Source organism: Myzus persicae, unplaced genomic scaffold (genome assembly GCF_001856785.1).
Source record: "Myzus persicae strain clone G006 unplaced genomic scaffold, MPER_G0061.0, whole genome shotgun sequence".
Taxonomy (NCBI): domain Eukaryota; kingdom Metazoa; phylum Arthropoda; class Insecta; order Hemiptera; family Aphididae; genus Myzus; species Myzus persicae.
In genome coordinates, this window is record NW_019104060.1 from 89,770 (window position 1) to 161,858 (window position 72,089).

The following is a 72,089-nucleotide window of genomic DNA, read 5'->3' on the forward strand; positions in this document are numbered from 1 at the left end:
AAATATGTATTACAATATGCAACGTCAGCGTACTTAAAAAAAACTGTGGCAAAATTTTAAAAAAATACAATAACTAATTGGAAAAATCAATGAAATAAACTTAAACAGCTTTTTATAACAGTTTCTATGTACCTATTTAAATAGAGCTACCTAAAAATAAAATATAATAATAAATCTGATTATATAATAATATATAGATTAGATGAGATCCGAAATTCAGATTACATAACTGTAATCCGTAATCAGGATTCATCAAAATAATGAACAGCACTACTACATGCACAACAATTAAGGCCTCTCTCTACAGTATTTTAAGTAAGTAAACTTCTTTATTTTATTTCAAATGCAACACCAATGTTTAACTTAATTTAATATATAGACATATAGTGACAAGCGCCTAAGATAACGAAAATTAATAATCATTTTTTAATTTTCATAATTAACTCTTCTGGAGCAATGCAAAACACTATGTCCCACTGGCCTCCTACACTGCCATACAATATATCAATAATAATGTTTATCAATTTTTAAAGGTATCGTTACCAGTATTTCTAATTTACCGCAATTCTATAAATTTGAAAATTATATCTTATATTTTAGTTATTACATTAATTATAATACTTTTCCCCTAATCTACTACCTGGTACCTATTTAGAGAGGTTGACACGGAAGGGCACCACTGGAAAAACTATCACACATCATCGATATATCTAATTATGATAATTTTATTTTATTTTTATCTGAAAAAAAGAACTTTTTTTAGATTGGATCAATGCCAACGTTTTCATTTTACTTTAAATAGTGCTAGAAAAGTAATTTTGAAAAAGAACAAATATTGTGCATTATTCAATGCATATTTTAGCTTCTACAGTTAAAATTTTAAAAATCGGGCTTTAAACCGACCTTAAAATGTTCTCATCATTTAAATAAAAAGAAATTATTGAAATCCGACTAGTTTACAGGGCGTGAGAGTTTTTCCTGAAAGACATGTTTTTGTACTAAATACTCGTGGTCTAAGATGCCTTTCGATCAAACGTAAATACGATTACAACAAAAACAAAATGATATTAACAGTATATATATTATTGTTATTGGCGTCGATAAGTAATGAACCATTAAGACCCTGGAAATGTTGAAGAAAAAATAATTTTTCCCTCTTTAAACAATATATTTTGAAGAATAATATTAATATTATTTAAATAAATTCATATTTAGCTCGCTTTGGTGAATTTGTATAAAAAAATGATTTGTCACAAATGGTGATGTTATGAATAAATAAGTGTGTATACGTATTATACATTAAACTGTTTAGAATATATTATTAAACAATTCCGGCATTAATTCACTGAACAGCGAGTGTTGTTTCAAGTTATTGCGTTGTTTTTAATTTCGATCGTAGGAGAAAAGAGTTATCGAGTTATTAGTTTTTCCAGAGTTTCTCATTTAAATTTTTGTTATTTTGTGAGTGAAAATAATCGAACGACTACCGAACCACGTAGCAGCAGCAGCAGGCTGTTAACGAAATGAAATACATAAGCTGCTGTATACAAAGCTTTTTTTTAAATACTGCAGCAATATTTTAATAACAAAACATAGTCATTCGTATGTACACTTCTCGTAAAACGATTTTGTAATTTTTAACAAAAGAATTCCGAATATTCAATGGTTGTTATTTTATTAGGATTTTTACCAACGGGTCTAAAATGACGATGTTATTTTTAATAATGTCTGTAAAACATCGTGGCGCCAGCATACCTGAAACTAAATTTAATCTACTACATATTATCATGACAGAAATAAATTTCATTATTAAAACTATGTTTCAAGACCGCAGTATTTTCCATATTTTAAAAGCCTTCGAGTGAAAACGTCGGCCATAAAAAAATAACGTGTAGGTACCAAAATTGGTGACATATTCGAGAAAAATGAAAAATTGCAATTTCCTCTACCATATAATTACACATGGCCCCCAGGCCCCAATACTATTAAGACAAAAAAAAATGTATCTTACTCGAACAATAAACGTCATCATAATATTATATAATAATAACATTATAATTCTATTATGAATGGTACACACGCACTCGACGCAGTTTGAATAACGGTTTTATTTTTACCATACAGTATTGCGCATTTGACATTTCAAAAATCAATTTCCAATTAAATACTAATTGGGAAGTGAACTATAATATTGAATATTATATTATGTTAATTTAGTTTAGAATAATTCGTTCAGTAAATCGAAAACACACTTTTGCCGATCAGTTGAAACTACATCAGTAATCAGTACAAAACTGGACTGTTAAAAAAAAATTCAGCGAACATGATTTCCGCATTGAGAGGACCACAGCAGTGAGGTCAAACACAACATTATAATCAAATTAAATTTTAAAGCGATTATTTTCGAATTCTAAAAACGCTTCTGAAAAGAGCGTTTTTAAAGTTTTTTTTCTGATTTAACAAACAATTAAAAACTTGGAAATTGCTTTTTTCAAATTATAAAGCTCGTAAAGTTTAGCAAGTTCCACTATATAAATATCTAATTGAAATTGCAAGTGTCTATCAAATCACAACTATTTCGAGTGATTCACCAAGCACGCGCACCCCTCTTTTTCTTCAATAATGCAATAATTCAAACTCCGATTTTTGGAATTTTTAAGTATAGTACTTTATGACCATGTTCTAAAAGTCTTAAGATTTTTTGTATCCTGCTGTAAACCCGTGTTTTTCAAACGAGAACCCCACCTCCTCCTTTTCTACAATATATTATTCTGCAGTTAATTTATATTTCTTAACATTTTTGCCCATCAAAATAAAATTTCGAATTATTGGTAGGTATTAAGAATAATAGATCAATATTATGATAATGGGTTTGGAGAATAATATCAGGTACTTTCAAAATTTCAAAAATCAGAATCTGGTTTAATTCATAATTAAACTAAAAGATAAGAGCCTAATCATCCTGTATTGATTTTAACCAGTATATGAAATGGAAAAAATATAGTAACAAACGTAGGGAAATCAGATTTCTAATAAGCAATACAAATTCGCCAAAATGTAAATAATTTTCATTTTTCTCAGTATTTAATTATTCGAATGACATGAATGCGCCACTAACGCGTGAGTGGCGAGGACGGGATATACTATATCCACTAGAGAGCTTTTCTTTTTTTTTAACTATTTAATTTATATATGAACTTTAATATCAATTAGGAAATTCATTAGCTTTATAAATGCCGAGTCAAATACCGTAGACGGATGATCATGTATAGACATTTTGAGATTAAAGTGAAAGATTTATTAATATATATTATAATATATATATATATATATTATATATATATTTTAAATTCTTTATATGTTGATTATTAATTTAGCTTAGTTTATTATTTTCAAAAACATAATACAGGCATACAGATAAACATAGTAAAATTTATAATTTTTGCACACCTCCTTAAATAAGTTATACTTGTATTGAAAATAAGTTAGTATTTAGTTTAATTTTTAATTTTTAAATTATAGATAAAATTGTAGTGTTACCTGTCTCAATATATTATAATATTTTTTCAGATTGTAACTAATAAGAAATGGTCAAATAGTATCATGTTATACTATTATTTTAAATTATATGTTCATCAAAGCAATTATACTTTGTATAGGTGTAGATGCAATAATTTTTTTAATATTATGGTGGGTACTTGAAATATTTTACAAAAACAACTTAACTAACTGACAATATCTATTTGAATTTGTTATTTTCTATAATATACTTTTTTTAATGGAATATGTTTAGAATCATTAAGAATTTTTAAGATTTTATATAATTTTTTTATGTTATTATTATTATAAAAATTCAAAATGTTTTCGAGAGCTTAAATAAAAAATACTTGATTTATTAGATACGTCGTGTTAGCCTTCTAATCCATAGCGAATTCAAATGAAACTTTTGTATCCAAACCTTTATGTTAAGCTATCAAAATCATTGTGTTAAACATGCTATTTTGTTCAGAGTAAAAAATAATTGTTTAATTTGACACGCGTTCGTTCAAATTGTCTTGTACAACCATTGAGTGGTCAGATATCCAACATTTTACAAAAACGTTTGATGCTACTTCCATAAACCATAAACAACATTGCACGAAAAGCAAAATGTAAAATATAAATATAAATAATAATTCTAAATATATTTTATAATTAATAATCTATACAAAGTTCATAATAAAAAAAGGAGATTTGAAAAAGAAAATGTTTAAAGTGAAATAATATAAATAAATAACTGCGTCCCTTGGTATAGTCAAGTTGTCGACATTAACATAATTTATAAATTATAGATATTTGTAAGGAGACATAGCAAGTATAAAATGTTATAAATAATTTATAAAAAGACGAATATTTATTCAAAAAGTGATACATTTAATTGGAAATCATATTTGGTACCTATGGAGAATAAAAATCCCTAAAATAAATGTGTTAAAATGTGTTGTAAGACATGTGAAATACGCAAAAATATAAAAGATAAAAACTGTAAGCCTACTTATATTATATTCAAAATCATATGTTATGAGGAATTATGCAAATGGCAACTGGCAAAATTTGGTAGATATGAATGATGAGAAAATATCCATGTGCCTACCCACGCCTACCTACAATTGTGCAATTATACAAAGCGGTAAACTATATTAATATTATTATTTTACTATACCGATGATAGCTGTACTTGGCTGTGATGTAATTGTAGTATGTCCATACACGCGCAATGAGCATTCACAAACCTAGTTCGTACATTTTTCATTATTTTTATCGTATAAATCAAAATCACACGACCTCTGGTGAAGTGCACTGTCAAGAAATAAGACATTGCACCGGAATAACATTATGCCGGCTTAGTACCAAGTATATGTTACTCTGGTTTTCGTAGTTCAGTAAACTCGGTTGTTATTTAAACGCGCTTTGTTTTGCAGCTTACCAATATCTTCTTTTAAGCTACCTATAAAACGAATGGAAAAAATGCGTATCTATAAAATACAATCTACACGATCGGTTTCCAATAGGTTGACCCAAGAGGTGTTTCACGAAGAAAAAAAATATGCATTGTAAAATACGTATAAAAAGAATATTGGCTCCCTATCGAACCACTCGAAGCTTATAAAAAATAATCGCGTAAACATATATCTTTAGTAAATGTTCACTGCTTTGCGTATCCCTACGAAGTACCTCTTTCACATTCTCGGATGAAACAATTACAATATACACTTCTGAGAGTGCGATTTTGCATATTAAAATCTTCGTCAGAACTTTTGAGTTCAATGCGATTTACATAAATACCTAAGTGTTTAAATAGTTGTTGCGACTATACTATATATTATTTCGTGAATAGACACCAGACACCCCGAAGTCAACATTTTGAACTGAAAATTTGTTTGATATTAGCATGACACCAGCGCGTAGTAGCAAAGTCTAGCATATTATGTGTTTCTCGAATTTTCGGTAGTTCAGTGAAATCGGGTTTTATTAATTATGCCCTTTATTGTTTCGCACCTTACCAATGGCGTATATTGAGCTACCTTTAAAACCGAGAGAAAAAATGGGTATCTATAAAATACAATCTGCATTCGGTTTAGGTTGACAAGAAATGTGTTTCGCAAAAGAATAAATCATGCATTGTTAAAAAAGTATAAAAAAATATTGTCTCCTCCAGAATATTTCAAAGCTTTTAACAAATAACAATGTTTATAAAGCACAATTAGCAAAAATGTACACATAAGCACCTCTTCGATAAATTATTGTTTACAAATGTTCACGTACATAATGGACATACCTATATAGCATTCTTGTGTAAAATACTTCTGAGAATACAATTTTGCAGATTGAAGTATTTGTCAAATTTTTAAATATTTTAATGAAATTTACATAAATACCTAATATTGTTTTAATAGTTGTTCAGACTATACAACAGTGGACACCAAGTGCGTTAAACTGGCTGGCACTTCGCAAGGTCAACATTTTAAATTGAAAATTGATTAATAGCATGCCAGTTATGATTTAATGACGAGTAACTGCAAAAAAATTATTGACCTCACTGGGGCCTCAGAAATTAGGGTTTTAAGTACATGTTCAATGACTTGGTGGTTGTGGTCTGGGCAACATTACCCTTGCTTCCGAACTAAAAAAACCTATTTAACAACACCAAGCGTGATTATAATTTTTTTTGGTGATTGCAATATACTATTATATAATAATGAACATACAAATATTGAAGAAACGCACCTAAGGACATCTCAATAAATAATATTCTTGATCATACAAAAAACAATAACATAATAATTAACGTCGATTCAAAAATGTACATTTTACTTCACATTATACTTTCGTTAAATATGTATAATACCAAATACCAATGTTATTATTTATAATATGAAATTTTTAGTGAACTATAGATCAATCTAAAATAGAAATTGAATGAATTCAATATTTTATTCGGGTGAAAAGTCGTAGTATACCAAAGTATAACCGTTACATATAACATACCATTAACTTATAAGTATACAGCGCATACATGTACAAGTGATCATTTGTTGATGTTTTTAACTTCAATGGTGATGTCATTAATTAAAATTGTCAGTAAATAATGATAGTTTTGTGTGTTAACCGTTAACACCGAAAAGGCAAAAACGCTGAATGGTCGAAATGCACAATCCAGAAAATATCACGTATTGGACATCTAGAAACAGTTTTTTTAGCCTTTGAAGCTGTTTCAAAACTGCAGGAACGAGGTCCAATTAAATTAAAAATGTCGAAGTGCCTATCAGACAAAATAAATAATAATAAAACAAAGTTGTTTAATGAACAAGTAAAAATGCATTTGTAAGCATTTTAATCATATAAAGTATTCAACTATAATTATTGGTTGTAGATGTCTAGCTAACCTAGTTAACTAACCTAACCTATGACCGCGTTGTTTAAAAAAATTATTTTAATATCAACAGTTGTTGTTAAATTATGAAATGCTTGAAATTTAAGTACCTATCGATTTCATCTTCCACCTAGGTGTGTTATATTATATTGCATATGCTTAAAATTATGTACTAGAAATTATTGTGGTACAGTATCAACCAATGTTTGATTTATCACTGTTTCGTAAATATGATATAATATTATGATAATAACGACATCGATCGATTTGACTTAATTGTAATATCGATTTTGTTTTTACCGCTTTTCTTTTTTAATTTTGTCGTCTTGTATTATATTATAGCAAATGTAAAAATGTGTACAGGATAAATAGTAATATATTATTATTTCGTGTAAGTCGGGTTCCGTAAAGTTGACAATGTATACATTATGATAATATAGTGGATTCTTGAACTCGATGACTAGCCTGCACTCTTCCCACCCAGTCCACAACACACACACACACACACACACCATAATCCACGTACGGATTCGTCGGTATATCCATTACCGCGGCAAATGCCAAAGCACTATCCTTTGTGAAAGTCCACGATGGTATCCATTCTGCGATTACTATCATTATTATATCGACTCGTCTGGAACCGAAGACTCGAAACTACGTCGCACGAGGTCGGTGTTTCACAGAGTCAATAATATAATAATATAGTCGGGACATTTTTCTTTTACACCAAAGACAGCGGTGACGATTTTGCCCGTTTGTGGTTTTTCCAATCTCCTATCGACGATTTAAAATCATGCCGTTTGCAATGCAAGCGAATCCGGGCCAAAACCCTGTGACTTTAAATCGACATTTCCGTGATCATTAAATTTTGTGCATGAATGAAATAACAGAGGTCTATGATATTTTTACGCAAGCGTTAATCATATTATTACTTATTAAGTAAAATAATAAATGAGAAATAGAAAAAGGTTTAAAAAAATATTTTGAAAAATATTCAACAGACGAGTCAATAATACCTATGCCTACAACGAGGGACCGAGCTGTGATGCAGAACACGTCGTGTACACTTTTGTTAAAAGGTTCATAATAATATTATTTCAAATATTGCATCTTCATATTATTATGTGTATGAGACTCGAGTGTATATAGGCCATACAATATATTATTTCCTTCGTCTCATTTGAATTATTAATAAATACGACATTAATAGACAAAGTTGGTTGAATGTTTATTAGTATTTAGCAGTACTTAATTATTTCACGCACAGTGATAAAGTTTACAGAGTCCAAATTTATGCGAACAATTGTTTTAGTATACGCAATTAATAATGTTATCGTTATTCGTTTACATATGGTTAGGACGGTTTAACGACAACAATTAATATTTTATTTATGCGTTTGAACACTTTAGACAAGTACACATACATTCGGTTGCCACTTGGCACTTGCCACCAAATTTAATGATTTACCAAAACGTCATATTAAACACATATTTTGTTGAACTGTGGTAATAATATTGTTACCTTAAATAAGCATTACAGTTATGTCGCTCAATAATTGATATAAGTGATAAGTATATTTATTCGCATTAACTGATGTGTGGATTTCAGGTATAATTCTCAGGCAAAATCTAAAGCTGTCAACGAGAACATAATATAACAGAGACGAAGCGTATACCGGTTCTTTCGAATTGAATGTGACACAATGGTTACTCGATTATGGATTTAGTCTTTTACTTCGTCTTACATTAGTTTATAATGAAGAAACTACCATATACATAATAGATTATTATTTGATAGTGACTGTTACTCAAGTACCTCAATCATGATCGTAAAATATCTTAATATTAATTCGTTAATTATTTTGATTTAATAGTTCATTTAAATTCTAATACACTTATAACCACAAAATATACTGGCTTAAAATACAAGTGAAGTTATTAAATTTGATTAAACCATAAACAGAATAGTGTAGTCATCGCGTTATTGTTCAAAAACGAATAAAATCTGGTTGTATCCATGAACAGAAATCAGTTGACTTAAGTTATTTGGAAACTAAAAAAATACGAGTGGGGACAGGGACAGGTATAGCATCACAATTTTTAAAATAAATAGTCCATCACCACCTGTAGCCTAATGTCACGTGGTGTATGCGAAAGACGTTTCAAGTGCCATTTGTGCTACAAGTCATTTAAGACTAACAGCAATCTAACGGTACATCAGAGGATACACACAGGTGAAAAACCGTACCACTGTACTTTATGCGACAAGTCTTTCACCAATACCAGCAATAGAGTGGTACATCAACGAACGCATACAGGTGAAAAACCGTACCACTGTAATGTATGCGACACGTCTTTCATTACTATCAGCAATCTAAAGGTACACGCACGGAGGCACACAGGTGAAAGACCTTACCGCTGTAATATATGCGACAAGTCTTTCACTAACACTAGCAACCTAAAGGTACATGGTCGAGCTCATACAGGTGAAAGACCATACCGCTGTGATGTATGCGACACGTCTTTCACCAATTCTAGCAACCTAAAGGTGCACTGGCGGATGCACACAGGTGAAAGACCTTACTACTGCAATATGTGCGACAAGTCGTACTTCACCAACAGCCAACTAACAGTACACCAGCGTATGAAGCACACGGGTGAAAGACCGTACCACTGTAATGTGTGCGAAAAGTCCTACTTCACCAGCAGCAAACTAACAGAACACAGACAGACGCACACGGGCGAAAGCCCTGTACCATTGCGACACGTGCGACATGTTATTTTCCAATAACGGACAAATCAAGAGGCACCGGGGCATTCACAAAGAACAAATCTCTCAGATCAATGGATTAAAACCAGGTTCGATAGAGTTATAGTAGTTATGTAATCGTTATAATATTATGATGTCGCAGTTAGCGAGTTCATTTTCTAGTATAAAGTAGTTGAACACTGATAACAAATTGCGATTGGTTTATTTAATGTTCCAGACGAAAACACTTAAACGTTGTTTTTAGATTTTCATTTGAACTATTCTAGCTGTCGCCCACGCAAAGATACGTTTTTTTTTTAAATTTATCGAATGATGTCATATTCTTTATGGTTTTTGTGCCTTTGCAACTGGTGCTTTCTTGGGCATACATCAATTGCGCCGATCGATTCTTCAATGTTATAAGTTGTGTACGTCAATTGCGCCGATCGATTCTTAAATATATTATTATAAAAACGTGTATAATACCTATTATTTCTATTAATTTCAAAACTTACAGATTAGCATTATTGTATATTTGGTACAAATATAGTTTTTCAACCATGGTTTTTACGTTAGACATGGCAAAATGAAATATGATATTTGTCTATTTGTATGACATATTTTTAATTTCCTCACAATATGATGAAGCTAATGTTGCCAGATAAGGTTTACAGTCATCGACTTTTTGATTATAAATTGTTTAAATTGTGTGTAATATATATATTTTTGTTTATTGTTGTACAAATTATTATAAAATTAATATGATATAATATAATTATTATAAAAATTAAAACTAACCAAAACAGTTTGTGTAATTGTCAAATGCTCCGGCGCATACCTTTCTAACATACCTTTTTTATAGCGGCGCAATAGATGTTTACTATACAGGTAGTGTCCCAAATCCGGCGCAATTGACGAACATCGGCTTTCTTGTATGCAAAAAGTGTTAAGAAAAAAAACTTGTTTGAGAGTCTAGGAACTTAGTAACCTCAAGTGACAATCGATTTATATGCAACTTAGTTACTTTTGTAGACAATCCGAGGACAATATGCAAGCAATATATCAGGTAGACAATCCACTTTTGGTTAATTTCAGACACGATGGGCTACTTAAGTTCATCTTAGCTCTCTAAGTAGGCAATCAATGCCAACTGTGTTAGTCATTAAATATTCATACTATTTACAACAATGAATAATATACAAATAATCTAAAAGAAAGATCACCAATGAATAAATATTTGTGTTTTGTTTGTTATCAGTAATTACCATATTAATTACTCTTACTCTCTCATATCTCGATTATTTTCTTGGGTGCCAAATAATACATATGCGACGGAAAGAAATAAGAAATATCCAGGGACATCTAGAGAATTAGAGTAACCACCATTCCATATTTGTCATTTGGATTGTTCATAACCCTAAGTTCAATTAAACATTGAAACATATGAACGTATCACATTATAATATTATATTATTATTATTAACATATTCAAAAACGTATTATACTTGCATGAAATGTCTGGTTTCGTAACTCAGTCTCAGGAATTTGCACATCATACTAGAGTCGGGCCTTATTTTCAAATGTTATGTAATTCTATAAAATTTGAAAATTATATTTTATGTTTTAATAGCTACCTTATTTATAATACTTTTCCACTAATCAACTGCAAGATGACTATTTAGGGGAAAAGGGTGTTGAAAAAACCCATTTTATCAACAAAAATTACTTCACAGGAAAAACTCTCAAGCCATATTGATAAATTGGATTATTAGATGTAACTATCATAAATAGATACTAAGATTTTCAGAATATGTTTATTTTATTATTTTCTATGCATTATAAAATATTCAAAGTATTTTGACTCATTTTGAACTATTTATAAACATTTTAAATGTGTTATTTTTTTTATTCTAAAACGTAAATAAATCATTTTTACTGTGTCAAAGACCTGGAAAAACAATTACAAGATTTCTTAAAATTTGTTACATTACCAATTTAAAAATATTAAAGGTACATAAGTACTATTTTTTAATAGTTATTTAAATTACAAACTTTAAAAATATACATATATCATATAAATATGAGAAAATTAACTACTTAAAACGCAATTATATCATAAAATATAATTAGTAATAACTCAATATTGGTTGACAGCCGTCTTCGTTTAAAATGGTAGACAATGATTTTATATAATTTAATTCAAATTTAACACTTCGCCTACAGTGTACAGCAGAGTGGTATCCGTACCCACTTCCACAATTTTTTTTTTTGTTTCAAAATACAAGCATTTGGAAATATGGATCATAAATAGGCAGATACTTCAAAAATTATAATTGGAAAAAATATATTATTTATTTATTTATTTATTTATTTATTTATTTATTTATTTATTTAACGCCAAACGGCAATTTATAGATACATTGTACAATTAGAAGATTAACATGAAGAGATAATAATGAAATAAAGTACATGGAAAATATAGTTATAATTATAGACTTAAGTTTAAACTTATACTAAACAGCGTTCAGCTAAAAAGAGTACATACTAAGGTAAAATAAAACAAAGACAAAAACATTCAGTAGAGATAAATAATAATATAGTCAGCTACAGATCAGGAGCTATTAAGTAGGCGGAGCATTCTGTCTAATGGATTATTATGGGAGTAATTAGTACGGTGAGAGGAGACAAGGTATAAAGAGTGATTTCTAGTGAAATGCACAGGAACCCGGAAAGAGACAGAGGACAGAAGGTTCGGTGCATCTATTGAGCCGTTAAGGATATTATGAATGGAAAATATTTTTGTATGCACGCCGAACCGTGTTGTATATTATACATTAATTATACCTATACTTAGACCTACGAGAAGCACCACAATAAGCTGTCTTTTTTGTATGCTCGGGGAATTTTTGTTTTTCATGAATGTAATTTATAGGTCACGTTTTGGGAATTTTAGTAACTATGGCCCGATAGTAACACACCGAACTACACATAATACCATTTCATTGATGCATGCACTTCTGTGTAGCTCGCATTTGCAGGCAAGGGAATTAGCGTCGGCATCATTATCTACTTATCTATTTTTTTTTTTTTTTACCTTTATAGATCATTGCTAAACTTAACTTTTTATCTTTATCTAGCCACTCTTTAAGTTATCTATTTACAACACTGCCCACATTTTGTTACCCAGATGAGATTAACAACGTTGAGAATTTATTACCGGTAGATACTGAAAGTTTCAAATCGCATATAACAATCGCTGCATCTGATCACAAATTTGAAATGATTGAACACTTACATCACACGTATAAGTAGGTTCATCACCGACAAGTTCTTGCAAGTTCATGTGTCGGAATTTGTGATTTCGATAGGTAGAACACGCTGCAACTTTACCGAATGATTTGAAAATTTCAAGCGAAAGGTTTTTGAACTGTTTTCGCCCAAAACTAACCTTTTAATATTACATTAAAATTAATACCACAAATATTAGGCCAAAAGCGCATTGGAGAAGCAACTAATAAACGAATTACAGAATAATTATCAGGTCAGCTAACACCGTATGAATGAAGTCCATGATTATAAATGAGTGTACCGTACCTATATAATATAATTTTGATAAAAAAGTATTTGAATTTGTGCAAATATTGTAATTTGTGATTGATATTAGTAGTAGTTAAATTTGTATATTATTTTAGTTACATAGTAATTATGTACTTATAATATTGACTGTACCAATTTATTAGTAATTTACATGATTTTAATGCTATAAAAATTATTAGAAAATGCTGCTCAAATAAATAACCAAAAATGACCCATATCATTTTTTTAACAGACACGTAGATAAATGAGAGGAAATCGATACTTTAATTTTCGAAATTTGTAACACTTCTCTAACTTAACTAAACTAATAAAACAAAAATAAAACACCGAGCTTAAGTACCCACAATAAATAAATAGTATATTCGAAATAAACGCGATCAAGGTGAAATTTAAGCTGATCAATTAATTGTTATTTGTTTTCGTGTAAGACCCCGCATTATCACAAATAGACAATCCAATTCACAAATAGAAACAATATTGACGTTTGATACGGATGAATAATACCTTGGTACTTAAAATCTATCTAAACAGACATTATAAAACAATATATTTTCTTGATTTAATATTTTTTTCAATTTCCTCGTTCATATTAAAATAATCTCATGCAATGTACTAATATGTGCAATGAAAATGAATAAAATTAAATGAAAACGCAAGATAAATTTTTCCGCTTTTAAGTATCTGTTACGTGAAACTAATTAAGTACTTGGAATGTATTGTTCTAGAGTCTTTAACCTAAGCCACCGAAAAATAAAAATTCACTTTGAATTGAAACCTGCGCCCTTGTATGAGGAAGACAGTTGAGGAAATTATATTAAAAATAAATTATTTTTAGGTAATTTCTTATACTTTCATATATTTTGCATGAACTATAATTAATTATAAAAAAAATGATATAATTTTATTTATTAACTAACGATATGAACCGATAAAAAATGTTTGAATAAAAATTTGGAATAAGTTCATTCTGCGAATTTCATTAATTATATTAATGATGTTTTCACAATATCTGCTATTTTAAGTTTTAACAACAACTTCAATTTGGTGAACACAAAGACGTCCGAAGAAACTGCAGAGCCGTCAATTTCTGGCTCGGAATCTCTGTATCAAATATTGCACGTTTATATTACACTGTGTATTTGAGTCAATGAACAATTTATATCATTGAAAAAATAAGTTGTTCTGCGTAAAAGATGATCATAACAATATTATACGCTATTTATTATTGTTTCGATAGTAATTAATTACTAACTATGCATGAATACGTGTTTTCCTGAATTTCAACAAAAAGCATGATAAATGTACTATGTATTACATTAAAATATATATTAGTGCGCATTTCCTGTCGAGCTAATAATATTGTTAAATAATATTTAGTACAATTTGGCGAAATACGTTTTGATGTTACTGCAGGTGATACAGTTCAATAAAATATTCAAAACGGTTATAAGTTATTTCAATACCATGCTTTTATTTTATGAGTCTGTAGAACACGCGTAGTCTCTCGACTCTGCAATTAATTCTTAACGGATTTTGTTCTTAAGTAACCGTGACCATTTTAAAGTAAAAATGTACAAGTCGAGCGAAATTTTGGAACGTAGCGAGGAGGAATGTGTTTATAATTCCAAAATACTATGGCATTCAATTTTCAAACAATAGCTGCAAGGGCTATATATACAATCTTTTTAGCTCTCTCCTACGCGAACAATGTTCACTGCAGACTCAATAAATACATTTTTTTATTTTAAAATACATCATTCCTCAACGCGATTATTCTGAGGATCTAAAATATAAAACATTTTATATGAGATAACACAATGAAATGACGTAAGTACAGTGAAAAAAAAGTCAAGAGTTAGAAATGTATCACACAAATGGAGTTAGTATAGTGATTTTCGAGTGCAAAATAAGTCTACTGAAGCAGTTCCAGTAATTCTACCAACGCTTTTATATGGCAAAATATAAAAATGTCGTTGTGAAATATACATTTTTTTTCAAGAACTAAATGATGAAATATAAGTTTGCAACTAGTTATGAGGTTAGAACAAAATATTACTAGGGGGCTTACACTTAGTAAATTGAATAATATTATGTTTATAAAATATATGATGTGTAGAGTTATTAAATAGGTACTATAAATAGTATAACTATTAATGTCATTACTATGGAAGCATATAATATATTAATCGTCTCCAGATATTCCAACAACTTCCAGCCTGTCACAATTCAAGAATAAATCATAATATTACGCAAAGATAGGTTAGGTTAGGTAACTATAAATACGACAATATTCGTAAACATCTGATAATTATGATGTATCCAAATTAGTTTTAAACTTACATTCTTTCGATAGAACTATATTATATTTACTTCCTATCAACAGTTCAAAATATATTTCATTTGCCAAAGGTTAATTATTATAAACACATAATAATACAGGATAATATGTATCTAAACCTACACATTTTTTAAAATTTATTTTGCTATAATATCAACGACGATTTATATTATTAAAAAACAATTTACACAATTTAGTCATTATCGTTTCATACTTAAGACGTCATTTATATTAGGTACTTACTTTTAGTTGACAAATTTATATTTACTGTTTTTTTTTTTTTAATATTGAAATTTTGAGTTTTTTAGTTTCCCAATTAACTAAATTTTAGATCAGTTTCGACCAAACGTACTATATTTTTACAATTATGTATACTACATTATTAATTGTTGAAAATAAGAAATGCATCTAAAAATTAATGGCTCTTTGTGGAAAACAATTTCATTGTTCATAACATTTAGGGTGCATAACAGTCCTCAAAATTACACAAATATTATTATGTTCACTAACTCTAACCTAACCAAATAATTATTCCTATACTAATTAATACAACTTTAATTGCATTATATATTATCGTTCATTAATGATATGATTGTAATCCAAAGTATTGTAATCGTCGAGACATTATAATCACTGCAGTCGCGATGAATAATATTTATGGATGAAATTTTAATAACAATAATTTTTAAAAAAACTGATTCATTCATTTTTATGTAAGGTAATAATATTATTATCTGCTGATATGTAATTATATTTTTTTACTCTTACATGTCTTAACACCATTAGTAGGAACTTAAGTCGTAAGTTACCCACTAAAACAATAGATATAACAACACAACTACGAATAGGGAAGGTTACACATTTTTAAAAAACGAGAGATTCAGAAGCATACTATGCACTAAGACACCGTCTTCACTGCTGTCTGCGTGTCGCAATGTTCGATGACAATGTAGTCGTTTTGCCTATCTTAAACGCCGTGTTACCATTGGAGTAAGTTACTGGAGTGGGTCTGAGGGTCTACCCGGAATCGACTCAAGACCTTTCAAAAAATAATACGGCAATTACAGCGATACGTCTAGAACAGTCACGGTCGATAAAATTATTATCAACTGACATAAATTATTTTTTGATTTACGACATAAATAGGTTCAAAGCGGAAGTTTTTTTTTATTATTATCAGTAGAAGGAGACCTTTTAACGTTGTGTAGGGTTTCTCGCAAATCTAACACGGTCGGTACCGTTTGGATAGGGTGTTTTTAAACTTTCTTCCCGGACAATTGTCTGCCAAGTTACGGAAAAGCTGTAAACGACTGTAAAATACCGTTTTCGGCGGTATCCACTATCGCCGTCTTGAAATATTTATGAACCGTCTCGAAATAATATTTTGTAATATGAGTGCCCTGTGTGATGTTCAAAAGAAAAAAAAATGGTAACCGAATTCGGGCAAATAGGTTCAGTGTTATTCTCCTCACAATATATTGGGTATCGCACTTATTATTATAATATAGAACACGCGTGTTCCAAAAAAAAAACGTCACCACTTACTTAAATTTTCAAAACTTTCCGCCTAAAAATCCCATTCGTAATTATTGACGATAATATTATTAATATTATTACTAACGACGAATCGTACCGTACGCCGTGTAAAGCAATTTTATAAAATTTTACAAAAAGTATTAATGTACTCCATTTTAAATAACGCGTTGCATTTCGTGCCCCTCTAAATAACCGCTATCGATAAATTTAATGTAAGTCCGTGTTGAACTTCAGGAGAGTTCTGCTCTCGGACCTCGAAAAATTTGAAGTCACGCCACGAATGACAGTCGAGTCGACGACTTAGGTAGAAATAAAAATAAAAAAACCAGCCGTAAGACTCTGAACGCCGCCGCTGATGCGGTGGAAGAGGCTAAGGGTAGGTACCACCTGCAGTATATACAATATGATGTAAAAAGGCGGTGGGAGAAGTGCGAGTGGTGGCGGCGCCGGCGGTGGCGAAAAAGAGATTTTGCGAAAATACACAGGGGAAAGAAAACGCGCATACACATACGTACTTAGGGGTGTATATATAATATATAATATATATATATATATCCCATATACATCTACCCGTACGTGTGCGCGCGTGTATACAAGTCACGGCGGTAGTGTAGTCAAGGCGGGGAAGAGGGGAAGAGGGGAAGAGCGATACCTAGGGACGTCGGGGAGGGAAAGTTATGTCGGCGAGAGGGTGAGGTGGTCGAAGAGGATGGCGAGGGGGTTGCGGCGTTCGGTGGAGGGGAGGGGCCAGAGCAATTCAATTACACGCCGTTAGCTCATTTAGTATTTAGCTGACGGTTGTCGTCATAGAAACAGGGACGCGCGCAGAATCCACCCCGACCGGCGGTGCCCGGGGGGTGCCGTCGCGCTCCTTATAAAAAGCTGATGCCGGAGCGGCGAACGCTCACTCTTGGACTCCAGCCTCGATGACGACAACTATCAAGACGACGACGACGACGACGGTTTCAAACTCTGTCTCTCTCCGGGCCCCAGCTCCGGCTATCAACACTCGACTGCGCTCTTCCAGAGTCGTCCGCGTAAGTATATTTTATATTTTATGACTTGATATCGTATTATTCTAGAGCCAGTGTTGTAAAGTATTTGAATAAAAGTATTCGAGTAAAAGTTTTCGAATACTGTTTTATTTTATATCGTAACAATAACATTTAATCGTATTTTTTAAAAATATTATAATTTTATATTATTATGTCTCATGGTATTTTTTTATTTTAATAACTTTATTATTATTATTATTATTATTATTATAACTATGCATAATTTCAGCTAAAACTTTTATTGCAACGTGACTAAAAACTATTCAGACAATAATTATTATTAACGTTAATTTTTTCATTAGCACGTAGTATACGTATTTTATAATTTTTTATCATACATTATAGGTATTATTTAAAAATCATATTTATGGCAATTATTTTAAGTATTCGAGTCGTTATTCAATTCGGTACCTTTTTTTAAAATATAAATTTAAGATTAGATATTTTTTTAAGGTATTCTTTACAACACTGCAGTATAATACGTGATTTACACATGCGTGCGATGAGCAAACAAGTATAATACCCAGATTGTATTATGCTCGTATGGGTATGAACTTGTAAGAGTTTTTTGCTAGAAATTTTCTTAGAAAGTGTAAGGCTAAATAAAATGGTTTATACAACTGTCGTATCTGTAGTAACTGATGTTCCCGCCCATTACAGCGTATATTACAGCACAATAATTATTTTATTAATACCAACTAATTTTTAATCATTAATAACTGTGATCAGATATTATTTTAACAAATATTAATACCATTAAAATTATAACCATGTTTGCACTGTCTTTCTTTTGTCTACTAATACAATCGTATAAAAAAAATTTTTAAACATCATAATTTTTTAATTGTTTTATGTACGTCAACTAATTTTCAGTTTAATATTTTTTTTAATAATTAAAATGAAACCAATGAGTCCAAACGTTTATAATTATTACTATTATTTCGATATTTATTTTTAACTGACAGTAAATATTATATTATGCTTCACCCAGTAATAATTTGCTGTGTTTATATGACGATAATATTTAAATTTATACAATTTCGCCTATTTTTAGCGATTCGCCGTACTTAAACCACGCATTTACGAGTGAAAATAAAATTTAACTCACATCGAATTGTACTAATAATATCAAACGGTACGGGTCGAAACTTTTGAATCGAATATACCTACCTATATAGATATATTTGAGTAAATAAAAAACATTAAGTGGCCCTTATTATATTGTTTCTTCAATCGGCTTCGGAAACGTGGCAATAAAAGCTTCCCCCCAAAAACATAAAATTGTTTCAATAAAGGTCGTGATTTTTTTCTCCTTCGCATATTCATAATATAGTACACGCACTTAAACGATATTTTTTTTTTTTTTACAGCCTGGTCCGTGGCCGTTTTTATTATTCTTATTATTCAATCCGGGAGTGATAAAGTACGGACACGGGGGACTCGCCTGAGTCGTAAAAAAAAAAACAATAAAAAACAATAATAATAAAACTTCACGTCGATAGGTACCTACGTGTTATGTTTTAGTCGTTGACAAGTGTATGTGTAGGCCAGGCCGCGTAGGAAGTCGATGAGTCGATCCCCTGTTCTATTATTATACTATCATTTTTATTATTATTATTATTACTATTATTATTATTATTACTATTACTATTATAACTATTATTATTATAATTATTATATATATATAAATGGATAGGTAGACGACGGCCACAGGAAACTCGATGTATAAGTGCGGCAAGCCGTCCCTCGTCCGCCAGTCGTCCCGCTTGACGGAGGGGGGGCACTTGGTCTGTGCGCGCGGTAAAAGTGCACTTGACATGTTGCCCTGACTTTTCACACGCCGAGGCCATATAATTTTCCCTCGTCCCTCGTAATAAAGTTCACGCCGTGTACTTTTGCCAGTAATTTACAGAACCTCTGTTAACAGAAAGAAAAAAATGTACATCTATATACCAGCGGTATTCGAGTGGTAAACAAAAACTCCCGGCTCTTTATTATAATATATTATTACATAGACATCTATAGCTGGGTATTTAAATTAAAACGAGTAACGACGTTTTTCCGGCCAACATCCTCCTCCGCTCCCGAATAACAGCGGCAATTAATCGTTATTAAACGCGGTTGATTATTATTTTTTTTATTGAATTATAAATATTTTAATTCAATATAACTAAACTGTGCGCCTCAATCGCGTGTTTCATTATTGATCAACTGTGGTAATTTTATACCATAAATCTCACGACAGTATAATATCAAGCATAATAAAATATAAAATCCAGTTTAATCGTTCCATCACCCAACACATTGTGTATTTCGTTGAAACAAATTTAAAATAAAATACCCTACTAATATATTTTAAAACTGAAAGAAAAACCATCATCTATCATCAAGTTAACCAAAACGCTTTAATTCCTACTGTTTGCAATTTCAGTAAGCTTCAGTAATTAGGTTAAATATTTGAAGTGCCGTATATATTATGCTTAGTGTGTACAATGACTTTGTATTTGTGTTTAATCAACAACAATAGGTAGGCACAGTCATACAGAAAAATGTTTATTTGTTTTTAACAAATATTGTTAAAAGTACATGTTAATTATTAAGTGTTAAATATTATATTTAAAATACATTGAGATTATTTTCATTTCTATTTTAGTGTTTAGTCCATTAATCGAGAATTGTTTTTAATTTGAAAACATTTTGAAAATATTGTCAATGTCTATTGATATTAAAAAAAGTTATTTTAATACATTTGTTTTTTATAAATAATTATCTTAAATGCGTATTTTTTTAAATGATTAATTTTAATATATAGAATAGCTTGAACTTATGTTCTACTATTATTTTTACCTCCAACTATCATAATAAATTAGGACATTGTAAATAAAATACATGCCTACTAATAAATACAAAGAGTATTTTGTATTGCTATTGTATGATAGCATTGTTCTTATAAATTATTATTTACTATCATTTTTAGTAGGTACACACCTTAATTTATTGACAATTTATTACCAAAGAATTGTCTGTACAATTGTTCGGTTACTCTTGGGATTCGATGTAAAATAAGTCTTGTCCATACAAGTCGTCTGAAACAATATTGAAAAACGTAGTGCAATATTATTTCGTTATTGATTTTTGGAAATAATTAAATTATTTGATGAAAGTATTATGTGAATATTTGAAAATATTTCTAGAAATTAAATCATCAAACGACCGACGTTGAACATGAAGTAATATCAGTTCAATCTATTTGTTCGATCTATCGATTTATAAAAAATTTGGAATGTACTTATTTCTTATCCTTTCAGTTTCAATCCACGTATTGAACTTATTTACGCGTTTAACTTACGATTTTCGAAGAAAAGTCAAGACATACCAAACACAACCAGAACGATAATATTGTGTGTAATAAGAGCGAGCATAGTGTAGGTAAAATCGTTTACCAGAGCTCCGATATCATCCCTTGATGATGATAACAATAGGGTGGGTAGGTATTAAACAACTGAACACACTGCAGTCTAATTTAAAACATTTAATTACTCCGTAGAACTCGTCGAGTTGGGCGGCATATGCTTTGGTTCGCCTACTCTCGATACATAATACTATATGATTTATATAGTTATATGTATGAATTTTCCGATGAGAGTTTTCCAAGATGAACCCGATGACCACTAACCATTAACCGTTAAACCGACGGTACCTATGTTATTCTATGCGCGTGTTCTGATGTCCTGCGAATATGTGCCACTGCAAAGATACATTTTTGGTGTTTACAGTCGAAAGTCAAACAATAGGTAATTGTTAAGTAAACTCTTGTCGTAGAAGAATCGAATGTCCAAAACTATTATCGAAACTCAGTTTACGATTATATTATTTGCTCTGAGTGTGAATGTCCTCCGTGGGGACCAAATTGACGATGCGTACAAGTTGCACCAGACCAATTCCCCAAAGTACCTATACAGACGCCCGATGTCATATTGATTTATCAACATCATAATTCACTGGGATACGCACTCGTATATAATATTATGTATTATTATATAAATATTATTTTTGTGGTTTATGTCGATTTCTTTTAGAGTGTATTTAGAGTGATATTTTCCGAGCATTCACCTCACATCGAGTCCCCTTTGTACACTGTTTTATTTTTAAATCGAATATTTTTTTTGACATTAAAGAATATATTATAATATTGCTACACAGTCGGCCACCCATACATTAGTGTTAATGTATTATAATTTATATAAGAAAAAACAATATAACTGGCAATGTACAATGGAGGTCCACAAATGATATGAAACCTTTTGTACAATGATAATATGATAATATATACTTGCAATAATCATAACGCCTCTTTTATAATATCATATTTTGTATTATTACCCAAGATAAACACTGTCGCTAATAAAATGTTTGATCTTTATTTTTACAAAATCTCAAGTGTGTCTATACACTTATAAATTTACTGTTTGAAAAAGTTCTCACATAAAAGTAATACATAATTATAAGTTATTCGCTCCGGGAATCCGACAGTAAACTTAAAATCTGAATCCCGTTCTGTGCAGCCGCCCATTATACAAAATGCATATTATATAATATGCCGTCTACCTTCGTCGTATTTCACGTTCGTCGTATGTATTATGCATCGGTTCGTTGTGTTTAGTATATTATTATTTACCATGTTTATGGTTGATACCTTACGCAATAGACATGTATACTTGGTCTGGTTTTAGCATGCACACTTTGGTATTATAATGTTTTAACTATGTTACACTTCATATCCGGTCGCCGCCGCCGTTCAACCCTCGATTTGTCCTGATATTTTTTCCCTTTTAGCGGCTGTTTCATCACTACGATGCATTTTAATGAGCGTTGCATGCATATTTATCAAATTGTCGAGTAAATCTGCAACGTAAATAATTGAACATGATCCTTAAACAGGAGCTCTCGCACATTATAATATGAACGATACGCCCACCGCAATGTCCTCAGACGAGGCGGTACAACATCATTTTGAATCCAAAATATAGGTATATACCTGAAATGCGGTTATACCGACGCCATATCACACCATTTTTGTTCACGCTTTAAGTATACAATTCATATGTACAACGCTGCGTGTCTATTACGTCTTGTTTCCGGTACATTATATATTATATATTATAATCCCATTATTGCACATAATATGATTTCGACCATACCATGGTATAATTATAATTGCAGTGCTTTGCTTAGGGGCGAATTTAAGTATAAATTAGTCACTACGAAAGTTTACAAAAACACATATAATTTCAAACATTCGCTCTAGTCGTGAGAAGTTTAATTAAAGTTTGTTGAAAACAATCTCCGCGAAACTTTAAAACAACAATGTATATAAAAATCGATAATTTTGCTTGTACTCAATTAGAAATCGCTCTTGTCTCGCAATAATAATCGGTTTTTCGTTCTACGTCCGCTTGACATAACCTCGTTTTCGAGACCATTAACTAAAAATAAAAATAAAACATGGACGATAAATCTTTGCAGGTAAGTTCATGCACTGCCGCGGCTGTCCAATACTCCGATCAATCGTATTATTATTATTATTATTATTATTCGATTACCGTTCCATTATACTTCAGACATTTTCGGTGAGTCATTTTGCTGGCAAAGTTCGTGAAACGAAACATCATTTGTAATTAATTACAAAGGACAAATAAACGCAAGTTGTCCGATCGTGTTTTTACAATTTTTTTTACACTCTTAACTGTATGTACCCTTCGAGTAAATGTTAATAGAATATAGCACGCCCTGTCTAATACTTATCGCTGCCATATCACTTGTCGTCGTCGATAATTTATGAATAATCACACTGCTGCGGCGTAGGATTGATGATGTTATAAAATGAAACGATTTTTTCGATTATCAGCCGTTTGCCAAAATGACAAAATAATATGTAATATAGTAATAATGTAACAACTGTTAGGCAAAAAAGCTAAATGTATTGATTACTGACTATGAGTCAGACCGATAGTTAAAGTTGTACAGTATAGACACTTGCGCGACATAGTCACTATAATCAAGTCAAAATATTGTACTAGGTAACGCAAGTTGCGTAAAAGTCATTTATTAAATAGATCACAATAAATCTAAATAGCAGAACATATAATAATTAAATATTGTTTGACCCTCGTGGTTTTTCAATGGAATATTTAAATTCAATATTTATTTGGAATCCCATGATTTTACAAAAACTGAAATAACTCATTATACGCATTAATATGACCCAATCGACTATCATCATCGTTCGTCAGTTACCAGTTACCAATACATATTACCGATACACATTTAACCTATGTATACAACTTATAATTATTCGACACTTAATAATTCACAGCTTCTATTTAGTTGTTTTGTTACCATCAAATATATATTATTATTATTATTATTATGTAAAATACCTCCACTGCGTCGTGTGCTTACAGGAAATGTCTGTGGGACCACAGCAATAATATCATTGGAATGATTAAAAGCGTATATGACCGTGTGGGAAACGTAGTCGGTAACAGTGTACACACCAGAGGATGCCATGTGCGCGTACATCAAGATTTTCGATTAGGTTAAGTAAAATATTAAATGTTTTTATATAGAGGGTTTCATATGTGCGCGCGCGTGTGTGTGTGTGTGTGAGAGAGAGAGATTTATAAAAAAAAAAAGAGGCAAAAAGTAAAAGATATACCTACTAAAGGAATTTTTAATTCAAATGCCACCGCGGACTCGCGGCATTTGCATCGTTGAAAATAGCCGTTGCACCGGCGCTATTGCACAAATGCATAATATGTATACGTCATGTGAGTGTGTGCAAGTGTGTGCGAGACGAGGAATGTCGAATAAAATAAGTATTATACATACGATCGTTGGCTGGAGAAAAATGTCCAACGTTTTATATATTATATAATACGTAGTGGGAAACTTCTGCAGATAGTGGTTGGGGGTGGGAGGTTTTTTCGCTAAACTTTTGTCGGTGCGTATGGGGGTGGGATTTGGAAGGGGGGTCGTCCCTCATCTGTCACCGTTATTATAGTTTTGCTGTGTGTATACGTAACGCCGTGTATAACTTGTATTTATATAATGTATATTAAAAGGTAGACTGTGGCCAGTGGCGGGAAGCGTGTTTACCCATCGGGTCGTCCTGAGTAAGTTATTTGTATAGGACCGATTATTTGGTTGGTTCAAGTAGCATGTACAGATCTATCAGTGTGCACGCGACGACGTGTTGATTAGTCATCAAACACTACAAAAACCACTTCACGGTAAGTATATATAGTTACTTCAAGCTGACAATTAAATAATATGAGTGTATGCCTATATTTTAGGAACTATAGAATTGCTATATCACATCGTTTGATGTGATTGCGAACCTGGAACAGTTTTAAATTAATTTGTTTGTTATAATCTCGATCAGTCAAACATGGTTAATTCGACCATGCACGATTTAAAAATCTAGGATTTATGTTTTTTAGCAATTTAATTCTAAGATAAGTAATTTTTAAACCACAATATGCCATTAATAATCAATTATACGTGTAGTCATGTTGGGTCTAAATTGAATTGAATATTTAAAACATGTTGACGTTAAATAAATTCTATCCTAATATCATAACATAATCTGACATTTCACATGTTTTCGCAGTAGGCTATAAAGTATAATTAACTTTTTAAAATAATTTATCATTTACTGAAGTGCACTGCTGCTATTTTATATTACCTATATTTCTTCGACATACCAACCGATGTATGTTTGGACTCTAAAATACGTTTATGAGTGATTAATAGTACAAAGCATAGAGTAATGGTGTATTTGAAGTAATCGATAGATTTTCAGAAAGAATTTTTCATAGTCATTTGCAGTGTGGCACAAGACGTTTGCGACCTAAACGCTTGTCAGATTTGAAACATTTTCAATATTTTGAGCAACGCACACTAGAACGTATGCTATTAAGATGCAATTTTTAGTTTTCGTGCTAAATGTATTTTGTCGTAATTATATTTTCCAGTAAATTAGGTTACAGTTTGAAAATTAGAAACACTTTTTTTCAATAATGTTATTAGAAATAACATGCTAAATGGAGAAAAACAGTTTTAAAAACAAAAATTGTTTCACCTAAATATTAAATACTATTAAATACTATAAAATGAGTATTCTCTAAGAAACAATAATGAAGAGCAATAGATTTTAATATTTTATCATTATTCTTTATTTCTAATTGATGAAAAACTTCATATATTTTCCATTTGGCTGATATTATAGTAATATTTAGTTTAATTAACGTTGTTGAATAATAACAGAATGGCTATTATTTCACGTGATTATAAATAAAACAATTAAGTAAACTGTTCCCAATAATAAGAGATATCATTTTGAACTCGTACGTCTAATAAAATTAATTATAGTGATAATTGATAAGATTCAGTTGTAATAATACATTAATGTATGAATAATTACCAAGATTCGTTTTTGTTTATCGGATAAATACCTACGTGAGGTCCCATCAAAATGCTATCACATATTTTAATTTGTTGAACTCAGTGATGAAGAATACGTTACTAGTCTCTCTACGAAAATACAAGCATTACAATGTACAATATATTTTTTAAATTTGATTTAAAAAATGTTGCATACAATACGTTTAGGTTAACATTTAATTAAACGGAAAAAAACTACCAAACATTTGTATTGTATTTTTAACTTATAATATATTCAAGCCGATCATGAATATTGTATCTGTGGGATTCGTGGACGGTCTTTCTGAACCCCCCCCCCCCAAAAAAAAAAAAAAATTAATTAACGAATGTGCGTTTTGATCTCCGTCCTAGTTCATCGTCGACGGCATTTGTTCATCTTTCTTTCAGCTCGACAGCCACATCGGCACGGCTGAGCACTTGCCCCCACGAATAAGTACCATCGAACACTTAGCCGTCATCCATCTATTTAGCTACTTAACCGATAAATAAGTGCTTATTATAAAGAGTGGTGAAGTGCAAGGCTTCACACACATAATAAACTATATTTTTAATCAAATTTTAAATTTAAATTTTAAGTCTATATAGGAACAATAAAATATTCGATTTTTCTTGACCGGATATATGTGTGAACGGGTGAGCCGACATTTAGTGGTTGAATTCCGTGATTTACTTATAATTATATTACTCGGAGATGGAGTAGCTCTCTAAACAATTTCAGAATCGGTTCACTATAGCTATAGAGATTATCCTCTACAAACAAACAAATTTCACCTCTATATATTTACAAAAAAAAATTGTAAAACATTATTTCTTTATGGAAGAGCTGGATAAACTTTTCTACAACCACTCCCTTACACTATTTCGCTAATTCTTTTGAAAATAAAATCCATACAAATTCCAATTTTCATCGTACAAATTCATACTAATACGAAAGATACTAAATATTTATGAAAAAATATCTGTATAGGGACGTACATAATGTACATTTTAAAGATATATTTTTTTAATGTTTTAAAATTTAAACTGAGTCCGACAGTTTTGGATGGTCTATTATAACTGTTTGAAAAACTTGGCAAATCAGAAACCGAAACCATAAGAGATTTAAAAAAAATTCTCCTTCTCAAATGTGAACAAAACGAATGTAGACGAATGGCTAACATTGATGTATACAGACAGCCCAGTATATATTATTTTTTTATTCGTGAGCGCAAATATTCTAAACACGACCCTCAAGTATAATATGCAAATGCTGTAGGTACAATTGTGAAGTATATGAATCGCGACGCCAGCAGCTGTAATAATACATTTATAGACACGTATTGCGTGTCTGCGCAGGAAGTGTTTTGAATCAAAATATTGTTTTTGGTCGATCGAGTCGTCGTTAATGCACCGTTCCAAGTGTATAATATTATGCAGGACTGCAGAAGTCACAACGCGTTTTATGCATAGCTTATAAATAATTATAATCATAATTTTTAGTGCATTAGTATATTATTATTATTATTTTGTGTTACCTATATAAATGTGTTAGACTTGACCTCCTCTTGTACCTCTACACAAGTCGCGACTTCCGCCGACCGCCGAGGAACCTTCTTTATGACGTTCCCACGTCGTTTAATTTGAGTCTAAATAAGATTATATCAATAGAAAAACGATTATTTTAGGAAGTTAGTTGTAATTTCATGTCATCAAAAAGTGCCAATTAAAATTGTATAATGTTTTTTAAATAGTAAAACAATACTATAGGCTAATATAAATTCATAATATTACGCAGTAAAAACTCGTTTTCGAAAACAATGTCTCTGCTTGTGACTTTAAAAATTGAACTATAGTGATGTCGCATTATAATTTATAACATTATTTATACACATTGCAAACCGTTATCGTAGAATAGGATTTAAATTCCGATAAGACTTTTGAAATCGTGACTCTTCGATCGTCGATCATGTTTGCCGTAGCGTATAGTCTTTTGAAAATGTCCTACGAAAATCAATTAATCAATTAGTTTCTACGTTCATGGGTTAAACACTAAACAAGAGTAACATTGAATACCTAACCTTACCTATCATAATATTGTTATTTTACCATTTAAGCACAGTTGTGAAGGTACTAAAATATGGAGTCGGCGAAATGTCGGAAAAAGTAAAAACAGTGCAAAATACATATTAAAATTATTTCGTCAGCGCTACCAAGACGATTCCACCTAAAACTGCAATAATATTAAAACATATTTTAATAACGAGAGAGGATTTAATAAGACGAGTCTTAAGCTCACGGTTCACTTATAAAATAATCAAGACACGGCGAGGTGGAGGGTATAAGCAGCGTCGCTGTTTAATTAATAACAATAATATCGAATCGTTTTTTGGTATAACGCCGCACGGGCACTCTCTCGAACCCCTAGAGCGATGGTGACGCCGCCGCAGCTGTCGCTTGATTGACACATTTAAACGCTCGTCCCTTCGTAATATACACAGGAAACAATCAGTTTCATCGGTACGATAGTATTAAATTATATTAATAAAAATAATAATAACATAAGAGCGCGTGATTCTCTTAACGACGACCCGTATTCGAAACTGCAGCAACAACCGACGCTTTTAAAAAAAGTCCGTCCGCAGTTTATTATAATATATTATTATTTAAGCGACTTGCGACAGCAACTCAAGTCCCGATTTTGATAAGATTACGTTTTTGTTTTTACTATTAGTTATAAAATGTAGCGTTGAGCATCATGAATATTATTTTGCACGAATATATTATGAACATCAATCCGCATTTAATAACTATAAAATACGCACCGCCAGTGAGCAATATTATAAATCAAACCCAGGTATAAGGTTACGTATCGTATACCACAATATACGTTACCGTAATAAATAATAGTACATATTCATGCGCAAGATATTTAATTATCGAATTTAATTTGTTACAATTTTCGCACATGAAATTATAATGTAATTTATTATTTATTATTTAACAGTATTATGCTGTAGTTCTTTCATCAGTATTGTAAAAAATGTTCTAGCTTATTTGTTTTAAATATCGTTCGACGAAAATATATTTTTGAGACTTCCACCGTTTTTTAACATCACATCCACTTTGTAGATAGTAAATAATATTATGACATCATGTCGTACGGATTTCGAAGGTTCAGCGGATGTACGCGAGGGTTCATAACACTGTAATAATAATACCTTATGTAATTTGAGTCCAGAATTCAAACAATCGATCAGAGCATAAATTTCGTCAACGCGTTCATTATAGTATGTTTTATTATTCTTTATGGAGCCTACCTACATGGGGTCCGTTATTAGGGGTCTCAGAATTTATAATAAAAGAATACCAATGTCTATGACTTTTTAAAATTCATAATAATATAAACAAAACTGTTTAATTTTTTTTCAACTTAAATTTACATATTCTTTAATACAGAACATCGAAAAAAATTATTATACTGTTGTAATTTTGTTTGTGTAAATTTTGAGTTGGGACGGTTGACTACCAGTTTCATATAGTCGTATCCTAGATAATTGTGTTGTAGAAGAGTCGACAAATTTAAAAGTTTCATGAGGTCGAGTGACCAAGGTTTTAAATTATAATTATTAATTTACTTTATACAACTCGGGGCAGTATTTAAATGACATGGAGGCCAGAGAGGGCAGTCAACCTCCAAGGAGTGAGGGTGTAGATACGTTAATGTTGAATAAGTAGAAAGTCCACAATTCTATTTTGCCTTACGTCTCAAAATACCTAAATCAGACCCTGTTAGCATTCAATGTAGTCATTGGAGGTCATTTTAAGGTGAACATTTGGGTATTTAAAATTCAATACTTTTGTGATTTGGCTCACTTCATAACAGATTGACTGGCCTTGAAATAGATAATTTCTAGGATTTGTGCAGCCTAGACAAAAGTGTAAGAATTAAAAAAACCTTAAACTGCGCCACTCATTACATTGTATACTGATACAGTGAGCTGCAGCTCTTCAATTTTTCGATTTCTCTGTAGGATTTTTCAACTTAAATGCTAGACACCTACTTTGAGAAATCAATAACGAATAAGACGCAAGTGGTAGCATCCTATGTACTATCCACGTATAACAGCAGTTGTTATGTTATTCATAAGATCATTATTGTCTAATATTTAATAAATAGTATATTTTAGTAATATTATAATGGAGGTATACTGGAGAACGCCATGCCACAGACTATGTATATATAATATCGCTAATTCCAAGTCGTTTCGTGAAAAAAACAATTTTTTTCTCTACATATTTTATTATGTATAAATATAATAACGTAAACACGATATATTTATAAAAAAAGTTAACGCAATATATTTTGTATTTGTTTATTTATTTATAACACAATTATTCGTCCTTGAACGAAGGCGTACGCCGTATCCGATCGGAATCGAATAAGTAGGAAAACATTTTTCCCCGTTGGCCCGTATACAATATTTTACATAATATATCTTTAAAGGTTATGGTGGGACCTATTTATATTATGTTATGTGAAAGTGCAGCGAGCTTGTGACCATAATCTATAGCGCTGAAAAGTTTTTTAAAGAGATTACTCTTTTACAATCGACCCGGCCGTTGTAATTTTTGTTTGATATTTTTCTTTCACTCGAAAGTCAGAAAATATAATATTTACCTTACGATTTTTTCATTTTTAATGAAGTACCAACTCCGTCCTTAACTTCGTCTCCGGCTTGCGGGCCATAGAAATATACGTCTACGAGAATAATAATATGATATTACACAATATAATATGCGCCTCACGCACTCACTCCATCACTCTATTTTTCTCTTATGAAAATATAAAATATATAATATGAACATACATGAGGTTTTCCCTCGGCATCAAGAAAAATCTCTCAACCGTATAGACTATGTAATAATAAATGTATATTAAAATATTACATACGTTGCCGCATAAGTACCTGTACATAGTGTGCTGTCGAAGTCCTTAACGAAAACCGTTGGTTTCTCTTATATTATTAGAAAAATATACAATTACTATAATGAAATCCCGATAATAGAAATATACTGTCGTTGTATCTTGTAGCTTGTAGCTTACCGAATTTTGATTTTTGGTTTTCGGTTAGGGCCCCTCCGATAAGCGGGCATGTGATTTGATAGCCATGATTTCACATAGCATTATAAGACCACTATAAATAGAACTGCGCGATGTATTAATGTATAACCTTATGTCCTTATACCAGATGAACCATAGTCAAACACACAGTACTGCACACACCAAGCGATGTGTAATTAATTTTTTAATTTGATTTACACGTTATGTCCGTCGCACTCACTTGGACACCTGTAGCATTTAGTAATGTTCCACGCATAATTTGGTTTTAGACGAAAAAGGTCGTTTCCTAAATCACTCCTTTCTCCCTCTCCCTAACTTTTACCTAATTATATTATCAAGTAAGACTTTAATAAAGTTCAATAGTTCGTTGACATTAAACTATTTTATTACGATTACATATATATATTATATATATATATTCGACGTCAAGTTGAGGACAATATGACACAGCAGTATTCTCTGCCGTACAGTAAGTAATTGGGCATTGTAACTTTAATTATAACAACAACAAAAAATGAAAACAAATTGTCATTTGATTAAATTACCAACACAATGTTTCCTGTCAGTTTAGTACGTATTATTGACTGGCATTGCTTACTTATTTTTATATAGTAAATAGTAATAATCTACACTAGTACTGCACATGGGACTATTGTTCACTTTTTTCTGTTTGTCAATAATAATATTTAAAATACCCGTACCTATATCAAACTCTCGATATTATCTCGTCAATTACCGCAGTGTCGCAGAGATTATTTCATCCATAAAATTAATATGGTTTATCGGCTTATCGAAATAATTTTAAGCTCGTACATTCAGTGTTTAAAAAATTAATAAACTGAATGATATAAGGATAGGTATATTATAATATAATATATAGGCATTATAATATATTATTATGATTAGTACACATTCGACCAAAACTAGCTAAATATTAAATAAAGCAAAATTAACCTGGTTAATGCGTATACACATTGCCCCATTGGTCCACTTAGGCTATACAGATTGCCCGACACATATTATAACTATTATAACAAGCAAGTCATTTACACACGTAGGAACATGCATTAAAAACAAATAATAGTAGTAGTAGTAGTAGTAGTAGCAGTAATAATAATGATGATAATAATAATAATAATATAATATGGCGAGATTACGGTGCAGCTCGTAATAAAATATAATACCAAGTACGGAATACAAAACAAACGATTGTTGTATAAAACGTTGTAATACGATATAATAATAATAACGCACTGCAGCGAGCACATGCGAGTTGAGTGCGGTGTAATGCTATTCGGGGCGTAGGTATATAAAATTGGTCATTTGAGCGCATTATGTGGGATAGAGGTATTTCTACGAAAGGGTTGTTGTCACAATGGGAAAACGATCGCGTCTTAAGCCCCCGACTAACTATGTACGTACGGTCTATATATTATATATTGTGCTCTGCACTCGTCCCGTAATCCTACTCCAACACGTTAATATCTTAACCACAGCAGCCCAGCTATGCCGTTATTAAGCGCACATTTTCGTTGTTATATTTTTCTTTTAACCACCGCCGGCCGCCGAGAGCGTTTAAAATATTCCACGCGACGTCCGAGCCTAATCTAATAATCTTTTCTTTTTTTTTTTTCGCTTTTCCGCGTCCATCATAACAATCTAGCAGTTTTGTCACGGACAGGTACATTATTGTCACCTCGAACGGCGACAGCGAGTAATTATTATACTATCGTGCTTTCGGACATAATAATACATAATGCGTGGGTAAGTTTCATTGCTCCAAAAACTAGATATTATATTATTCTCTCTCGTTGCAGGCATAATACGTTTTTCCAATATTTGAAGTGTTATAATACATATTATTATACCTACACCAGCTAAACGTATTTCGTTGTTATATTTGTCTACTTTAACGCGACATCCACCGTCTGCAACGCGAAAGCGTTTAAAATATTCCGCTCGTGGTCCGAATATTATAACCTAATAATCTTTTTTTTTTGCTTTTCCACTTCCATCATAATAAAGCAGTCTTATCACGGACGGGCATATTATCACCTCGAACAGCGGCCGCGAGTAATGGGCCGTTATAATATAAGTGCCTGCAGCCGCTGTACCAGTATCTAGGTATTACATTACTTATTAACCAAAAACTGATTTCAGAAATGTACGCTTGACGGCAATCTTAAATATTATATATTGCTATCGTTCTCTCGGATATAATATTACAATGGTGTGTCCATTTTTCTCCATAAAAGATTCACGGTTTTCCTTTTCCTCCACACAAAAAACGAGACTGGTTTCCGTTTTGGAAGATCATGACTACGGACAAAATAATATGATATTATTATTCCCCCTCGCTATAGGCATATATTATTTTTCAAATATTTAAAGTGTTGTATTATTATGTACGATTAAAATAAACGATAACGATATAGTAAAGAACATCATTATAATATTATTGACGCAGGCTTTATTAATTCTAAACATTATTGATAAGATGACTCGGCCCAATGCTTAACCAATTCGGTCAGAATGGTCTGATGCATCTTTAGACGCGTCATCATTATTATATAATAATATCATCTTTCGAAATTCTGATTGTTGTGTATGATTGTCACCAACATTCCAAATCAAAATAATACGCTTCCTCGAGACCTCGAAGGGCAGACATTATTTCAAGGTCTTATTTATTTACATTCATTTATAACTTGACTGACTGCGTTTGAACTCATCGATGTATTTATTGTATAATAACACAATTTATTATTTGTTAACTCGTCCGCGGGCTGTATATTATAATATTATGGAATTTAAATATGAGCGATTCGTAATGATGCCTTGTAATTATCGCCTTTGAACTATACAATATAATATGGTGTTTATCGAAAACTTACTGATTGTATATTATGTATTTTTGGCCTAATCGTAATCGAGTGTATATAACTATACTACGGTTAATCGGTCTATTGAACTGTTTAATTAAACTGTTTTGTTTGTAGTATTTCTGGTTCACAGACACGTTTTGGTTTTCGGACGTGCCGTGGCAAAGGCCAACTACGGCCAGTGGTGTATAGGTATATTATCCGAGCCGGTAATAACCGAAATTGAATTTCGGCAGACGAACCCGCACAAGGGCGCTCGCTCTCGCGTTTTATGGTCAAAGGGTGGCGCGGGTAATGCGGCCGACCACTTAAATAAATAATAATAAAAAAGAACGCGTAACGATCGAGTGCACTAACAAAATTTGTATGAAATGGGAAACAATTTTTTTTCCTAGAGAAGTATATAAGTTTTAAACGAACGTGCGGCGTGTATACTATACATTACGGCGGTAAACGTCGACGTGCGGCGCGTGCGGGTGGTAAGTAAATTGCTTTGGCCTGCAGTGGAAAAAAGTACATAATACACAACTTAGGGGTAGTTTTATATAAAATAAATATTATATACGGCCGGGTGGAGATTGAGGTGACGGTATATCTCTATATACATAATATTATGTATACCTACCATACGGTGGTATAGTCGGTGGGATGCGATATTCTCTCTTTCTGTGCAAACACACACACACACACACACACACACACACACACACACACACACACACACACACAGAATACACTCAAAACCAATACCTATATGGGTATTACAGGTCTGCCATATTGTACACACCTGCATCGTATATTGCGTACTATACAAACATATTATGTTTTATATTTGCGACCATAGGCGTGAGCAGACTTTGCTGACAAGAGAGCAGAATTTTCGGTAACACAATCCTTGTCAATTATTATTGTAATGTTATTAAAGATAATTGATTAATATATCGATGTCTTAAATTTAAAAAAAAAGGGTTTAGGTCGAAGGAAGGGTAGCTACGACCCTGCCACTCACGAATTCGCGACTGCAATCGTACCTATACAATGTTGATGTATTTATATCGCTGTTGGCGTCAGACGTTTGAGCGAGCTTGGATGAAAAAAAAATAGTAGGTATATGAGCACAACTTCGATATCCAATTTGAGATCTCTAAATCGATTAGTTGTTTTATTCGAGTAGAAAATTTACACGAGCCAAATGAGCGTGATTATAAAAATGTTCGAATTACGGTTTATAATGTAATAAGCGTTTAATTTCCAGTACTCTTATCATATTTTTTGTATTGTACAATATGTGAACATACAAGTCGTATAACTCCTTCAGTAACTACACCGTATAGTTTTAACATTTCCATTGTTGTCACAGCGAATTTTGTTCATTAATAGGTACCCATATACCCATTATATATGTAATTAAATAAGTAATATTTAGTAACAAGAAAAAGTGTTCAATTGATTATGAATACTAATATATCATTTAAATTAGATCTCTTAAATAAATAATATTATTTAAATTTCAATAATTTTTATTGAAAAATTTAAAACAAATTTCGTTTATTCTTTAGACACAGAAATAAATGAAGAAAATGCTAATTTTTTCCTTTAAAAAACAACCCTTGTCTTACACGAACAATCACTAAAAATCCACCTTCAAATTACCTATATCAGCGGTTTTCAACCTTTTTATATCTGCGTACCACTTACACATTTTGAAATTGTTCAAGTATCACTTGACCTAATAACCACATGTTGGAAACAACCACTGGCCTATATATAGTATTTCTGAGGTAGAAAGTATATCCGTGCTCGAAAGAGCTAGAAAATTTAGCTCATATGTTCCATGTTACCATTTTAGGGTAAAAAAGTCACGCTCACTCAAACGGCCGACGCCCTTATTATTATATACTGTTCAATCTGCCCGAAATAAAGTTCAATCTTCCATCGCCCGCATGGGGTCAATTGTTTAGACCTTGGCGGCTTCGCCACTGGGCCACATATATTATGACAGTATACTATTATGGAACATACAAAATAGTAAATACTATGTAGCTACAATATAAAATAATATATTATTATTATAACATTATACTCGTATAGTATGGCTCAACAACAGCAACTCCATAATATAATGGTGGGCTACTATCTTAAGACAATATTATTATTGAGTACTGACTACTGAGTAGAGTGTAATATAAAATTATGTACAATGTATAAAAAAGTGGTCCGCATTTAGAATTTTATCAACCAGAACAAACAAATACTGCTCCCCTACCCTCTTTTCAGTACTATATAGCATTCATTTTTTCGTTTAACAAACGGCGATTAAGCACATATTTCAGTTGCAGCCACGAGAATTCACTCTAAATTGAATAACATAATAATATAATGTACCGCTATTATAATTTTTTTATCAGTTTTTTTTTATTTAAATATCTTATTACTGTAAATGTCAAGGCTTGGATTGTGAATTTAACATTCTCTTCTTTTGTCTTTTAAACATCCTACTTTACAATCGTTTTGTAGTTGTAATATTTCCAGGATCACCCTCCATAAATATTCCACCCTCTACCATTTCGCCCCTCCTAAGTATGGCCCCGTAAAAAAATTAAATATATAAATATTGTATAGTAGATATTTATATAAAAATATGTGAACACGCACGAGATGATTTTAATTTATTATTTAAAGTTTCGTCAGTTTGTAGAAAATGCGTTGCTTATAATAATTAATATAAGACATAGTTTACCATTCAAAAAGTTTTAATTGCCTATCTATAATAACGAATTAAATTTTGAATGTTAGACCTAGGTAGGTATTAATGTTCGTAGAAAAACAATATTGTAAAATTTTATCATCTAGTGTCGAAAGATACGTCCAAATTATTAAAGTGGATATTATATTTGCTTACAGCTTACTATAACTGATTACATGATTTTTTTTTTTGCAGAATACACTTATGAGTTATAATCATCATATAAATATGAACTCTTATAGCTTTGTCCAAGATATTATATGTGTGCCTGAGCTATAGACGTATGTCAATATTGATGATATAAACCTACAAAGTAATTCAAAAATCTTCATCCGATTTAAGAAATAAAAACGTATCTAAAACACGACTACTATACGATTACGATACTATTAGAATTTAGTTATGATCTATATTCTATACACAGACACAGTGTTCTCAAAATATGGTATTTTTTATTTGTCCATCTCAACACAACACCAGCTGACGACAATTTTCATTACAAACTCTCAAAGACACGTCTATCAGTGATGAAAAATGTTTAAAATAAATAAAAAAAATTATAATTTTATTAGAGCCATAGTATAACGAAAACGTCATTACAAAAATATGTGCATTGCACACGACAACGATCTACGCCATCGCGTGATTAGTATAGACAAGTATTTTAGATTATATAATAACCAATTTACGACAAACTAGTTGTAGTTGAGGTATATTGACAAAAAATAAAAATAAAAATATTATCAAAATATTGTACAAATATTTAAAAAACGAGGAATTGTATACTTGTGTTATTGGTCGTTCTAAAAAGTAAGAACCAATTTATCACTTTAAATATATATGAGAAATTGCTTAAACTTTAAGGTTTAAATTACAATTACACTCGGTATTATACTTGACAAACTTTTTGTAACTACACTTAAACAAATATAAAACTTAATCCAATATTTGAGAAAACGTGTTCACGATTTACATAGGTATCACAAAGTTTAATTCAAATGTTTATACATTTTACGATTTTAAAGGCATTTTATCATTGTTCTAAAAAATATGGTAAACAGTAAATTATAGTTTACAATATTATGGTAAACAGAATGTGGCAATTTAAACGTATTGTATAAAATAAACGTTTTGTAAATCTTTCCATGCTAATCAAACAGTAAGCATGACTTTATAATTATAAAACAATTAACTATGGTATTATTTTTTAATTAAAAAATTTTGAATTTCAGACTATAATATGTAAATTATAATATAATTAATATAATATCATTATTATAATGAATAGAACTTAAATTGTATCATTTTGCTATGGAATTAATATATTATGTGTTTAAAAGCTAAAAAAATATTATCGTATAATTTAGCCCATTTAATCATTTAAAGATAATCGTCAAACAATTACTAGCAATTGTTAATTGTTATCAATAATCATTTTTAGCGAGAAAATATTAATCAGATTCCGAAATCAGCCTTGAAATAGATTTTTAAATGTAAAGAACAAAAATAAGTATACACCATCCGTGACGCGTTATTAAATCCGATTAACTTAATTGTATTCAAAATATACATTATATTAAATGGTTATGTCTAGAAATCAAAATCTAATACCTAATGTTCTGTTCAATTTACAACTTGGTGTCAATTTCGTCATAATAATGATTCGCGTGTCTCATACTCTTTCGTATCCAAAATAAGTAAAATATTATATTATTGATATTTTATTATATAACCGATATTACAAGTCAATGAGAATAATTTTTTTCTTCATTTTTATGTAACACCTACCAATATAAAATAAAATTCTAAAGTGACACAAAACTAATAAAAAATAAATAAATTAGAATAAATTACGATGCATGGTTTATAATATTTTTATATGTTATAAATTCTAATAAAATATTCATCTTAAATTATCAAGTGCGTTGGCATTTACACCTCAGATTAGCATAATATACCCATTACAATATCGATATTGCATACGTGCAGTGGCATATTATTTAGGATTTCATTGAGGTTGGTACATAGTCATCGACCCCGGTTGACCACCCTCAACCGTATTCCAAAAATTGTGGTGACTAATATTATTATTACTTGTACTTGCACATAAATTGATAAAATTAATTTATGAACAAATTATATCGACGCATAAAATATATAAGCACCAATAAATAAAGTAAATTTTGCTCATTTAAAAATAATTTTAACATTCAAATTATTAATACTATACCTTATTGATTTCATTCTTTTCATTTAAGAAATTACTAATTAGTAAACAGAGTATTCTTTTGTTCAGATGATTTTTTAATCATTGTAATATTCTGCATATTTGACAAAACAGAAAACAAAAACCATTCACTTTTTACCACAATTTACTGTTTATCGACAAAAAAATGACTGTAGTATAAGTATGTATCTATGATAAAATTATTGAATTTAATGTGACTTGATACCTCAATTTTGGAGGGACAGTAGTAATTTTTCATCAGGTGATCAAGGTTAGTATGGCCAGATCGAAACTAAAATTTTCTAAATTTTACTTAACAAACGTACTGACTTTATATTATATACATTTTAATATTATTTACTTCAGTTATCACATGTAATGATGCTACATGTTACTATTATAGAATTAAAAATACTATTATTTGTATGTGATTTTATCTTCCTACATAAACGTCTTGTGAGGAGAAGCAATTCATTAACTTAACTAGATTACCAGGAAGAAAAAAAAATCATTTGATTAATGAAATAATAAAAAGATCACGTTTTTATCTTGTCCGCTTATTAAATATTATTATGTGTATTGACTACTGGCCATGAAATAACAACATAACCTGTCGATGTCAAAGAAGTTAATCTATAGCACTATGGCTAAAACTTAGTAGGTACTCAAACAGTCCAGAACATAATAGTTTATGACTGCTTCATCATTTTAATATGAAAAATAAAATAATAAAGTGTAGCTTAATATGTTGGAAACAAAAGAGAAGAAGATATCACTTCGTTGTGTTTTGTTTATTGAGAGAAACATCAAAAGTTGTTCATAAACGTAAATATTTTTTTTAATAGGAACTGTTTAGGGAGCTGTTTAAGGACGGCGCACAAGTCTAAAATAATAATAATATACAGAACGTAGAGAGCTAACATTACAGTGAGATATTTTAAGGTCACGGTTAAGGCGTTTGCATAATGATATAATAATGCCATTATTATTATTATTATTATGACTGGTATTTATAATTTTCCGGAAAAACGTCGGATGTCGCCACTTCAGGAGTGCAAGTTTTGCGAGAACCGTCAACCGAATAACTCTGAATTAGGCAACCGAAGTCTGACCGCGAAATGCCTCTGTATATTACAATAAACCACCCATTGTTCAGCTAAATACCCCGTACAAAAACCACCGCATAAATAATATTAATAATAACGATGATGGTGATGGTAATAATAATAATGGAAGTTATAACAATATCGCAATAATAAAATTACCACGACCTAGTCACTCCGACCGTCCATGTCTTCGGTATAGAGTGTGTTAATATTTTCATAATATTCAAGGAATAGCGACACAATATAACCGCAGACATAGGTAGTACACCGTTTCACTCTCGACGCCAAATATATTCGTTAAAGCGATAGGTCGAGCAAACGAAATCCAAAAAAATGTGACGCGGAAAAATTGTCATAATATGTAAACGTTATAGTATTACAAAATACATTTCTTATATGAATTGGTCGTGACAATCGTACCTATCGTTATTAATATTATTGCTGTATTCTCCTCCATCAACCCTATTTTTGGGTCGCCTCTACTAGCCACCGGTTGCAGCGCTAGCGCTGACTAGTGCGCACGCGCGCCGCATTACATTATTATATTTTATTTCAATATATTACAGCCGGTACGTTCTCTCTCCACTCGGCGGCACTCGCGCCCCACACTCGGCCGGCGACGACTCCGCGACGTTCATTTGGCTCGCGTGTGCCGTACAGGTCCTGGTGCGGCGGCGACAGTCCTCATCGCAGTCTGAGCCCGCCGCCGATTCCGACCACGACCGTCGTCTGCAGGACTTCAAGATCGGCCATCCGTGTCCCGTCATTCGTAAGTATTTTGAGCTTTTCATATTGTTGTAGTTGTTGTTATCGCTGCCCGAAATATCGATTTTAGGTTTAAACCTAGCGTTATAAAATAATTTTTGTAAAAATGTTATACATCGCTCACTCAAAAATGTCAACACTAATGTTACACACAACACACTTACATCCCGCGGTGATTTGACATCAAATGTTCGGCTCGAAAGCGAAACTTTCACCGCGTTACCTCCTCCTACGCGGGCACATTTAACACATTATAGACTGAGAGCTTTATATTTGTGCCGCCAAAATATAAAAAATTAAACAATAACTGATTACTATTTCTATTATTTTTTAGTAATAAATTATATAATCCGAACCACTTTTACACTGCCATACTTCTACAACGGAATCTATATATACAATTTCAAACGAAAATGCTTATTTCCCGTATGCCCGTAAGCCTGAGATAAAAAAAATCATATTATTATTATTATATCATTCAAAAAAAATATTTGGCATATTTTTATTTGCTAACGATGTCATTTTATCCGATTATAATATAATAATTATTATTGTTGAGCGGTAAATTTTTTTCGATAACATTTCCCGTACACTATATTATTATGTCAGTGTTGTGACAATATTATGACGTACGCGTGAACAACAATGTATACATACATATTGTACCATGTACACGCTCGCGCGATTTTAAGATAATATTATTCAAAACTGAGAGATAAGATAATCGTCCTGGTCGCCGAATATAATGCGCATCGTGTTATTATAACGCAGTAAATTTAAACATTTATTTTGTACTACATTAGTAATAGTGTGTGTAGACGGGTATGAGTGTACGACAATATTATTACAATATTGTTATTGCCATACGAGATCATTGATCCAATCAACCTAGTGACCTTACACATTATATTATATTGTTGAACGTTCCAATAACGATACACATCGCTTTGTATAAATTAATCCGCGCGCGTTTAATTTTGTTCGCCTGTTGTGGCATTTTGTTTTCTAATGCGTCCGGCCACGAAATTAATTTATCTTGGCAACGACGGTTAGACCGAACGGTCGTTAACGGCGTCGATAATTATCATTCGTCGCAGCTGCGCCTTTTCCCGAATTAATTTCTATACCGCGTCGAAAATCGAGTTGTATTGTATAAGGTAGTGCCTAGTATGCTGCAGTGTATTATACAATAATAGTATATCCCCTAACACCCTACTTGCGTCTTCTCGTCACGGCGTCCTCCCCCCACCCATACTCCCCCATAGTCGGAACAATATTTAAGCCGAAAAAAATACATAAACGGATTTCCAAAGTTTTTTTATGAAACTTACCCGAAGCGCATGGAAGTTTGATGTCTGCGAATATAAGGATAAACGACTCCCGTTTAAAATCCCATCATCCATATTTGATTGTGGTTTAGAGTTAGTGGTATACTTTGGGGGTAGAAAAAACGTAGACATTTTTATAACATAATATTTTATCGTTATATCATGAAGTTTTATAGGTACAATTTCGGCCTTACACAGGTTAGCCGAAGCTTTATGGAAGTCGACTATTACCGAATAAGTAAATTTGTTCGCAAAAAAATTATTAAGGTTTTCCCCATAAAAATCGATCACAAATTTACAAATAATATTATTGAAATATCTTTCATAATACGCGCCAGCTTGAATTTATCTACCTATTTTCAAAAGCAATTTAAATATACCAAGATAAAGAAGTCTATTACTGCAGAGGTCATCGCGTATTATTATAATTGGTTCCTAATACGTAATAATATTATAAATTATAAGTAGCTATGGAATTATTACATTTTAAATGCAATTTAAATATTATTTTATATTTGATGTCATTGATCTTCTAATACAATGAGCACAACTTTTAAATCGAGGTATTAAACTACACGCTAATTTTGAGATATATTATTAATTCTGATAAAAAAAAAATATTAAATTAAAAACTTGACTCGGAGAGTAACTCAATATACATTTTTTAATTCTTTCCTACATTTTACGTGAAAAACGTATTACAATTTTTTTTTTTTAATAAATACTTATTAGGATATAATGCTTTAGTTTGTCAATCAATATATGCTTTGTTCAAACTTCCGTATAGTATTATTTTATAATTTCAACTGTCAATAGAATTTTGAGCTAAAAATATTCAGCATAATAATTTCATAATTTTAATTATTGAACACTAATATTTATAGATGTCAATCATATTTATTGAAACAGCGATTGCCATTTTAGTTGGTATAGCCTATTGTTAAATTAAAAAACAAATGTTTTTGATCAGATGATATTGTCCTGTAGACTCAACATACGAGTACATTTTTGAACTCGGTAAGTACTTTTTTTTTCGTGTGGTTACGCAACTGAGGTGGGAACCACGATATTATTACTTCCACCTCAGTTGCATTGTTTATTGAACAATAATTAACAGAAAATTATTCATTATTATTATTTCATATGATAAGTAGGTACCTAATAAGTAATAACTCATAACGTTATCGGCGTGGCATTTCCGAGAACATGTTTTGTTAAACCTTAAACGTATGTGTTACATTGAATGATATTATTAAAAGTAGTTATTTGCCATGGTATAATAACATGCTGGATAACTTTAAAACGAAAATATGTTTAGCCTTTGTAGTGGGTGTAGAGTCTATGTGCAGTCTATGGGATAATGGCCGAGGGTCAGTAGTTATATATGGTTTAAAATATAACGCTTTATCGAGTTTTTATTCTTTCTTTCTCTTTTTTCTTTTTTTTCGGGGGGATAATATCAGAATGGCTTTTGTCATTTTTTTCTGGGTCACAGTGACAGGCAGTCCTACAAAGTAATTAAAACGTTCGCTCATTTTACACGTCTGACAAAAAGCTACAAACAAATGAAGGGCAGAGGAAATTGAATAGTTTTCCATTGTATTCGATAATAATTAATGACAATAATACCGTTTAGTTATTTTTATCATTATTATTATAACAGTCATTGCTACATAATGCATTTTCAAATCGATCAGCGAACATTAAACATTACTGACCACCAAAAGTATATACTATCAACCGTATGCGCAAACGTGCTGCCGACACACTATTTTCGATTCACTCGGACTTGCGAAAGAGAAAAAAACGTTACAATGCGTTTCATACAGACGTTTTATCCTGCAGGAGGGTCGTATTGCACATGCCATATATGCACCTGGAAAACGGTAATTTTAAACATATCTTTTGTGCGTGCACAAGAATGTGCATGGCAAATTTCGCAACCCTATTTAATCGCTACACACGCGGCGTATGGCAAAAAAAATATCACTCTGTTGATTTTTACATTTATTTTTTTTCAGAGGCGGTTAATTAAAATCATATTTTTTCCTTTATTTTTTTATTGCCGCGCTATACGCCGGTGAATACGGCCGGCATTCTTGTGTAATCCCTTCGGGCAAGTCACCAACTCGTGTTTAATTCTATTCCGAACAATTCGTTTGATGTGCTTAACTTTTTCATAAAAGCTGGTTGACCGTTTTTATCTCGTAATTTTTTTTTCCTGAAAGTTTGTGAAACTATAAATTGTATATACTGCAAACTGCAGTATAGGTATATAATATATATATATATTGCTGCTGCGGTGAGTTCGGCATAGTTATAATATGTATGTATACATTATGTTCAGGCGGTTTTTTTTCCTCCGGTTAGCACGCACAGTGCTCAGCCGTCCTTCCAGAATTTCCCTAAAGTTAATTAAAATTTTATCCCGAAACGGGGCTTACACGTTACTAAACAACAATGAACTACGTGCATAATGTATTTATGTGCTGTGCCTCTGCGGTATCGAATCTATATCCCTTCGTCGGCAAAAAGCTTTTAATATTGAATTTTTATCGTCACGAAAACGTCCGACGAACTAGAATTATTATTATTATTATTATTATTATTACCATTATTTCTGGCTCGCTTCACTGCTGCACAATAATTTATCAAATGGGTACGAAGCAAACACATTCTGTTGCACGGTACATATACATAAGACACGCAGCCGGCTGCAGTCATCCCTATATACATGTATAAATATTTTGCAATGTGCGCGCGCGGGTCGAAGGTACATGGCCGTTATACTTGACCGCCATTTTTTGTCATCAGACGTTTGATTTATGGTCGTCACATATTAATAATATTATATTAAACATATATAGTTACATGACAAAAACGAAAATGTCCACCTCGGACCGCCGCTAGCGATGTTGAAGTGCGTTCAAATTAAATGTCACCGTGGCAAACGCCGCTTATAATATATCAAATTACCACTGTGTCATTTTCAAAACTAAAGTTGATCTTCAAATTAAATACCATTCGAAATCCCAACGGTTAATTTAGAAGCAAAACAAAATGTGTATAATATATTATGTACCTACCATTGTATTACAGTTGAACTTATTAAACAAAAGATACGAAAAAATGATACGCTATACGGTACACGACTAAACATAAACCCTTGTAATTTTTTACAAATTATTTGACATTTATTTTATACTACGTAATAATTATAAGTTGTCGCCTTCGTTATATTTAACAATCATAAATTCCAGATCATTAAATAGTTATTAACGATGGCCAGAGGTGGATATCGGACATTATTACTTACCTATTCGATAATTAACATAATTTATAATCTACAATTATTATAAGTCGCATTATCGGTTCTAGTGACATGGATAATATATGAGATTACGTTAAACGGTTATGATTCAAACATAACAATTTTTTTGGTGTGACGTAGAACGTTTTAAAAAAAATTATTTTAATGATACCAAATAGTGTTTAGTAACATTGCGTAGAATTAATAAATAACTCACTAATTCGTATGTCTCATATATATGCGATGCGAGCGTTGTGCGTATAATAGAGACGGAATTTACAATCAATTAGTTGGTGTAATGTACATTTTGTCGTTTTGGACTTTTCTTACAAAAAACTGTTTATCTATATTGTTATCGATTCACTATTTATAAGGATTTATGGCGCGCATCGAGGACACGTGTTAGGAATGTAGAAAAATGTTTACCATAAAATGTTGTTATTTTCTTGTAATCTGTATCAGCTGTTCGTTTGTCAGCGACTGGCTTTTAGCTGTACAGCTAGAATGTTGTATACATATTTATTATTTATTCTTAAAAACTATTTTCGGCGTTTCCGATACCGTTTTCCTTGTTTTTCCTACACACTTCCCTAAAGCGGAGTTCTTGTATACTCTCCGCTATCGTGTGCACATCATCAGTATAAAACCGAATATAATCCTATTGTGTTGCACAAACAATAGTCACCCGGAATAGTTGAGGGACCTAAACAGAAGAAGAAGACGAAGACGAATAATAATAATAATAATAATAATAATAGTAATAATAATAAAAAGGAGAAAAATACAATAAATATAAATCAAAGGGGATAAAAGCGGACGCGTGATACGTGACCGACGCCGCCAGCCATCCCTCTATATTCTATAATATAATCTTCTACCCGGCCGCTGTCGTCCCTCGTGCAACTCTAAATGTCTTTACAAAGTCTTACGATCAAAACGCACGTGGTAGGTATTCCCGTTGTGTTCGTGTGTCGTTTAATGCCGGTGTAAACAATACCTACGATAATAATATAATATATAAACTTGTATATGTATATACATACAGTCACCACCCTAGGGGAAACGCCTTTTGTTGTGATAATTTTTTCGCTCATACGCGCAGTCTCGTAGTGTGTTTTCAATCGTTTTACATTATTATTATATTTTCGAAATAGCACGCGCCCAACGTATTGTCGTATAGCTGTTTAGTAACGCGCGAAATTGTGTGTTATACAGTATTGTGACGTCCTATAACACAGTATTACATTAATATATTATTATATTATTACATACGATCTGCGTCGTGATTGTGTTAATCGCCGAAGCCGGTGATCGGTCGTCAAGGCATGAAGTCTTTCGAAAGCAACGCAGAAAAAAAATAACAATTAAAATATTACGGCCGAAATAGCCATAATAGTAATAAATAATACAACGACCAGCGTACCTATTATACCTAGTTGTAGTTGTTGCGCTGACTCGAAGAATGAGAATTCGATACGGGTTTTATTTCACCGAAAAAAGTGGCGTTAGAATAGATATCATAGGGCGTACCTATACACTCACAGAAAGAAAGCGTCGTTTGCCAATCATTATTGTATTGTTTTTCCGTCATCACGTTTCGTGAACAACGTGACCTGCTCTTTGAGTAGGTTCACGCAAATATTTCGCGTTTATAACCGCTTTAACCAAAGTCCTGGTTGCCTCTTTAAGTCTGCACCTCTTTAAAACCATATATATTATACTATTTGGTGGAACCCACACACTCACGTCTTCGTACATGTTTTATACGGGCCCATTCAAATGGGGGGGGGGGGCAATCAGGACAATATCTAGGTACCGCCTAAAAGAATTCTGATGGACTTGTGTGTCAGTCTGATAATATAATAGCTGGTACTTATATGATCAAGATTACTATCGGTGTTACACTCATAATTTGGGCCTAACATTGCTAAAATCGTCTTCCTTCATGAAAGTTCGATAAAACAGTTTTATATCGTTTCTATAATCAGGTAAATTATATAAACAGATTAACAGACAACGTTGTCAGCCGTTTTAAATGATAATAATGCCTATTGTCATTCATTATTGTCGTGGTGTCGAAACTAGAAGATTAATGATAAAAATGTACAAATTTCTTCGTAGAAATTCGTTACCTACTGCAAGTATCGACGCGACGAGGCAAACAGTGACTTTTGACTTTCATTCTGATTTTATAACACTGTGTCATGGTGACACCTAACATTTATTTTCCCTTGGTCCTGGAAAACTTTTGGATGTCTCTGAACTTGAACAAACGAATTTAACCATGCTGTGCATACGACGCCGACCAAATAGCATAATATGCTAATATTATTCAAACATTTACTAGGTACGTCGGTCTATTACACATTCGATCGCCTCAAAAATAATTATCTGCTGCACTTATTATATTATAAGATAGCTAGTCTTCGGTGGCCGGAATTCTTCGACTTTTTTTCCAAGAGGGAATCTTTTCTCTTTTCCCTTTTTTTTACCGACCAGGTGTTGGAGGGTATACCGCGTGTGTACTCGTACGCTGCTTTTATAAACACAAAAGGGGACACCCCCTCCGTGGCACAGCTGCGCCCGTTATAGAGAATCAGCCGGCCCGCAAAAATGTGTGTGAGAAACGAGGCTGCGACTAGCAGTACGCCCGAAATAATGTGTCTGTGATTTGTACAAAAAACAATTTAAAAAAAACGTACGTATACATTTTGTTCATCATATTATAATTTATAATACACAAAATACATGTGTGTTCGTGTGTTTCAAGCGAGTAGGATTATGAGAGATTTTTTATGTTTGATGTGTATATTATCTAAAATATCGTGGATGGTAATATTATAATAAGTACGCGTTTAGAACTAATTAACTAATTTTTAACTTGAATATTTTTTACAAGACTGGTCAAGTTAATTTGTATACCTTTACGATTATAACTATTATATTTTTTTAAATAAAATAACATAATATTAATTTAGATTGAATTTAAAAACAATAATATTATAAATCGTGTCTCATATATTTGTTGTAGGTTGGACGCTTTTCACATTTTTAGTCCAAATTTTTCGTTTCTTTTAACTATAGGTATTTAAAGTGAATCGATTATTAATTAATCATAATCTGCTTATTAAAAAATAAAAATAAAAATAAAAATATTCAAATATCGAAATTAATATTTCTCGCAACATTCTCAGTTTATGTACCAAATAATAAATACCTGATAATAGTATTAACTAATAACATTATTTTGATGATATAATAAATTTCAAATATCCAGACATTGAAACAAATATTATGACTAGAATAGCGTGATATGACAAACGTGTTTATGGAAATGGAAGATACGTATAACACGAAGGTTGCATGGTTATGGATTATGTTATGATTGCTTCACCACTGTATATACCTAAAACCACTTGCAAATCATCTTAATTACGTTTGAAAATTATCGTTGTGATATTATGTTAATATTATTTTTTTTTCATGTTATGCAATTCTCAAATAACTTGACTGGAAATTTCGTTTATAAAGTCACCGTTCACAGGTAATTTATTAAAACACGTTTCACGTTGTAACCATGCAATTTCTAATTTCGTATAAAATAGCAAAACAGTGATACACAATATAGAGTAATTTTCCAAACTTTTAATGTCGACCGGTAATTGAATTTTTAAACAAAAAAAAAGTTCACGGTGGCGTAAAGATTACGAGCCCCTTCGCGGGGGTAAATCGGTGGTCGGGGGTGTGTAGCTTCGACGGCGGGACAGGGCCGTTCAGGAACTCAAAGTTATTCGTTTCGAAATCGAGCGAAAGAGATTTAAGGCGACGGCGAGAACGGTGTTGTTTTCATTATTGCTAGTTTGCTAAGGGTGTTTATTTTTTAATTATTTTTGCCCCTGCGTTTAATTATTATGTTGGAGGGAAAAAAGAAAATTGAATTCAGTCATGCGTGTGCTGTACAAAAAAAAAACCACTCTAAAATTTTCGGTATATAAATATAATTTCTGATTGAACACGGCTGCTGAAATGAAAAAGCATTTATTGTTCCGATCGATAAATGTACGATTTGAATAATAATAATAGCAGTTATAATACCTCGTTGAAAAAAACTGACTTAGATGAACAATGCTGTAATAATATTACGTTTGATAGATTAAATAACCTATAAAATTAATAATGAATAAAATATAATATACATTTATTGTATTATAGTAATCGAAGGAATAAATAATGGGTTCAATTACGGACTACTACGGTATGTCGGTGGCAGCTGACTGTGTTCCATGCCAAAAAATTAGATAGAGTAGATTTTTTTATTTATATTATTACAAAATAATTTATACTAAGGGGTCGTGAGCGGTAAATCACTCACTGTCTTTGTCGTCGTCGTGCATACCTATAGTATTTCCAAAAGTCTAGTATTACTCTAAGTACATCCCAGTGGAAAATCAATAAACGTTAAAAGTGAGTTTTTTTAAACAATTTTAAAATAATTATTAAAACCAAAGTTGTTGGTATTCGAAATATTTATAACCGTTGGTGAAAATAATTATTTATTACTAAAGTATAAAAACAAATATGTAGGAATATGATGAACTAAAAACGAAAATTGAATAACTTTAAATTGTATTTGAAATTTTTACTAATAGGTAGATCTATTATTACGGATTATCATACACAAATAACACATATTTCATTAAATGTATACCTAATAATTAATCGCACACCCTAACTTGCTGTAATCTCCTGCTCTAACTCGGGCAATTCCTGATCAAATTTTATAATTTTTATTTTAAATCGTTTGACACAAATGATTATTTCAAAATGACCAAAAGTGTAAAAGAACGAAAGTAAAATTTCTCTGAATTTCGTCAAAGCATAATTTCCTTTAAATCTGGCACTATTGAAAAACCCGCATTTAAGTAGATATAATAATAATATATTGTATTCAATATTGATTTTCAAAAGAGATGCATAGGGCGGTACGTTCGACTTTTGTTGGGACAAACTGTACATTATGGTGCAGGCTCTACCATATTGATGAATATATTGTGAATGCATTTGGAGCAATCAAAGTGATCGTAAATATATACTCCCGACAGATGTTGTCGTGAGTTTAATCCGGGGTGAAACGTCGAATGCGCATGAATAATACGTGATTCTGAACAGTAGGTATATATATAATGGTATATGCCAGCATGACGGTATTAGGGATACGATATTATTGAAAGTATAATATTATACACGTAGACTGTAGACACTATATAGATATAGTGCCTACGTATATATATACATATAATAATGTATATAATGTGGTATAGAGATGGTAGCAATATTGTACGGTGTGGTATATTATTATGGTGTAATATAGTTGTATTAATAATATATTATAATATTGTATACATATATAATACCGCATAGTTATAATATCGACAGCCTGCAATCCCGGATATAATAATCCGCAGATTTGCGTATTTATTGAGTGCTCAGTTTTAGGCGTATAATTCGATAAAAACGAATTTCAAAACCGAATTATTTATTGTGCTGCAGTGCGTATAATACTATTAATAATACATATATTTAATATCGTGTGTGACCCGACTTCGACCGCGTTATATTACGGCCATTTTTTTTCCAATCTGTCGTTCGTTGTCCCACACACGAACTGTCTCCAGATCAAAATTATTTCGGTCAGTTTATTTATTACATTTATAAATGCACAATATTATATTAAATTATGCATTAATGTATTAAGCGTTTTATGATAATATAACGTGTGAATGAAAAAAAAATGGGTTGTAGGCATCATAGTATGTGTAAACATCGCTGTCAAATCAACAATAACATTTTAATAAAAATTGAAACGTATGTTTAGGAAAAAATCTTAATTACGTGTAAACTTTTCGAAGGTTAATCGAATAAAAACGTCATTGAAATAATAATAGTAATATATTATTTTCCGACTAATATAATTGAACGTTATGACGGCCGTGGCGTCGACGTGGGAGCGTCGACCGCTCAAAGACAAAACAGTGGCGCTGTGTTTATTAGGTATAGTAGTAGTAGTAGTGAAACACATGGTGTCGGGTAATTAAATGTGTGTGTACGAGTAAGTCAGATTAGACGACAATAGCGAAAAGCGGACGTCCACGATTATTATTATTATTATTATTATTATTGGCACCATGATGCATGTAAATTAGAATATCCGAATTTCGAAGCGACGACACTGCGGTCGATGGTTATGCGTGAGACACGTCGTATAATAATATTGCATTATTATAGTGAAACATTTTGACAAATTTATACATCTTAACTTCTATAATATTATTACATCAAACGGACACGACTGCAGCGCGATATCGCAACTTATTACATCATGAACGCGAATTTGATGATCGTTTTGACACAGTCAATTGACATTATAGTCTCCACAGATTTGTCTCCGAAAATTATTTTACTGTCGTATTACGTAATATGATATAGTGTCAGCTGATGAGCACACGTCCCACGTTGTATTAAAACATAGTTTTTTTTTTATTTTGTTTTTAATGTAGAAACGCGAATTTAAGAGAGGAAGCTCCGCGGGGAGGAGGCGTTTAAGTCTCGTTTTTGGCAGTACGACGTCGACCATACCGCAATAACCGACATAATATTTTATACATACCGTGTATACCGCCGTGCACGTATACCCAATAAAACATAGGTATCACGTAGACGAGGATGCTGGATGGACCCCGACTCAACGTGACCTCACAAAACACGACATTCGCATACACCTCGAGGTACATATTATATTATAATACATCATAAATTTTGGTACTGTTCGTCTGCAGTATACTTTATTATACCTAATATTATGTATGCGTATAACTATCGCGTCCGATCTAATTTACCTACCCTGTGTGTGTTATAAATATGTATTGCATATATTATATTGTATGTAATGCATAATATATATATATATGGGTGGGCGTGGGTGTGAGATGCTATGTGCATATACCGACGGCAGCGGTCACGTAACGCGTTATTCTCCGTTACACTATTATTAATATACACACACAGAGAGAGAGACAGAGTGAAACACACACACACACACACACACATTTATAGGTACATAATATGTATGTATATAAGTTTATTGTATAATAATATTATGTATACCTACCTACTGCAATCGTACAGCCGTTTCGCGTGCTCGACTTCGCAGAGTGTTGAATGTATTACGTACCCTATAACACGGTAACACACGCATTTGGTACATATTAAAACAACGTCCGTCTCGTGTGTGTTACGATATTTAATAATATGCGACCGAATATCTACATAATATTACTGCAAATATAGGTATACAGAGGCGGTTTTATATGGGTACTTGTGTACACCGGGGTTATGTAGTGCAGCAGTGTATATTAATGCGTAATAATAATAATAATATGTTAATCGCATTACATTATAATATTACGCTGTCGCGCTCGCCTTCACCTCGTTCCGCGTTTTACCGTTTCGTCTGCGAGCTTTTTATTTCGATTTTTTTTTTCTTTTTCGCACGTAGGTACTCACCTAAATGATAATATTATGTATATTGCGCAGGACTCTGTGACCCCGCGGGTACAGTCGCATTATTCGGAAGCCGCCCGAACGTTATTTATAATCGCTGCCGTGTGCCGCACGTGCCCAAATAATATAATTTATTATAATACCATATATTATTATACAGCAGTGTTACCTATGAGGATATAACGGTATAGGTATAGAGTATATAGTAGTAAACGATAACGCCGGTGCGTCGAGAAACGGAGAAAAATGACTCGATCGACGACGATCGTACACAATATGGCCTCCGTTGCTCGGACGTGGGATATGCATATACCTGTAGACGACCGGGTCGGTGGGGGCACTTGTACCTCCCCTCGAGGGATCGGGGCCAGCGTACATGGTTTTTTGTTTATTTTTCTGGTCATTAAATAATACTATCGATTATACTTTTCTCGTTTTCAATCAATAATGCATAATGGTTTTTTTTTCCGAGGGTGCTGCAGGATATATTATTATACTAGCAGGCGCTAGCGAGTGACAAACGTCTCCGTGAAACGACACGTATAATATACGATGCGCGCCTAAACTGTACTATTATATACTAAGTATTTGTTCTTTTTTTCTTGTTTTACGGCGAAAAGTCCCAAAAGTACGCTTTTGTATAGTCACTTAAGGGCGAATCGTGCTACAAAGAAGCGCGTATTATTTATAATATATTACATATACATAATATTATAATATACGCACCGTAAGCGTTTGATGACGATCTGTGGTGAGTTGCGGTTAACCATACGGTTACGAGACTTGTTAAATTTCCGATCGATAAATTGCCATCGAAAATGATTTCTGCAAAAACCAAAAATGGAACTAGTGGTGCTAAAACAATTATACTCGGTGAGCGTGAGAGTATCATGGTATATATTATTTACACTGCTGGAGAGGGTGGACTTAAGTGGGCGCTTGCATTGCCATTCCAATCTGATGCACTCGGTTAAACTATTAGTTCGCAGTTATTCGAGCAGATTATCAGGTAGTAATATTTCCCATCATAATTTCCAAGACTCATATAAAAAATAATATCACCCTGCAGGACATCGCGGTCGTTAAAAATCGAATCCCCTCTAAAAATAAATTTTTTTAATTAGGCCTGTGTGCAGGCGTAGGTATCTAATAATTTTACGCGAATATAATACATCTCGCCTGGCACGCGTAAGTTTGGTCTATATTTAGGACTAGTGATTAAGCGCTATGTGTTATGCACCACTCTCACCACCGCACCTAATTCGGTCACAAAAATATGATACGAACTGCACAATTTCTATTGCACCGTGTACATAGCATAATACGTATATTAATATGACCAATTTAACGTGTTTTTAAAACGTCATTTGTTTTGTGTTTCAGACGTGCGTGGATCGTGAAATCGTTTCGCATACCGGTCCTTATCATTCTTCGCCTTGTGTGCAATTTAAACAACTGGACGGAGAACTGATAAGGGCTGGTATGTCGATACTACTTCGTACAAGACCTGCTCAGCGACGACGACGACGACGGCGACGACTACTACTAAAACCGTATTTTGTGCAATATTAGCTAACTTTTGTTGTGGGGTGTCCTGCCTGATAGATGTGGATCTTTGACTTTCCTTTTTAATTTTCCAATATGCAACGCCACATTGACATTTGTATCAACAAGAAAATTATAAACGACTAAAATAATCTTGATTTTAATTATAAATACAAATTATAATTTGTATACTATTATCGAGATATTATACTCAATATTCAGATTTTATTATATATATTATATTATCTACGCATGTATTTAATACCAATACAACATTTTGATTTTGTTACATTACTATTTTATAGGGTTAATTTGTTTTTATATGGTTATAAACTTACATTGAACCACTCTATAATCTCAGTATTGTATAATGATTTTTTTTTTATGTATAAATACTAATCAATAGAAAATGAATTAAACTCATAAAATAGTTATATATATATAATATTAGATATTATACTGGAAAAAAAGATGGCAAGTCTATTTGAAGTGAACGTTTCTTTGAACTGTAGCCTATCAACCGTTTGGCTTGACTTCAAGGTTAATAATATTATGATGTATGACTGTGAAAAAAATGTTATACGTTTTTTTTGTTTTACTAAGAAATTACTTTTGCAATAATTGACATTCTCCGCCAACGACCGCCGCCAGACATCTATCCATCTATTATGACCAGGGTTAGGGACTTATTGTAATCACGTATCCATATTGACTATTGAATGGAGTAAGACATGGTAGAGTAATAATATACAAAGACTTTTATAATAGGTAGTTTGAGAGAATTCAAATACGAAAACGCTTTTTCCGCTTTAATAGGCTATAAATTAAAAACTACTTAGGTATGCGGTGTTTTGTTTGTTAATCGTGGGAAACGCTTAAAAATGAATTAAAAATGTATTTGATTCAAAAATATTTGTGCTTATAGGAATTCGTCTTAGTGTATAAAATGACATTTTTGGAGCATAACAATATATATGCACATATTTTTAAGTTTTCTAAAGTCCCGAACTCTGACCATGACGTACTGCATAATATTGGACATATTAACAGGATGACGAATGCGCTTACAAAATATGCGTTTCGTGGTCTTGGTGATGTTTAGTTTATCGCGTGAATTCTGCATAATTTCAAGATTCAAATATATCTTATAGTATTTAATTTTTTTAGTTTCGATTATGTTCAATTTTATTCCGTATTAAAAGTCTTATCGTGTAGACGCAAACCCATATTGAAAATGCAATACATTAAGACGTATAATACACGATCTATGAAGGCGTATTAATGGAGTTTTTAAAATGAGTTTATCATAAACAAATTTGTCAACATTCTTAGAAAAATCAAAATATATTTTAATTATAATCAAAAGTATTTACCATTTGGACCCATTTCGTTGTTGTTGTTGGTCGTTCCATAACATTTATCACGAAATTATTTAGAAAATTAAAACCCATTGACGTAAGTCGGTTATTACTGCGTCTAGACAAAATTAACAGCTAAATGGCGTCTAAATTATTACTACAATTCTTGTAAGAGGATAATGTTATAGAGAAAATCTGTTTTTATATATTTAGGTATTTTTTTTACCCACAATTTCGTAAAATTGGTAAACCTAATATTATGTTCTCCCGTACAAAATATTGTTTGAATTATCATTTTTTTTTAAACGAACGAGTAACTTCGATCTTTTCCTCCGTATCATCCACCCTAGCTCTATGTAGACGAAAAGCGATCGCACTGTTTTCTCTGCTCCTCCGTCAAAAATCCCGATACGATTTCGGTGGTTTAAAGTCCTCTTGATTTTATTCGACACATAATACTCTCGGTGTATGACGGTATAATATCAAACCTATCGGTTTAGTCACACTGCTCGGCCATGTGTGCACGAAAATAATAATATTTCATAGCATAACACATGGAGACTGTCGCGGTGCCGGTACACTGCACGATGTGCGCGTATTAAACATACTCACACACACACACACACACACACACACATAAATATATATATATATATATAGAGAGAGAGAGAGAGCATGGAGACCGACCATTTCGACAAACAAAACCGAATACATATGTACATACTCGTGTGTATATAATACTATCATATATATATATAGAGTGTGTATGCGAGTGTACGCCGCTACCCGATCGTTAACGATGGTCTCGGAATTCCATTAAAATAACGTGGACGCCACACGCCCCTGCAAGTGTATAATATAATATATATACTATGTCGGGTGTATATACAATAATAATAATCATAATAATATGTCCCTTATTACCACGACATTCCCATGCTTATATACATATATATACGCGCCGAAACGTTGTTGTAACTATGTGTAATGTGTATATATACCCGCAGAGGTTTTGCAGATGAACCCATGTCCCACCCATATACATATAATATCATATAGAATATAGAACACACACGTGCATGTATATATAATATATTATAGGCATATAGTTGTGGTATATATAATATGTGGTACTCGATATTAATTATTAGGCGTGACGCGGGTTCCTCGGGGACACGATATTGGCATTTGGCTCCATTACGCGTTACGTAATATCTTATATCTGGAAATGGGTACCATTAAAATTATGTATAGATACATCGCACATATTGCTATATTATAAATTCCTCGTGGAATTGGACGAGGACTGGTCAGTGGTCGCAGTGTTAGGGTGATATATCTCCATGTGAGCCGTTGAATTGTGAGCACGGACTGAGTTAGGCTCTTAGTCCGTGATTGTAAGATTGTGAGCCGGTCTGAAGCATGGAAGTTGTAGGATCCAGCGGGAAGGAAAATGAAACATATAATATTATTGTATTCATATTATAAAATGTACAAAAATTGTTCAGGTTTAACCGATTTCACCAGAAGTTCTACACACCTACACCTCGGGGCCATCACTATATATGTACCGATAATAAATATATCACTAGGCTTATTAATACATTTATGACAATCGTATAATTTTCGTATTCCTAAAATATAATATTATGTTTATTCACACTGTAATAATTCCATCACCTGTCTGTTGATAAAAGCGACAGCTTGTTAGTGGTTAAAATAAATAAGGATTGAGGTTATAGTCGTTAGATATCATTACTTATCAATGGGGCATTATAATGCACTATATGATCCTTAAAAACGGAGTTGACAAACATTAAAAAAGAGGGAAGTTACCTAAATATCAATACGCAAGAAAAATATAAAATAAGTTTCAAAGTTAAATTCATAATTAAATAATTCAAACTTCCTGTTCAAAACTGCTTATAAAATAATTTAAAAAAAATAAACTTATCAATTATCATATATAGAATAGATTTTAACACTATTTGCCGTTGATAAAAGTTCAGTTTTTAGTAGATTACTCTAAATTTTAAGATATATCTGAAAAAGTTCACTGTTAATGTAGAAACAATATCAGTTGATAAAATATACAAGTCAAAGATTTGAATGAAATGTTTAACTACCTTAATTAGTATAATTATATTAAGTAAATCAACTATTTATTTTTATTTTTATAAGTAAAGCAGCTGTTGCAATATTATATAGCATAGTAATTGTATTTTTAAGTGGTTGCTGAACCTATACTATAGTACCTACACTTTGCAATACAGTCATCATATAGAGATTGGTTGAATTCCTCGAGTCAAAATTTGTTTTAAATTACATGATGGGACGTTCAGAGTTTTATTAAGAATTTTACTTGGACTGATAGATTTTTCTAACAAACCTAGGTCGATCCGTTCACAATCTATCGCTGCTTGTAATATATTATTATAAATATCGGCAAAAAATAATTATTTACGAAAAATTTGCATTTGATGATTTTCTTATCTCGCTATAAATACCGGTAATGCTTTATACTTAACACTTGATATTCAAGTTTAGATGATTTCATATACCATAACTATACAATGTTGTCAATATTAATACTATTATTAATTTTTTAATATAAATTAAATCTGTACATGTTGTATATAGAACTACTGCATATTTTCATTAGGGATAGTACCTACTCAATTTAACTAATCTATTAAACTTTTTGCACTTTTATTAAAAATAGGTAATTCAAACTGTTACCAGTGACCAGTTACTCTCGTTATTATTTGTAATTTGGCCACACTTATTTCAATTTCATTGGATTAGTTTTTTTTCTAGTATAGTATTTGTTTGGATTAGCAAAAGTACCCTTCGATACCTCTTAGTAACACCTGTGTAACTTCCGATGACTCAGCGCTCATGTTGAGGCGGTGATAACATATTACGCCGGTAGTTCGGATTAGGGGAGCAATTTGAGTAATGTTTGAAAATTACATCGTGTTAAAGTGGTGTCACAAAATAACGAAAATTGTTAGAGGAAAATGTTGTTTATTAAATAACTAATTTCGTGGAATATGAACCTTTGAACAAATTGTGACATTTTATTTTTGATATTAGATTGCATTTGATAATTATTGACCAACAAAAAACCTTGTATAAAATTTAAATTGTCCACGTTTTTTTACTTAGAAAAAACAATTATACGTAGCTTAAAAAGAGTCAAATATTGTAAACTGTATTATAATGTATAAAAAATGCTTATATTATATATTAAAACTTTTTGGTTAACATTTTAAATCTCTTTAGTTTTTCATTTTCGAATTACCATAAAAAAAACCAAATCGATGAGATCGAAAATTGATATTGCGTCAATATTCCTATTTACTATTTAGTGTTTTTTGTAATACTCGTTAGTTTTTAGATTGTTTCAGAAGTAGTTGGGTGGTGGGAATTTTTACTTTTGACTTCCTATAGTTATTACCAACTAGATCCAATTTTCTACAAAAATATCATGTTAATATTCCGCTCAAAATATAAAATAAAGTACTTCAGCGCCCTCCACACCTATTTTTCATTTACTACAAGTAGGCCTTATAAATATTGTCTTAATCTGGACCCGATTTTGAATAAAATGCTTCGAAATTATAATGTAAAAAAAAATACAATGAATATCATTTTTTTTTGTTTCCAAAGGATAGAAAAATCTAATGACCCAGATCATATTATTTTTATTATTTTAAAAGTGAGCTAGGTATATTAGTTTTAACAGAAATATTTTTTAGTTATTTCGATACATACTGATATCAGACATTCATGAATAATATCTAAAAGACTGAAAATAAACGTACTCTATTATATTACCTACAGTGGTAATTAAAAACTTATCGAAATTATATGCAAAAATATGCGAGACCAAAATATTGTCAGTAATACCTTCGAGTTGCTTTGGCATAATTCATTGCTCACAGAGTTTTTTTTTTTAATTATGCAAATGCATTCAATTCTGGGTACCTATGTACTTAATTTATTGGTCGTTGATATTATTTATGTATTATACAATGAACAATAATTATTTGCTCGTAGTCTGCAGAATGAATATGTTCACTATTTATATGTACATATTACATAAGCGACTAAGCGAGCAATAATAATTTACAAAAAAAAACTATGTTATTTACATTCTTAAATTGTGACAGTACCTACTTTAATATTAGCAAAATTGTTCAATACACCTTATTACACTCTAAGATCGTATTTTAGGATAATTTTTTTCTATTTGAAATTAAATTCAAATTCTGTTTTTAAATTCCATTCAGTTATGAGTTGTGACTTATTTTTTTTTTTTGCAAGTGGTTCAGAATATTATAGATTAATTATTAATCAGAAATCAGAAAATCAATAATTTACGTTTTTTGAAAAGACAACCTATGTATTAGACAACGATCTAATACCTACAAATTAATTTTAGATTCTGAGCAGAGCGATAAATGTAATGATTCTACTGTGTGTATTTGTTGTGTCTGTCATCACCTTTTGGGACAGTAAAAATGCTTTGATTTTCTTTAACAGCGTATTTTCTAGTAGTAAAGTGAATCTAGTTGGTACGTTGTGTGGTTAGTGTAAAAAATTGTATTCTATATATATTTACAGGACATTTCCATTGTTTAAAGAACACAATTTTAAAAAATAATTCATATAGACTAACTGACAAATCATGCGTTGCTATGAGATTTTTTTTCAATAACGGAAGATAAAATTTAATTCATTGTTTGTTACTAAAATGTACAACAAAAGGCAATGTCCTTGTGTTTTTTTATAGAATCAAAATCTACTCGACCGATTTTAACAAAAGTTTCGGAGATTTTTTTAGAGATACCAGAAAAGTTTATTGAGTGGTTTGAACCACTTTCAAAAATGTACTAAGTGCTATATCCAATCAACAACAGGTGGATTTTCCATCTCAGTTGATCTGTATATAGCAGTGTGCACTAAAACTGAGATACCCCTTACACCAATATAGCAACGTATTATATGTTTGTAAATTTTTTCCCGGGCGAGACAGCTAGTATAATAATATACAGTGGCCAGTGGTAGACTATGCCGGCAGTATATCAGGATTCGAATAATAATTAGAGATGTTCCCACTTATGGCTATTATAGAGTATAAAGAAAAATATATCAAATAATATTGACATTGTTAAAAATAAAAGTGATTTATTAGATAAAATCAAGTTCGGAAAGCTCACTTAGTGAGCTTCCTAAATACACGTATAGACGTATTTCAATACAACGCAATCAACTATAAAATTCCAAATACAATTTATACAGAATTTGGTAACCCTAATATTTTGGTTGTATGAATCTATACTAAATTCTTATACAGTATAGCTATGCAATTATCATAATATCAACAATAGCAATTAAAATATCTTAATACACAAATAACCGTAACTATGTAAGCTACTGCAGACTTAACTGACGGACTGACAACGTTGATAACAAGTTACTTAAACTTATGTTTAAAAACCTGAACACTTTAACAAACTATGAACATATTTTTCAAATTTAAAGTTATTATACTTTGTTTTTATTAAGTACAACATACGAGTTATTTAACTAGTTTGAGGACAACATGAGTATCTATACAACTTCAAAACAAGTATTATGGATTTGTATCCTAAAATATCACTACATAAAAATACCCAGGATGAAACAAATTTGAGGGCTGGTGATAAAGTTTTCCCAATCTGATTGGTTTTCACAGTCTATCGGCTACCACCACTGTTAATATTAAATGTTTAATTGCCAAGATTGATCTTACCTTTACAATACACATAGGTGATCTGAATAGCAATAATATTATACGACCACTTAGATTTGACTATTTGAGAAGATATTTGTACAATTAAAATAAATGATTTATAAATGGTCTACAAGTGAAATAATTTCAAGTGAAAAAAATCCCCTCAAAACGAACGTGTTAAAAATATGCTGTGGTACTTAGTCTAAATCTGCAGCTGTACTTAGACCGTAATAACACTACACTAGCATAATATCACGATTCGTTTCCCACGTGTGTTTGTCTCGATTTCCGATGAATTGTTTTTTTTCACTTCTTTTTTTCCCCGTCTGGTGCATAATAATAATTATTATTACAGCATACTATTAATTTAATTATGCTTATACTACGACGTTACGCGAGCACAGACCTATTGATCATTAAAACATTTATGTACGATCTCATGATGATGTAAGATGTAAAGACGACACATCCTTTTGCGATTCGTTTTTCTTGGCCAAATGTATAGTCGGACAACGTAATAATATTGTCTCAGATCCTCGCGCTTAAATTATATACCCACTTCCAAAACAGTATTTCGCCCTATACAGTTTATTAAATCTGGTAGGTATCATCATAATAATTAATATTTTACTACTCCGGGTGGATCATAAAGCGAGTAGTTGAACATAGTCATACCCAATGGCCAATAGACAGTTAGTAATAATTATTATTCATTATTGTGTACCTACCACGGTACATTATTCACGCACTTTAAAACGAAATTAATAATATCATGATATCATATCAGCTGCAGCACATACGATATACTCATATTTGTATTACCGAATCGTATTTCGCTTTTATAAAGAAGAAAATTAGCAGGACGTTAAAATTAATAATGGCCAGTATAGGGAATGAACTGTTAATTTCACCAAGACAACTGATAGAACTAGAACAACACTAATATAATATAGTCATGTAAGTGTCATAATATGAATATGGATAGGACTTTTACAACCTAAAAACCACAAAACTTCAAAAATTCCATAAAAACTCAACAAAATTAACTAAATATGTGACCAAAAAAATATACTTTTGTTACGTACTTAAGCATGAAAATATTGTGGAGTGCCTTTGATGATTTTTGCTTTAGCGTACGTGTGCTATGGAAAACTGTTCGGCAGTAATAAATAACAATTACATTAGAAATTGCCTAAATGATGCCCCTTAGACAATAGCCACAAAGAATCGTTTTAAATAATTGAAAAAATTAATTATGCAATAATCTACATTGTACAATAATATACATAATACATGTATATAATTATACCGAATATTATATTATATTTGCACTAACCTCAATTTTTTTGTCATCTCGTGGTGTCTAATATTTTGTAATTTGTATTGTATAAAACTAGAGTTTTCAATATATATAAATAATTATTACGTAATATAGACTTGTCTACAATTTCAAATTCTATATTTTTATAAATACCTTAACCTTGTTTTATTTAATTTAACAAGTAAAATTTGCACATACCTTTAAAGTAAATGGTGATTGATCACTATTATTGGTTAAATTAAACAATTATTATATTACTTGATTATTTTGTTATTCACTTTACTCAGTTTTCATTGAATTCCCGTGCATGATTATATTGACTAATGTGTTGTTGAAAACCTTCTTCAATAATAATACAAATATTTTTAAAAATCTAAGCATTTTCTTTAAAATCTAAAATGTGAGTAAAATTACCTGAACTATTTAAAAATATATAAAAATTACGCTTAAAAAAAATAAAAAAAATAAATTTATTTGTACCCAAAAATGCTGAATTAAATTTATATATTCTGAAATCTGAATAATTGAAGCACCTATGAAACAAATGTGTAGTCTTGTTAGCATTGTATTGGGTTCTGGATTAAAGAAGAAAAAATACAAAAGTCATCCAACATTCTATCTCTACTTATGAGTTCTAATATGATTTATTAACACCCGTGTTGCACTATTGTCTATTTAATAATTTGATTCATCGGGCGCTTCAAAATGAAGAAATACATTTAAGACAAATACAAACAAATAATTATAAGTTCTAAAATATTATTGTAATCGAATTGTTACCAAAAATAATAAATAAATAAAATATTATATTGTATAAAGCTATGTATGGCCCTTGTCACCTGTCGCCAAAGCTTAAGATAATAATTAGGTATACAATTTATAATTGATAATTATTACCCGTCGATTTAATTATTGTAAACAATTATTATTGTACACCTATGTTGTTATTTAAATTAGCCAAAGAGAAATAAAAAATATACCAACTGCAGGGAACTGTTAATATTTTGATACCTACTCGTATAGTCATATACCATCTTTTGTATTTACTATAATATTAATTTATTTTGAATTAAATTATATCACATAAATAATTGGACTTATTTATATAGGTATTCAAATTTAAATTTGATATTTTATTGAATTGTTTATTCTAATATAATTAAGTCATAATGATGTAATTCTAAAAATATAAAAACACATTCACACGTGGATAAAGAGTTATTAAAAAAATAATATCAAAAACAAATAATTAACTTAACTTTATAAGTAATTGAACTTTCAATATAAATACTGAAATTTCTTTAAAATCAATTAATTTTGTACCGTACAGCTAATGAAGTATATTTATTTGGTAGGTATTTATTGCATTATTATTATTATTTATTTATTATACATTTACACATCATATTATATGATATTGGAGCTTAGAGTTAGTAGCAATATACAATCTGATCGCAATAAGAAAATTAAAAAAAATGAGTGATCTCTTGTTTCCAATATTATCTGTAATTTATTATTCCTCACAGCGAAGAAACATTGTGTACACAACTTTGAGTTTTGTCAAGTGTTAAACTCTTACACATAATTTTATTATGTATACAATTCGATACCATGTCACAAGAGACCTTTTAAAATTAAGTGAAGATTCTTTGATCTTTTATAGTCAATTTTATAATTTATTCATTCACCCGACAACTAATTTCTTTTCCAGACTGCTGTTACGCTTTTTTTGTTACGGTATAAAAAAAATACACAGCACACATAAATCTACTTATATAATCTTAAGTCCCACATACTTTGTTGTAATTACGCAGTAAATGCAAAAATCTTTAGAGAAACTACGATTTTCTCCTAAAAAACATTCTTACATAGGTACAAATATCAAAAATTCAAACAGCCATAGTTTTTATTTGAAAGTTACAAATTATTATAATTTATATTGATTGAACTTATAACTCGCATACTATATATTATTGTAATAGGTATATGTTATCAATTCCCTAATGTTGACATAGATTTTAACGAAATAAGCCACTTATGTTATTTTATTAAATTAATTTAAGTGATGAATCATGATCATAATTAAACATAAATAATTATGGATGAACATAAATAGTAAATTGTTTAACGCTATAGCTTTTGGGAGTGGATAAAGGTATGGAATCGTAGTAGCAAATATCATAATTATATATGAATCATGAATACTCAAGATTGGACAATTATAATTTTAGTCAATTAGAAAGATTTGGAGAAGGGTTGTAAAATTAATTATTTGTTTATAAATTGCTTTTATAATCATAAAATATAATTATGAATATTAATTTGTAACTTTGTCTGTTTAATCTATTATACAAATTTATAACTTGAAAATTAATTTTAATCTATAAACAGTACAGTTCATTATACTATACACTATACATTTAGCCCATTCAGGTATATATCATGCACTAGATGTTTGCAAGATTATAATAAGAACTGTTAATTTATGTAAATTAATAATTAAATTTTATTGTCAGTTTAATTAAAGTTGTTGATTCACTCTAATTTAAAATAGGTTTCTTAAATTAATTTTCAGAACTCAAAAGGTCAAAGAAGAGTCTTTATGGAATTCATGGTAATAATTTTAATTGAATACAACTAATACCCACTTTCTCGCTATACTTACTTTTACTTACTTTTACTTACCTTTACTTACTTTTACTAAAATAAAATAAGTTCACAACATTTTTTATAGCGTCTGAAAACTAAATTTCGACGATATTGTATATTATATTCACTCGTAAAATAGATTTCTCATCAGCCGATTAGACTGACAGACCTTCTTCGCTCAGAATTGTTTTTTGTATGCAATGAATAATGATTTATCACGGAATTCAAATTTAACATATAGGTACATCATTACTCAATTACGAAGTATATTTACTCGACAGTCAACACATAAAAAGGTACCTACTATAAAAAGCAGAGAGGTTACCCACTTTTTAAAATATTAGATATCTAATATCTAATATATACCTACCAGCTTATTAATTATTATTTTACAGGAAGTATTTTTTATAAAAGCTCAGAGTGTGTGTGTCCCTTCACTTCCGAAACAAATAGAAAACTGAATTAATAAATGAATAGGTATCTACATTTCTGGCTGAGGCTTTGAAATATTATACACACAAAGTTATTCTAGTTTGAAAATTCATTATTTTGTTATTTTCCAAACTTGTAAAAGTTAGAAAAATTATCGTTGACACAAAAAACCTCCGTAAATGTGCCAAACTTACGATTTTGACGTTTTGTTATACCTGAATACAGCTATAGTTTTATAATACCTCCTATGTGATATCGCCTGTCTTCATCGTAAAATTGATGAACAACGCGGTTGAAGGAAAATGTCTTCTAATTCTATGTGATTAAAAAATATATATAATATGAAATGACTATATTCAAAAAACGTTCTATGGATATTTTGTAAAAAACAAACTATAATAAAACCTACAATGTTCCATAACTAGAAGTCATGATAATTAGGCATTTACCTATCTTGTTTGTAAACTCGTAACTCATAACACTGACAATAACATTCGATACTTCCGCAAACATAACATTTCTTACTCCAAACTTTTCGAATAACAGTGTATGTTTATTGTTTTAAAGTTTTCTATTTCATTTCTGTAGATGGAAATTTGTTTTTTTTAAAAAACGTTTTTCGGTTCTCTATAAAAATCAAGTTTTATAGTTCACCTCTTAAATTTGTTCACCTTTTATACTGAGAAATTGATGCCCCGCTATATGATTATGGGACATTAGGGTGAGTGGTAGTTGCCCTCTCCAATTCGATTTTTAAGACCATATAATAATATAATATTATAAAATTATTTTTCATTTTTATTCGTAAATTTATAGTTTGCGTTCTGCCCCGAAAAGAATAATAACAATAATATGTCGTTTCGAATGATGCGACGACATCTAGCTGTGCGGCGTGAGTGCTTCCCATAGAGTAAAATATTTGCTTTTTTTGGGGACATCACTGCAGCCGGACAAATAGCTCGAAAACGGAACTGCCCCGCACTCCCTCCCAAAACCATGACCACGTTATCAAAGGTCCGTCGGTAGAATATTATTGTCTTTCATTCCGGTGATAAGCACAACTGTTGCACACTCGCACTGCTTAATGATAACGCCACCTATCATAATCTGATCGATACGAGATAGTTTTTTGTTAATTGCTATTGCTATTTACATACTAATCCTACTAGTCACTATAATAGACTATTGTAAACATTTTACGTCGACTCAAGAATTTCGCATCGTTTGGCTTTGCGGGAAGCGAGTCAGAGCAAGTAACAGACAGCTTTTCAACTGACAGCAACGGCAATGACGTTCATACCCTCTCTGCAATGTACTTTAACCATCAACAGACCATTTTATCATCGACGGTTAAGCGAAGCTAGTTATCAACATGATCTGTTTCAGAATCTAAAATTCAGACCAACTAGTAAGGTAATTCATTACGACTTTGCTTAGGCAGGAATGCACATAAAGCATTATTTGACGTAAAGTCTGGGCCTTTTAGTTGTGGGATACCCGACATTTATAAACCATTAATTATTTTGATACAAACTAGTAGTAAAAAATTCTACTAAGGACAATGATTTTTGAAAAACTTAGTTCCCGAGTGGATGTTTTGCATGCATGTGTCGTCTGCTAACCCAGTGGCACTAAAGTTAAAATATGTTTGTCTAGGACAAACATAAAAAAAATAAAACATCCGCCCTCAACATCGTAGGTAGACATTTTGGAGGGGGGGGGGCCTTGAGAGTGCTAAAACGTACAAACCGAGAAATCAAACATCCTAACTGGTCACTGATCACTACTATAAATAATAAATATAAAGTAACTTTCGTTTAAAATATACTTGAAGGGCAAATAAAAATAAGAACAATTAAAAAACCATCTTTAATTAATAAAGCGTTCATCTAATTATATTTCTTATCACCTTATAGTGTTCACAAATTTTGTATGTTTATGATACAGGACGTCTAAAATAAATATCACCTGGGTTTTGCGCGGTGCTTAAGGTAAGATGAGTTTTGCGCTGGGAGCAACTGATTTGCAATAACGTAATTTTAAATATTAGCTCCCTCTAAAATTATAGAAAATTTCCGCTTCTATTCAAAATGCATCACAAAATGGCCAATTCTAAAACCAGACCTCTTAAATATACCTACTTACAGTTGGTAATATTTTTGATAATAGGTACATTAGTTAACAATACATTTTGTTTGAATCAATTCCTGAACATATTTTTTTTGTAAAACATTTTTTAAGAATATTAGCCTAATTATACTATGTATAGTAAATGGTACCTAATGATAAAAATTTAAACATTTGATTTGTACACCAATAAATGTACAACAGTATTTAAAATAGAGATTGATGAATTTCACGTCACTTAGATACTATGAATGCAATTTATTATACTATTTTTACTACCTGTCAAGTATAGGTCGCAATTCACAATCACCCATTAATACAAACAAACATTTTTGTACAATATAAGATTATAATAATCTAATTCAACTTTTAATTTTAATATTTTTTTTTTTTGTTAATTTACTAAGCGAATTTCCCAATTTTTAAGTTTTTAACCTTGTTTAAATATTTTTTGATTGTAGCTTAATTTTTTTTGGACTAAAAATATTTTTTATTTGAATAGACAATAATAAATTATAGGTGTAAGTTAATATAACAGTATAACAATTTTAGTATGAAAGTATTAATTTTTAATTTCTGAAAGAGATGCAGGATCATCAGACAGCATTGTTACATTACAAAAATATGTACACAAATGTGTTTGTAACATTAGATAAAAAAAAGTAATTTTGAAAAAGCTAACCTTTTGCACTTGTGAACAGGATATAATATGATATTAGATTCAATATTGGGTGAATTAAGTATAAGTGAGCACCTAGAGACTTTTAATTGAAATATTTAAATTATATTATATTTAAGGGTAAAAATATTGAGTGTACATTATAGATCATTCAGTATGGTATTTTTGTATATAGTAGATGTATATTATACATAAGTTTATGAATACAGCATATAGCATACATAATATATATTATTATATACAAATATAGTCATTATATATCATACATATTGTATACTATTTTTAATACCAACTTATCATTTTTAAATGTGCTACAAATGTGCTGTGTAACAAAACATATAAAATAATAGAATTTCTGTATAGGTACATAGTGTAATATGATACTATTTAAACATAAATTCTTGTTAAAATATTGGTTTAGTTGGTCTATTAAATAACTCAAATCTTTATTTAATGTATATAACTTATACTTAAACTTGATACTTTATACATTTTCTTTTACTCATACCAGGATATGAAAAATATGCTGACTATGTGGATGAAAAGCAACAGTATCAACAGATGCGGTAATGGTCTTCAGGTTTTTTTTAACTGTGGCATAGAACAAGATACAGGATATTTGAAAATTGCTATGGTATGTAAGTTTTATATTTTACCAGAATATTTTTGTTTTTAAAATGAGTGTGTGTTATGATGTGTTTATGTCGTTTTTAATGATTACCGATTGAGAATTTAACATTTATAAAAAACAATCTTTTCTTTAGCAACTTTTTTATTAGTTTTATATATTTTTAGCACTTAATTAAATTAATAGCTAAATCAACTATATTTTAATATATGAACTATTTTTTGAGAATCAATTTTATAACACTAAGGTACCGCTAAGGCAACCCGCTTTACCCTTCAACCCTTCACTTTCATGACCATGGGAGTTATTATTTTGTGTTAATTTGAGTTCTTTAATTTGCACCTTTTTTTAATTGTTTTGTTTACCTTCTCTTAAAAAAAAATTAGGTATATTACAATTTAAAATATAGTTAATAAAAATGTATCCCAATTATTTCAATTGGAACTTTTAATAAGTTTCCTAAGTATAGGGGTTTACAATAGGCAGCTCACGGCCCAAATACATGGAATGGAAATAATTGAACCATCAAAAATATTTTCCTTCTATGCTGATTTTTGGCATACAATAGATATTTTCAAAGATTTGGGAAAAATTAAGACCTCGTTGCAATAACGAGAAGTGTTCATTTTTTAGCCCAAATCACTTTTTTACATCATAAAATAGAAAGAAAACCTGCATCAAATGGTGCAACAATCAGACATGTTCAACTGTTATATATGGAGTTTTAATACAAAATGGACATGTCTTTTTGTTTGTTGATACAACTGGTTGTACAATATTTAATCACTGTGCAACAACAAGATTTGTCCAAACAAGTTTTTATTGCTCCCTTAGTTTGTATTAAAAGTTAAGCATTTTTTTTATAAGTTCGTATGTTGTATACACCCTAGAACAATAATCTACCATTTTTTTTTTAATTAAAATTTTTTTTCAGAGTTCAATTTTAATTTTGTCTGTTAAACAATTAAAAAATATCATGTCCAGTTGTTGCCTCAAGGTTTTCATTTGGAAAAATGCTGCAATTTCTATAAAATCCTAATGAAATTTCTCCAACTGAAGAATGAATTGAAGTACTTAGCTACAAAATTGTTCCAAAACCTTCACTTCAAATGGAAATTATTGATTTTCAAGAATATGTATCATAGTAAGTATACAAAACTGCATTTACTGACGATTTTTGGGCAATGCATGTTTTGGATAAATACATGAGTTGTGAAACTTTGTACTTCAAAATGACATTTTTAAAGAATAAAATATATCGTTCATGATTAACTGATCTCTGCCTTGAGAACACTCCAGATGTTCTCCAATAACACCAATTTTTAAAACTCAAGTATGATACTGCATTAAAAGCGGCTCTTAGTCTTACAAACTACATCACAAGAAAACTCTATACTTTAAAATCATAGTGTTATCATTCAGTTACAGTTTTGCAATTATCTACAAAACCTGAATTTAGAAAAATACACTGTTGTTATTAGTGTTCAAGTATCATTATTTGAGATTCATATAACTGCCCATCATTCATTAAAACTGTAAACCTTGTTAAGTACATAGTCGTCTATCTAGTTATGTAATATGAAGTATATATATTTCTGTATTTTCAGCTTTATTATTGTAACTAAAAATAATTAAATATTTTAGGAAAGGAAGAAAGCTAAAGAACATTTGAGAAAACAATTGGAAAAACTGACAGATTTATTAAATATGTTTTATACATAGCAAAAAATTCCCTAATATTGATTGAGGAAAGAGCGATTTTTGATAAATTATCACAGTTTTAAAATCAAAGGAAGATGGGTTTTATCAACTTCATCCAGTGACGGTAAAATAAATATTAAGAATGCTAA

At 31.0% G+C, this 72,089-nt stretch overlaps 1 protein-coding gene, 1 long non-coding RNA gene and 1 pseudogene across 6 annotated transcripts in view; all 3 read left to right on the plus strand.

Moving 5' to 3' along the window:
- Positions 1-9,047: 9,047 nt before the first annotated feature.
- LOC111038204 lies at positions 9,048-9,789 on the plus strand (annotated as a pseudogene).
- Positions 9,790-18,059: 8,270 nt separating this feature from the next.
- Positions 18,060-58,470, plus strand: LOC111038205. Its single transcript, XR_002604951.1, has 4 exons — positions 18,060-18,170; positions 41,322-41,524; positions 52,716-52,943; positions 55,102-58,470. It is a non-coding gene; the product is annotated as an uncharacterized LOC111038205 (long non-coding RNA).
- Positions 58,471-67,809: 9,339 nt separating this feature from the next.
- Positions 67,810-72,089, plus strand: part of LOC111038206 — a 6,932-nt gene continuing 2,652 nt past the window's right edge. Inside the window, exons 1-4 of one of the 5 annotated variants that reach the window (XR_002604955.1) lie at positions 67,810-68,213; positions 70,123-70,245; positions 71,174-71,383; positions 71,884-72,064. Coding sequence is in view for 1 of the 5 variants with exons in the window: in XM_022321213.1 (XP_022176905.1) it covers positions 68,093-68,218; positions 70,123-70,245; positions 71,174-71,278 (354 nt within the window). In the remaining 4 variants the exon portion in view is untranslated. Of the gene's footprint in view, positions 68,219-70,122; positions 70,250-71,173; positions 71,389-71,883; positions 72,065-72,089 lie in introns of those variants that run through there. The other 4 variants (XR_002604954.1, XR_002604953.1, XR_002604952.1 and 1 more) reach the window with 4 other exon arrangements.